This window comes from Xyrauchen texanus, chromosome 30 (genome assembly GCF_025860055.1).
Source record: "Xyrauchen texanus isolate HMW12.3.18 chromosome 30, RBS_HiC_50CHRs, whole genome shotgun sequence".
NCBI classification, from domain to species: Eukaryota; Metazoa; Chordata; class Actinopteri; order Cypriniformes; family Catostomidae; genus Xyrauchen; species Xyrauchen texanus.
The window spans coordinates 16,525,999-16,598,087 of record NC_068305.1 but is presented as its reverse complement, the minus strand read 5'-3'; the positions used below and the strand labels follow the sequence as shown (position 1 = coordinate 16,598,087).

Here is a 72,089-nt window from a genome sequence, read left to right as displayed (position 1 = left end):
AACAACAATGGACCCAGCTTCTGAGCCTCTGTCAGGGGAGTCGTCCACTGGAGGATTACATTGAGGACTTTTGTGCCCTAGCCTGTCAGGTGGTTTTTAATGAGCTCACGCTCAAGGACATTTTTCGGCCTCGCCCTGCAGATCATTAGTTCCACGTTCACTGTAGGGGAGGCGGATACCAAGCCAGAGTTCCTCGACATGGCCGCCACCGAGCCAGAGTTCCTCGACATGGCCGCTGCCGAGCCAGAGTTCCTCGACATGGCCGCCGCCGAGCCAGAGTTCCTCGACATGGCTGCCGCCGAGCCAGAGTTCCTCGACATGGCCGCCGCCGAGCCAGAGTTCCTTGACATGGCCGCCGCCGAGCCAGAGTTCCTTGATATGGCCACCGCCGAGCCAGAGTTCCTCGACATGGTCGCCGCCGAGCCAGAGTTCCTCGACATGGCCTCTGCCGAGCCAGAGTTCCTTGACATGGCCTCTGCCGAGCCAGAGTTCCTCGACATGGCTGCCGCCGAGCCAGAGTTCCTCAACATGGTCGCCGCCGAGCCAGAGATTCACGTCATGGCTGCCGAGCCAGAGTTTCACGCCACGGCCAACAAGCCAATGCCTATGTCTGCCACAGCCAACGTTGCCAGCTTCGTCTGTCCCAGAGCCTGCACTGCCAAATTCGGCCTCACGGAGGAGGAGGAGAAGGGATTTCGTCTTTGAGTCTCAGCCTGTGTTCATGACCACAGAGGTCATTCCCGAGACTCTGTCCATGCCCAAGACCACAGAGGTTGCTTCCATGTCTCTGCCCATATTTACGACCACGGAGGTCGTTTCCAAGTCTCTGCCCATGTTCACGACCATGTAGGTCGTTTCCAAGTCTCTGCCCATTTTCACGACCACAGAGGTCGTTTCCAAGTCTCTGCCCATGTTCACGAACATGGAGGTGTTTTCTGAGTCTCAGTCCTTGCCCCCGATCACCGAGGTCATCACAGAGTCTTTGTCTATGCCAGAGTCAGCTTCAGGTCATGTCACAGCCACGTCTCTGCCCCTTGAGCCACTCATGCCCCCCCAGACTCCGCCTTGATCCCATGCTCCACACCCTGCTACATCAAATATTTACTGTACTTAATACTGATGGTTGTGTCGATGCGGTACAGATGGCAGTCCAAAGTTGTGAATCTAGTCACCATACACACCAAAAGTATGAAGATTTTTGTACTTCTTAAAGAATGAACAAAGTGACATTGATGAGTTAAGCAGGTTAGTGTATGAAACTGGTGTAACTAAGCTAATTGAATGATTAGAAACGGTGATGATAATTATGCAATTTCTCTGTATGTAGCCTTGAATGGGATTCATTCAAGCTGTCAAACCACAAAAGACTTATTTGTAACTAAAAATACATTGTGTAGGCTAAATGAAAGATACATTTACACAATATATTATCCAGTGATGGCTAGTTCAAATCTATGTCCTTTGATAATGATTTGGATTAATTAATTGATTCTAATTTAATGGTAAATTATGTGAGTTGTGCTCAGTGGCGCTGCAGAATTTTGAGCAGCCTCTGGAGTCGTGGCTGAGCAGCTTTGCAGTGTGCATATCTTTATAGAAAATAATTGTTTCTCATTTTAGAACTCACCAGAAGTTGCCCGCCAGATCCTCTTTAAGTAACCCTTCTGCTCTTATTTTACTGAAGTTGTGTTGTGTATAAAAAATAATGTGACTAGCAATTAATTATATCTGAAAAAATGCTGATATAGATCAATAAACATTGAGAACATTTTCTGATTATTGATGTGTGAAAAATGCATAGATCCCAAGCCTAATAACTAATGAATTACACTTTTGAGTTGGTTCTTTTCAATTAAGCTGTCAAAAGGGACACAGTATGGCTTGGTTCGCCATTCTGTCTGAATCTTTTGGAAAGCTCACTTGCAGACTGAATCATTTGGAGCAGTTTCTCACTCCATAAAACCGTGAACACACAGAACAAAAAGAATACTGGATAATATGGAATATTTACCAGCAATCAGTTGAAACAAATGTCCAACTAAAGAGTATGACAACATTAACAGTATGCAAAAGCAATTCAAGGAATATTCCAGGATCAATGCAAGTTAAGCTCAATTAAATGTGTTTGTGGGATAATGTTGATTACTACAAAAATAAGTAAAAAAAAAAAAAAAAACAAACAATGCAATGGAAGTGATTGAGGCCAGTCCATAAACTTTAAAATAGAAATAGTTTCAAAATTATAGCCACAAGACTTAAACATTATAAATATGATTTTAGTGTGATTCGTGGGGTCTCTAAAGGATGTTAATGTATAAATAATTAAAATAATAATGTAATTATTTTAATTTGTACATTTTCATGAGAGCATTAATAATGTAGCAATATAGTTAAACTAAATATTACAAAGAATGCCAATCTAAGGCTGTAGTAATTATAATATTTTAATGAATGCCTGTGGGACTTTTTAAAAGATACTCTTATCTTTTTGAAGAGAGAGATCCACACAGTGTTAAATTGTTGCAAGTTGGTTAATAGTGAAAATATGTTAATGCTTTTTGTCAAGAATCATCAGCTTTCTAAGTTGCCAACAAACGCAAGAAGAATGTATTGTAATAGTGGATATATTATAGCCACGGCTATAGAATTTCAATTTTGCATCATTCCATACAGTGGGCTGAGAACTGACAATTAAGGGGTTGCCGCATTTTATTTTGCTGACACGAAGTAAAAATAAAATTGTGCTAGGTTAACATATAATACAATTATGGGCAAATAATTGTATGGGCAAAAGTATTTGGACACACCCATATTTTCTTGATTTCAAAACCAGTGACATTAATTGGGTGCTGCCTGGTCCTTCCAACTGTTCTGCAAAGGTAAAGTATGTTGGAATATATATATGTTCCAATTCATCCCAAAAGATTTCAGTAGGGTTCAGGGATTTGAGCAGTGCAGTCATGCTCTTTTACACCAGAATCAGTAAATAATTATGGACTTTGTGCACAGGGACATTGTCATTCTGAAAAAACCTTCTCCATGCACCACAGGGGCACAATGACAGCGGCTTTAAGTGCAGAGCTAATTAAAGCTCCGAAAATAGAGGTAATGAATGTGCTGTCAAAACCTGTGTGTGTGTGTGTGTGTGTGTGCTCGAGATATAGCGTATGTGAAAGGTAGAAGCACTATGTCCTGAAGGACAGAACGAGGGAGGAGAAATGTGAGAATCTGAAGTCTGTTCGATGTTATCTGTGTGTGTGTGTGTGTGTGTGTGTGTGTGTGTGTGCGCGCATGTGTGCATGCCTGTGTGTGTGTGTGTGTGTGAGCGTGTATTTATCACTTTGTGGTGACCAAATGTCCCCATAAGGATAGTAAAACCCGACATTTTTGACCTTGTGGGGACATTTTGTCGGTCCCCATGAGGAAAACAGCTTATAAATCATACTAAATTATGTTTTTTGAAAATGTAAAAATGCAGAAAATTTTCTGTGAGGGTTAGGTTTAGGGGTAGGGTTAGGTTTAGGGGATAGAATATAAAGTTTGTACAGTATAAAAACCATTATGTCTATGGAAAGTCCCCATAAAACATGGAAACACTACATGAGTGTGTGTGTGTGTGTGTGTGTGTGTGTGTGTGTGTGTGTGTGAGCACGTGTGCGCGTGTGTGTGCGTTTGTGCAGCTGTTGGGGTGTTTAGCGGCAGCGAGGATCAATAGCGGACATCAGGAGCATGACACAGCATTTTTCAGTAATGAGGAAGACATTGTTATCAGTTTAATTAACTTGACTCTTGCTGCAGCTATTCCTGTCCATCAGCACTATGGCCCACAGTGTGAAAATTCTGATGATGATACAAAATTTTTACTTAGAATTATTTACTTATAATAATTATTTTAACCTTTTAAAGAAAGACAAGTAAATATGATTTTCACTATTGTTTTCATGTATTGATTTAGGGACTTCTAATGTACTTCTAATTTGTTAGGAGTAGCCTAAAGTGACAAAATGAACTCATATTTTTATTTATCATCGACTGACGGATATTGCAGTTGTTTTGGACTTAAACTTATGCCTAGGAGTGTGGATTCAGCAAGCAAAAGCAAGTTTTCTATTTATTACCAAGGCAATTGTAGAAATGTGTGATTTGCAGTCAGCAATGATGATTCATATTTTTGTGAGCAAAAGTATTCAGTAACAGGGGTGTTACCGAGATTATTCATGTGATCTCAATTGGGTTGCCAAGTGATCGTCACACAAATATGGGACACTTGAGCATTTTGAGTGCTGCAGTAGGGGACAGGGGTATCCATCAGTGTTTCACTGTCCGTCCAGGGTAGGGGAGGACCCTAACCCTAACCTTAGTACAAGGAAATCTCTTATAAGTCTTGCATAAATAAAGGCTTACCATCTAGACACCACCACGAGGCAGCCAAGCTCTATGTAAAATAAAACATCTTTAATTATAGGCTGCACATATGACTGAATTCTTCATCTTACAGTATGTGAGCGTACAAGATTTTTAACATATTTTCTTTTTTTTTTTTTAAATAGGAAAAGATTTACATGCTTTTAATGTCATTAGTATAAATATTTAAATATGTTTTTAAATCAGACAGCTTAGAATTCACTAAACAATACTGAGTTATATGCAGTATTATTTATGTAAATTTACTTCTGATAGCTGCAACAGATATTTGTTTTTGTTTTTTTCACATTACTATTTCTAATTTCTGAGAGAAGTCATGTATATCTACAGACACCTCAATAGCACAATGCAGCATTGTGGAACATTTTAAAGGCCAGTCTCATTACTGAGTCTTTATATAATTGAAGTGCCATATCAAAGTTAGGCTGGGGTCATTGGAGGGATTCACAAATTTGCCCTTTTCTGCATATCGGCACCAATTTGTGGACCATTCTGCATAACGCCGCAGCCCGTTCGGCCCCGTTTCGCGGCCGGCCCTTTGGGAAAAGTTCCGGTTCTCCCGATGGCTAATCCGCCCCTGGTTTTCTCCCACCATTTAAAACAACAACAACAAAACATTTTGGAAATTTCTCTGTTCATACTGCAATGCAAAAACACTCACATGACCAAGCCAGACCAGGAGATGGTGATATTGTACCATAATGTTTTTATTATCAAAAATTACGAACATTATATGGAAGATAAACATGTCCTCAAACCTATGACATTTGACTACAACAAAATCCAGAGTTCCGCCATCACTGTCATATTCCTGCTTGTTAAATTCTAGTGCATGCCCAAATTCTAGAAACAACCATGTGCATATTGTGTTTATGATGTCACCAAAATCTCTGTTTCACCTGTCCACAGGCATCACAGAAAACAGACCCAGGTTCAGATCTCGCCTTGAAACCAAGAAGTATTCAAGTCAGCAAATCAATAACAAGCTTGAAATCATAGGTTGCATTAATACTTTTAGTCCACTGATAGTTATGTTTAGGTTTGGGGTTTAGGTTGGGGGGTATAGTTTATAAAAACATGTACTGTATTCCTCTTCACTGTATCACAGCTAGTGCAGCTGAAAACAACTTGCCCCTGTGTGGATATTACACCCGGAAATTAAGCTCTTATGTGCCCATACACACAACAACATTTAATGCTTTGGCCACTTCAGTGTTTCAAATTTCTGTAAACTGACCTATTTTAGCTAAAGAAAAGTCAATTTACTGTTTCCAATTTCACTGTTAGATCAGTCTGGAAAGGGAGGCCAAAGTGCAGAGAAAACTCTACATTTTCAGAAATATTGTATTCTTGTGGACAGGGCCTATGATGGTAAAATGATTGCACTAATATCCATAATTAAACAACACAATTAAACTTTGCCGCTTTTGAGAGAAGAGAAGACAGTCCCTCAATATCGCTAGTTCTATTATTTGCACAGTGTGAGTGTTTGTGTGTGTGTGTGTGTGTGTGTGTGTGTGTGCGTGCGTGTGTGTGTGTGTGTGTGTGTGTGCGTGTTTGTGTGTGTGTCAGAGAGAGAGAGAGAGAGAGAGAGAGAGAGAGAATATGTTAAAATTAGGGAGAAGAAAAACATTGGTAGTGTGAAGAAAATCCTGTCCTTAAGGAGCTTCAGGATAAACAAAGACACAGAGATGAGAAAGAGTGTGGATGAATGACAGAAAGCTGCAAAGTGACAAAGATCATTTATTGGTGTTTGATTCTCATGTGACTGGTGAACAAAACAAAGGCTGATGTCACTGATGGAGTCTTTGCTGTGCATGTTTCTTCTTGTTGTTCAGAGTTTAGAAACAAGTGACATCAAAAACATCAGACTCCCCTCAGTGAGACTGATCGACATACTCATTGCAGCTCTCAGTGGGAGCTCCTGAAAACCTCCCCAATCACACACCCTCCAGACACACACCAATGCTTTGACACATCAATGCACTGTGGCCTTAATTGAAGAGCTTAAAACTGGAGTCTTGTGGCTTTTAGTCCATATCTGTTCTCTTTAAGACCATCTACTGTATATGCTTGTGTACTCCTTAAAATTGACCTTAACTAAAAAATAGCCTTTAGCAGATACATTTTTAAATTTGAATTCACAGTCTTTCTGTTTTGGGACAACAGCATAAAAAATATTGATCGGCACTATTGCAGTTTTGTGGTTCTAAAGCTTCAAAATAACAAGATATTTGTAAAGAGTCAGTCCACCTTAATAATTTTCCTTTTTTTTGGTTGTTTTTTGTGAATGCCTTGATATATTGGTATTGCAAAACCATCAGGGTTTTTTTAATTATTTATTTTACTTGGTTTAACCATGATGGCCATCTTTGTGTCATAGCCAGTGTTTGGTGTAATGTATTACTGAGAAATTAATTACTGCAATTAAATTACTTTTTCATTGAAAAAGTAATTTACTTTTTTAGAGTAAATTAGCCAGCACTGGTCATGGCACATGACAAATTTTGGTTATACAGCTGTTTACGGAAACCTCAATTTCTCAGCTCAGGATGGTCCTAGCTCCTTGGAACATAAACTGATCTCAGATCACATTACACAGTACATAAAGATATATAAACATTTTGCACATTCTTGTTCCTTAGACTTAGAACTTAAGTCAATGTAATGCTCAAGATTGCTCAAAGTTCCACTTTTAGGGTCAATTTATAATGGGAAGGGTTCGAGTCTAGGGGGTACCTAGGTGTGCATGTAGAACATGTCATGTATAAGATTTCTCTCTTTTTTTCTTTCTTTTTTTATGGGGGGAGAAAGTGCCATTTTTTTAAATTCCCCTCACTTTGGGTTGAATATCTCTGGTTGGGAACCAGACAGGAACCTGACATTTTCACAGAAATAAGTCCTCTATTGTAGCATTCTACTGTAAGAATGTTGAGTTTGAGATTCCATTGGTTACAGAGCTAGGGCTAGTAGAAATCTGTGGAAAAGCCAACATTATCCATGCATTTTGAGAAATGAAGAGATATAATTTAAGTATAACAAATTATAAAATTAACAGTATTTTACAGTAAATATATATATATATATATATATATATATATATATATATATATATTTATGATTGACATACAATAAGCTTATGCTTGTCAATGAGGTCTAAATTGTTACTGCTATTGACATTGGCAACAGTGAAGCATGATCTATCACAGGGTTCTTCAAAAAGTTAATAAACAAAAACATTTAGTTTTAAGTAATGAACTGTATGTGGAGTTTAAAAAACAGCACCCAGAGTTAAAGATAGGGAGATCAAAATTTTGTGATCTGAGGCCAAAATGGTGTGTGCTGGCAGGAGCATATGGAACTCACACTGTCTGTGTCTCCACACAACATCAGAACATCAAGCTGATGGTTGAGTCAGTAAAGTTAAAAATGGACTACAAGGACCTGATGGAACTTCTAGTCTGTGACATAAACAGTTATGACTGCATGCTCAACAAGTGTGACCAGTGTCTGGGTATAGATGCCTTACTGCAGATGCTTGAAGTGTCAGACAAAGATGACACACTTCTTGATAACATCACTTTTAAGCAGTATGTTATGACTGACTGAGCAGATATGATCTGACACTGAGATGAGACACTGTTGTTCTCCTTAGGGATGAATTCTCTGTTTTTCTGGCTGAGAAACTCAATGTGTTAAAGACACACCATCGGTTGAGGACATCAGCATGGAAAACGTCTCAGGTTACGACTGTAACCCTAGTTCCCTGAGAAGGGAACAAGACGATGCGTCGATGATGCTTTGGGAACGCCTTTGCTCGATTACCTCTGAAGCACGTATGTCAACTAGTCAATTGAATGAATGAACGCCACGGGCGGGTGACGTCATGACCAGGAAAGGATATAAGCACATCCGGTGCGTTACTCGCGTTAGCTTTTTAGAGCCGAAGCAAAGTCGATCGCAGGGATGCAGGAAGTATGGCAGGGTGACGCATCGTCTCGTTCCCTTCTCAGGGAACTAGGGTTACAGTCGTAACTTGAGACGTTCCCTTACGAGGGAACTCGCGATGCGTCGATGACGCTTTGGGAACGATAATACCCAATCCGCCATAATTACAAAATGCCAGATGATAAAAACTGCCGGCAAATTAAGTAAAAAGCACCTGGGATCCTGGGGCAGCTTCCAGGTCCAGGCTATAAAACCTCACAAAAGTTAGCGGCGAGGACCAACCTGCCGCATCACAAACCTCCTGGAGGGAAACTCCTGATAAGAGGGCTTTAGAGGCCGCCATACATCGAGTAGAGTGAGCTCTGACCACCAAAGGGCATGGCTGGCCAGAGGACTCATGCAAGAGAAATAGCCTCAACTATCCACTTACTGATTGTCTGTTTAGAAGCAGGAAGACCTTTCTTAGGTGAACCAAAACAGACAAACAACTGATCAGATCTTCTCCACGGGGCAGCCCTGTGGACATAAGTGTCCAGTGCTCAGGTTTGGGGAATGTACAATTAATTTCAATGATCGTAATCAATCATTAATCATACGGTTTGACCCAGATAACAGTACATACAAAAACGCCCCAAAAAGGGCTTATATAGTCCAGGAGTCTGCTTCAAATATATAGAGATAATTAAACACAACGAATTATAATTAATTAGGAATATACATTATATGCAGACAGGCTATATTAATTTAATTAAACCCTCAATGGAATTGACCCGTAGGCTACCGCAATCAGTCAGTTCGTCCAGCGAACTGCTTTGCTAAATACTCCTGATCAATTCCCTTGAAGGTTTATTCTTAGTTATAAGCCTACTCATCAAAGCGCATTAACTTAGTTTGATAATATCAGCTCGTAGCTTTAGATCGCACATTAAAGAGGCTTTGTTCTATGACCAACACACACAGACAACCAAGCATATAATTGGGTTTAATACAAAGAACTAGGATATATCACGAACTCAACAAACAAACATTTAACATAGAATAAACATAAAATACGCAAGTTAAACACAGTAAAAGCAATAAGGAAAATAGATGGACTATTATAAGGATAGCCAACTTATTACAACAATTAACCCTTTAAGAGCCAGCAAATGGAATTACACACTTTAACGCGTTTGGATTTCAGATGAAATAATACTTGCAAAATGAACCTTAGTGTGGCTGAGCAAGACTGCGTGTATGTCGTATCCTCGTGGTGTTCTTGAGACGGAGGATTTCGGTTCGGTGTTTCCAGAGCGTGGGGTTGAGACTCACTTGAAGAGAGAGTTGAAGGGTTGTTCCGAGAAGTTGCAATGTTCAGCAGAAGAGAAGAGAGAGGGGTGCCGGGGGGAGTCCAAAGGGAAGGGAGGAGAGATGAAGTAAGTTGGGAGTTGGGAGCAGCCAAGAAGAAGGAAGAGATAAGAGAGGGAAGGGCCAGTGTGGATGCAATTTATAACCTTAGAAAACGTGTCCCACCTCTCATTGGCTCGACCAATCCAGGCAGGAATTTGGTTTATTGCTCTTTGTTCTAAGGGTGCTCCTTGGTGTGCACCCTGGAGGGGTGGTAGCCAATGAAGAAACTAGGACATATTCTTGTAATACTAATATGTTGTTGTTATCGACATATCATGTACACAGTCATTTCGATCTTCAAAATACCAAGTTATAGAGACCAAATGTGCCACACATATGATTTCGGGTTAACCATAGTATGCAAAGTCTGAAACATTAACCCATTAGAGTTTGCAAGAAAACATAGACCAAACAACATAAAGGGAAATCATGAGATGGAACATTAGATACATGTCAATACATTTATCACATGGATATATATATAGAATATATAGGATTAAAAGGGTTCATTTCTCCTTCTCAGTAAGAATTAAGTGAGAATCAGCAATCTCTGCACATTCCTTTGGAGGTCGTAAAAGTCTCCCTTATTTTGGGCATGAGATGGTCCCTTTGTCCCGTCAAGGCTCATTTGCATGACCGGGTCCGGCTTTGGCTTGAATAACTCAAAAGATGGTAAAACATAGCAGAATACAATTCTAAGGTAATCTTATATTTATATTCAGCTAGGACAAGTCGTAAGGTTTAATTTGATACCAAGAAATGTGTATTTAGTACACTTAAAAGTGGATATACACTCTTAGGCTTTTAAATATATGGCCTCAGAGTTTTACTACACAACTAAACAAATTTCCACTAGTTTTGATCTATCATCAGAAATACACAACGTACAGGGATTACACATATTTCCTTAAGAATAAACATTTCTAGGTTTTAACTGAAAGACACACACACACACATTTTTACGTTCAAAGTCTCACATGGCTTTTCTCACATGGTAAAGCACGCGGTGTGAGGCGAGTCACATGGAAGGGGGGGCTTGTCAATAGCTGTAGTGTCTCTTTGTCAATAGCGCATTGTGCTGTGGAGACTAGTTGGCGCTATTTCAGTGATTAGGGGAGTTTTAACAGTGGGTTCTTTGTTATTCAGAATGATTAGACCATTGATTCCTCTAGACGCTACATGGGAGACACCGAAAGAGCCTGAAGATCTCCGACTCTTTTTAGGGACGAAAAGATAGTCTTGAATGTCAGAAATTTTTCTGAAACTGACTCTAGGGGCTCGAAGGGAGCCCCAGACAAGCCTTCCAAAACTATCGCCAAATCCCATGCCGGCACCCTAGTTCGAACCGCAGGCCTCAGCCTCAAGGTGCCACGAAGGAAACGAATAATCAGGGGGTCTCGACCCAAAGATGTCCTACCCACAGGGGCGTGGAAAGCCGCAATGGCCGCCACGTATACCTTTAAGGTAGAAGGACATGAACCTGATGTAAAACGATACTGGAGAAACTCAAGTACTGTGTTGACTGAACAGTTAACTGGATCTCGCTGATGCTGGTGACACCAAGTTGTGAAAACTTTCCACTTAAGTGTATATAATTTCCTCGTGGCTGGAGCTCTGGAGCTAAGAATGGTCTCAATGACCTCAGTCGAGAGACCACTCTCTAAAAGTTGGGCCCCCTCAGAGGCCAAACCCATAGGTTCCAAATCTCCGGTCGGGGGTGAAATATTGTGCCCCCTGCCTGAGACAGAAGGTGTCTCCTGACAGGTACCTCGAAAAGAGGGCCGTCGAGGAGATGAATTAGGTCCGCAAACCAAATTTGACTCGGCCAGCGTGGAGCTACTAATAATAGACTTACTCCGTCCTGGCGGACTCTCTCCAGAACTCCTGGGAGCAGAGCAACACGGGGAAATGCGTACAGACGTAGCCTCGGCCACGTCTGTACCATAGCGTCCAACCCCAAGGGGGCTGGTTAGCGTGAGGGAGAACCAAAGTGGACAGTGCGTCAGTAAGCTGAGATGCAAACAGATCCACTTCTGCTTGGCCGTAAAATTACCAAATGAGCTCCACCGCCTCGGGGTGGAGTCTCCATTCCCCTGGCCTCAGCACCTGCCTCGACAGGGTGTCTGCTCCTATATTCTGGTACCCTGGGATATACACTGCCCTCAGGGAGAGTATTTTCCCCAGGGACCACAAGAGGATCTGGTGTGCCAGAATGCAGACTGGACGCGAGCGCAGACCCCCTGTCGATTTAAATAAGAGACCACCCGATGTGTTGTCTGTACGGACAAGCACATGATGGCCCCTCAGATCTGGGAGGAAATGTCTCAACGCATTGAAGACGGCCATCATCTCCAGGCAATTTATGTGCCAAGAGAGATGATAGTTCCTCCACAGACCCTGACCTATTTTTAAAGGAACAGCCACTTCGGAAACAACCGAACTGACTGTTTTTGAACCCCCCTCAGAGGGCTCACGTCCGACGCAATGTCGAGTCGACATTGCGCTGAACTTTCGCTGGATACCACTGCGCCCCGAAGCACCAAGGGTGGCGGGGTTGGCAGACTGGTCCCATGAGGACCCCGAAGTGGAGCAGGCACCGTATTCTGAGGTGTACACCGCTCCACCCCGGTTGGGGCTCCATTACCGCTCCCCAGCCGGTGAGAGAAGCGTCTGTCGAGTTAGCAACTCGATGGCAAAGAGCTCCCAATACCGGACCCTGGGACAGGAACCAATGTTTCCTTCATATAATCAAGGTGCGGATGCACCGCCGCGTGATCTTGATCATACGAAGTGGGATCTGGTGCGCCAGTTTGCAGAGTGGACGCGAGCGCAGACCCCTCTGTCGATTTAAATAAGAGACCACCGATGTGTTGTCTGTACGGACAAGCACATGATGGCCCCTCAGATCTGGGAGGAAATGTCTCAACGCATTGAAGACGGCCATCATCTCCAGGCAATTTATGTGCCAAGAGAGATGATGGTTCCTCCACAGACCCTGAGCGGCCTTCCATTACCGCTCCCCAGCCGGTGAGAGAAGCGTCTGTCGAGATAGCAACTCGATGGCAAAGAGCTCCCAACACCGGACCCTGGGACAGGAAACAATGTTTCCTCCATATAATCAAGGCGTGGATGCACCGCTGCGTGACCTTGGTCATACGAAGTGGGTTCCCCCTCGGGGAGAACCCTCTGGTCCTGAGCCACCACTGCAAAGGTCTCATGTACAGCAGGCCAAAGGGGATCACATTGGACGCTGCTGCCGTGAGGCCTAACAGTCTCTCGAACTGTTTCACAGTGCGTGACTGGCCTAGCTTCAACTATTTTGTGGCTGTGATGATAGCAGCTACACGAACGGGCAATAGTGTGGCCCGCATCGTGACTGAATCCCATACCACACCAAGGAAAGTGGCATTGAGTCTCAACCCCAATTTCTTCATATGAGCGAGAACGACATCTCGATGCCGAACCGCTGACTGCTCTGATTCCGCCAGAATCAGCCAGTCGTCGATGTAGTTCAGAATGCGTATGCCCTGCAGCCTGAGCAGGGCCAGAGCTGCATCTACGCACTTCGTGAACGTGCGGGGTGACAGAGCTAGACCGTACTAAGGGTACCAGCCTCTCGAGACTGGCCTCTGGTGTTAAAGGAACAGCCACTTCGGCGACCTGAAGCATATTGGCAGGAAAAAACCGAACTGACTGTTTTTGAACCCCCCTCAGAGGGCTCACGTCCGACGCAACGTCGAGTCGACATTGCGCCGAAATTTCGCTGGATACCACTGCGCCCCGAAGCACCAAGGCTGGCGGGGTTGGCAGACTGGTCCCATGAGGACCCCGAAGTGGAGCGGGCACCGTATTCTGAGGTGTACACTGCTCCACCCCGGTCACCGAAAAGAACCTTTAATCTCCAATCAATATCCCCATATAAGCCTTACCCACTAAATTGGATGTGGATTTTAGTGGTTTATTCGGCAACACGGGATCCTTCAGGGACGATGCTGACCCAGAAGACAGATAGCTCGCGAGCGTCTGTTCCGCTGGGGGCATCGACCCATAACCAAAATCTTTCAGCCCCTTTATATTTGAATATGTGTGAACATGGGGATTAAAAAGACAAGTATGGTTTATTCCATGATTTACATAGCTCACTATGTAGATCCGGAAAAAATGGAAGGGCCCGGTTGAGATGAAACACTAGATGTGAGAAAATGCTCGTCTAAATTGCTTTTAGGACGAGTATCTCTTTTTTTATGCTGGCCAGTCAACATTTAATTTATTAACAGCACTAGTTATCACCTCAATAAGCTCCTCATATGCTGGGGAGAGGAATGGCGAATCCTCTCCCCCTATTTTGTTAGTGTTTGTGTCACTCTCATAAATGCTCAGTAACTCCACCTCCTCAGAGCTTGAGCACCGAAGCATCGGGCTCTCTTCCCGGGCGGAAGAAGCCGCAGCGCGGGCTTCCGACACCGGCAAGAGAGCAATACACTCTCCCTCGGAGAGATCCATTTGCAAACCCCCAGTGAGCCTTCTCCGAGCTGCCTCGACAGCCGCGGGTCCAGAACCCTGAGGTTCGCGAGCCTGTCCATCATCCTCAAATGCGGACAGATGGGAGCGGAGCATGCGGAGCGGCAAACGCTCACAATGCTGACAGTCAGTCCCCTCGAAGGCTGACATCGCATGCTCCACTCCCAAACAAACTACACAAAGCTCATGTGTATCTCCACCCGTGATATAACGAGGGCAAGGAGAAGCACAGGCTTTAAATAGTTGTTTCGCCATAATATCCAATATAATGAGAGACAGACAACAATAAATAAGACAGACAGTTTTGACACAGAGCGCTTTGCTGAGGCACAAAAGCTGACGTGAGTAATGCACCGGATGTGCTTATATCCTTTCCTGGTCATGACGTCACCCGCCCGTGGTGTTCATTCATTCCATTGACTAGTTGACATACGTGCTTCAGAGGTAATCGCGCAAAGGCGTTCCCAAAGCGTCATCGACGCATCGCGAGATCCCTCGTAAGGGAACTGTTGTTTTTGTAAAATTCTTCCACAAACCTGGACTAAGAGCATAATTCAAACCCATGTTCACGATCACGGAGGTAGTTTCCAAGTCTCTGCCCATGTATACGACCACGGAGGTAATTTCTAAGTCTCTGTCCATGTTCACGACCACAGAGGTCATTTCCAAGTCTCTGCCTATGTTCACGACCACGGAGGTAATTTCCAAGTCTCTGCCCATGTTCACGACCATGGAGATCGTTTACAAGTCTCTGCCCATGTTCACGGCCACGGTGGTCATTTCCGAGTCCTTTCCGTGTCCTTTCCCCCGACCACAGAGGTCATTCCAGAGTCTCTGTCTATGCCAGAGTCTGCTCCAGGCCATGTCATAGCCACACCAGAGTCCGCTCCAGGCCATGTCAAAGCCACGGCAGAGTCCGCTACAGGCCATGTCACAGCCACGGCAGAGCCTGCTCCAGGCCATGTCACAGCCACATCAGAGTCAGCTCCAGGCCATGTCACCACCATGCCTGAGTCAGCTCCAGGCCATGTCACCACCACGCCTGAGTCTGCTCCAGGCCATGTCACGCCGCAGCCTGTTCCATACCATGTCACAGCCACATCTGAGTCTGCTCCATGCCATGTCACAGCAATGCCTCGGCCTGTTCCATGCCATGTCACAGCCACGTCTGAGTCTGCTCCATGCCATGTCACAGCCACGTCTGAGTCTGCTCCATGCCATGATATGCATCAGCCTGCTCCATGCCATGTCACAGCCACGCCTCAGCCTGCTCCATACCATGTCACAGCCACACCTCAAACTGCTAAATGCCATGTCACAGCTATGTCTCATACTGCTCCATGCCATGTCACAGCTATGTCTCATACTGCTCCATGCCATGTCACAGCTGAACCTCAGTCTGCCCCATGTCATGTCACAGCCAAGCCCCAGACTGCTCCATGCCATGTCACAGCCAAGCCCCAGAGTGCTCCATGCCATGTCATAAGCAAGCCTCTGCTCCACGGTCCAGGTCAGCCTCTGCTCCATGGTCCAGGCCCACCCCTGCACTTAGGTTGAAGTCATTCAAACACATTTTTTAATCTCTCCACAGATTTAATATTAGCAAACTATAGTTTTGTCAAGTCATTTAGGACATCTACTTTGTGCATGACACAAGTAATTTTGCCAGGAATTTTTTACTGAAAGATTGTTTCACTTTTAATTGACTATATCACAATTCCAGTGTGTCAAAAGTTTACATACACTAAGTTAACAGTGCCTTTAAGCAGCTTAGAAAATTCAAAAACACTTTTGGCCAATTGGCCAATTAGCTTCTGATAGGAGGTGTACTGAATTAGAGGTGTACCTGTGGATGTATGTTAAGGCCTACCTTCAAACTCAGTGCCTCTTTGCTTGAAATAATGTGAAAATCCAAAGAAATCAGCCAAGACCTCAGAAAAAAATGTGGACCTCCACAAGTCTGGTTCATCCTTGGGAGCAATTTCCATATGCCTGAAGGTACCACGTTCATCTGTACAAACAATAATATGAAGTATTATCACCATGGGATCACGAAGCCATCATACCACTCAGGAAGGAGACGCATTCTGTCTCCTAGAGATGAAAATATTTTGGAGCAGTACAAAGGACCTTATGAAGATACAGGAGAGTCCTATAGCCACATAACCTGAAAGTCTACCCAGAAAGTAAGAAACCACTGCTCCAAAACAGCCATAAAAAAGCCAGACTAGAGTTTGCAAGTGCACATGTGGACACAGATCTTACTTTATGGAGAACTGTCCTCTGGTCTGATTAAATAAATATGTAACTGTTTGGTCATAATAACCAACGTTATGTTTGGAGGAATAAGGGTGAGGCTTGCAAGCCGAAGCTTTAACAACAAAGTCAATGTATTGGATTGGCCATCACAAAGCCCTGAACTCAATCCAATAGAACATTTGTGGGAAGAACTGAAAAGGCATGTGTGAGCAAGGAGGACTACAAACCTGACACAGTTACACCAGTTCTGTGTGGAGGAATGGGCCAAAATTAGAGCAACTTAATGTAAGAAGCTTGTGGAAGGCTACCCAAAATGTTTGACACAAGATAAACAATTTAAAGTCAATGCTACCAAATACTAACAAAGTGAATGTACATTTTTGACCTACTGGGAATGTGATGAAAGGAATACAAACTTAAATGATTCATTCTCTCTACTATTATTCTGACATTTCACATTCTTAAAATAAAGCAAAAACAATGTATATTTAATTCCAAAAATAAAGTCCAAAAGTGTTCACATTTAGAGAAATATTGATGGATTCTCATATTTTAACTTTATAAATAATTATAATTCATATACATTTTCCACTAAAATGATGTGACCTGAAGCACTAAAGCACTCTAATACTCTCATATAGTTTAAGGTCCATTCACCCAGGAAGCCAGGGATGCTCACATGCATATCTCATTCCAAATATGATCTGGGGGGTCCCATAAATGGGACCTTTTTTGGACCTCTAGTTAAAATTTATTTTGGGAGTATAATTCAATTGCACCCTATGGGCCTATTGTGTACATTTATAGGTACATTTATATGTTTTGTTCCTCTGGGAAACACGCACGAAACATTTTGTCACCTTAAGGGTACAAATATGTATTCAAAACAAGAGTATAGCACCCCAGTGATGGCTTGGTACCTTAAACGGTCAATTTTTCTACATCATATACTGTGACCTTCACTAAATATTGATTCTGGAAGTCTAGACAAAAAAAATATATATAAAATGTCCAACCTGGGAGATAAAAATATAAGTATAATAAATAAATAAAACAAAAAAATCCTCTTATAGGAAAAAAATAATTTTCTGAAAAAGAAAATGCCTTGTTGATGCGAGAGGTCAACAGAGAATGGCCAGACTGATTCGAGCTGATACATAGTCGATGGAAACTCAGTAACAGCCCACTGCAGCCTCAGCTTTCAGTTCTTGGCTGACAGAAGTGCTGTTGTAGCCCATGAATTCACCTCAAGGTTCGACATGTTGTACATTCTGAGATGCTATTCTGCTCACTACAATTGTACAGACCTCTGTCAATAACAAGGTGTTTCCGTCCACAGAACTGCCATTCACTGGCTATTTTTTGGCACCATTCTAAGTAAATTCAAGAGACTGTTGTGCATGAAAATCCCAGAATATCAGCAGTTACAGAAACACTTAAACCAGCCCGTCTGGCACCAACAATCATGGTCAAAATCACTGAGATGACATTTTTCCCTATTCTGATGGTTGATGTGAACATTAATTGAAGCTCCTGACCCATATCTGCCTGATTTTAATGCATTAAACTGCAGCCACATGATTGGCTGATTGGATAATCACATCAATAAGTATGTGTTATGGAACTAAATTGCTCATCACTTTACAATAAATTTAAGCTTTTCTAACAATTTTTCTTCATGACTTATTTGGTTTTTAAAAAAAAAAAAAAAAAAATGCTTTAGTATAAACTGTTAATAATTAACACAATAACAAACTACTCACTGCCCCGCTTTAAGAAACAGAGTGAGTGGCATAGTGATACTACTTGTTATAGTATATGATTATGGTGCAATATATGCCTATTTTGCAATACATCGATTATTAGTAGTATTACTATTGGCGTAGTGGCTAAAGCACAGGGCTGTTAATCAGAAGGTCACAGGTTCTAACCCCACGGCCAACACCATTGTGTCCTTGAGCAAGTCACTTAACTCCCGGTTGCTCCGGGGGGATTGTCCCTGTAATAATCGCACTGTAAGTCGCTTTGGATAAAAGCATCTGCCAAATGCATAAATGTAAATGTAAGTGCTATCTAGAGTAATAATGTCCCTCCCCCTAATCCCACCTGCAACTGACTAGCAAGTAAAACATTTTTGGTTCATCACTGTGACATATCTAAAGCCTATTGGCTATATTTCTAAAAATATATAATATTTTTTATGTCCCAACCAAACTTCATATTTCCATAGAAAATACATAAACAAATTAAATAAATCTGTGCCCCTCAAGCGATTTCGAACCTGTTGTATTATGTGTCTGTGTGTATGTATGTGTGTGTGTGTGTGTGTGTGCGTGAGTGTGTGTGTGCATGTGTGTCTATAAAGTGTAAAGTAGAAAAGTGCTCACTCTTTGAGGCACGCACACAGAATGGAGCCATTTTGTTCCATGTTTAAGGTCTTGTTTGAAAAGGTTCCACATTCAGACAATCACATTTAACAATTAAATAGACACTCAAGGACAACAATGTTGTTCAAAGTTAAAAAAAAGAACTATGCCTCTGAAAAGAAGACAGATGGAGGGAAAGACAACGTGAATAAGATATAAAGAGCAAGAGTTGACCTCTGAAGCACACAAATGATCATGAGTCAGTTCTTTTAAATCTACACCGCAAACCATGCAGTGTTTCATACTGATCAAATAACTTTTATCAGTGTTTTTTGTTTGTTTGTATTTTTAGTTTATGAAAAACATACTGAGCCGCAAGTCTTCTTTTGAGTGAATTTTTTTCTGACTCAATGCGAATCGGAGGGGTCACGTATGTCCCTGAAGGGGTTTATTTTGTGATAACATTCGACTGACTGTACATTATCCCACATATTACATGGCTACTAACCAAATAATGGATAAAAATATTGATTTGTGTTGAAATTATGAAATTTGAGAAGAGAGAAATCACTGAACAGCTGGAATCATCCTCCGTTTTGCATCAGAGTTCTGTTGGTGTTTATTTTGTGAAAATGTCTGTTTGACTCCTCAATATTCAGCCTATTACAAGACCATAAATAAATATATGGACAAGATACACTGATTTGAGTTTAAATTATTTTATTAGCTTACTTGTAGTGATCGCATAGTGAGCCGAGAAGCAGGAGAGACAGCTCGCAGAACCAGGATGAGCGGTCTGATATTTCTTAAAGGGCACCTATTATGGCATTTAAAATGTTCCTAATATTGTTTTGGGAGTCCCCAACAACAGTTTTACATGCATGCAATGACAAAAAACACTTTTGTTGTCTTATAATATGCATTTATGTTTACCTGATTTGCTCACCGACTCCCAAATGATTCGTTCAACGACTCATTTTTCCAAATCCCTCCTTTGCGTGACGCTAATCTGCGGTGATTGGTCAGATGACCCAGTCAGTTGTGATTGGTATACTCTGTGCAGAGATTGTCGGAAACGGAACGCCCATCACCGCTTTGTAGTAAAAAAATCTAAATCAGAGAAGGAATTTGAGTTGATTTATGTTAGCGATCATAGCCCAAAGTTCAGTGGTAAACACCCAATCAGTTATTGTTTGCGTTAGCCCAATGCATAAACATATTGGTAAAGCACTGCATTACTACAAGTTATTGCTCTATTCTTTATGACAACTCCAATAACATCGACAAACATTTCACATATTTCAAAAAAATTGACATTGGAGACCTAGAAGCTGCGCTGAGCGTAACTTACACAACACACACAAATACTTATTAAGCATGCTAAAAAACACATAAAAGCAACAATTATTAATAATACTTACAGGTTGTGATTCGGAGGAGGAAGCTGATCCAAATAAACTTAATAAAAGAACCTTCCTTCAGTATCAACCGGCTCGCGAATCCACACTTGAAAGCATTCATGTTCGTAAAGCAATCGTCATTAAAATGACGTGAACACAGCACAAGGTTTGGGCTATACTTGTGTGGTATAGTTGTAAATATAAACTCTAGCCACTGATTCTTCACATGCTCGTCCCTGGGCAGTGAAAAAAAAGTCGCTTTTGATATGCACTTCAGAACACAGCGTCTTGTTGTCGACATGATGTTTTCAAGTTTTCCCTGGTGTCTACTGAGTGGGCGCGGCCAATTTGATAATTTTTCGTCTTGACGTCACAACGAAAAGGAAAATGACTCATTGGAAAAACGATTCATTACATTGACTCAGAGTCGACTCCTACTTTTGAGAAACAATAACTTTTTTTACGGTGAACTTTCATATGTAAAACTTTGCAGGATGTTTTTGTTCACTTAAATCTATGTTACACACTACATGAAAGGTAATTTTCAAAATTCCATAATAGGTGCCCTTTAATGCCTGTATGTGTGGTAGTTACAGAGCAATATCTGACCACTGGATGGCACCATTGACCAATCAGAATCGATTATGTTTTTACAAAATGTAAGTATGTGCTTATCCTTAAGTCAACTGACAAGCCTGTGTACAAAACGTTTTTATTTGTTTGTTTTTTGTGCTTATGCTCAGGTTTGCCAGTGCGTGCTGAGTTTATATATTTATTTATTTTTGTTATACAAATACAGAGTCAGTGACTGTTTGAATATATTAATAAATAACTGAGCACATTTACATGTACAAGAATCATCCGATTTGAGTGAGAATGTTGTCATGTTTATATTGTGTATGCAAAATGTAAATGTTTTATTTTGGATATCCACTGAAGCTGACTATTTGTTTAGCCCGATCTGCACGTTTCCATTATAAATTAATTTTGAGACCTACGAGAGAACAGGTATGTGTAATATACGGTCTGTAATATGTCAAGCCCATTTTCGGAGAAAAGAGGAGGACAGATAAAAGTTAAAAGAAGTCAATCAATATACAGTTACAAAGTACCACAGCATTCTCATATTCATTCGCGAGTAGAAGAGAATAGCGAGAAAAGAATGTGCATGCAGTTTATGCAGAACACGATTGCCATGCAGACTATATTGGCATATTTTATTATAGTAAATTATTTTCTTTTTTTTTTCTTTTTTGGAATTAAGGTTTTGCAAGAATATGGACATTGGTTGAAGAATGGTGTGGGAATGGGAAAGCATGGGAATTTTTTGTGCAAATCTTCTGTAAATTTGCACTTTCATTTGGGCATTGTTTCCACTCAGCTGTCATTTGCTGCTACTGTCAAGCAACTGTGTGATGCCAAACACAACAGCGCTTTGCACATTCGCGGAGAGATTGACAGGCAGGAATTTGGCCAATAGTTGCTGCAAGCCTCTTATAATCGGTCGATGATTCAGTGAGCTGAATTTCCCGCGGCTTCCAATTCACCTCTGCTGGATCCTTACGGCGCATTACAGTGGCTTTCTCTCCTCTCTGAACGGGTGCACTGCAGAGATCGCCCCTGGGCGATATTCTAAAAGATAATTTTTCACCTGAAAGAGTATATTCTAATAGAGCGGCACACTTCATAACGTCTTTTTGAAGACGTAACTTTTTAAAGATGCCCTTCCGGTTGTGTGTTAATCGCTGTCTTTCTTGCCTGGGCGCTAACCACACCGAGACATCTTTCGTGGATGCATCATGCGTCATTGCGAGGACATGACCATGGCAACGTTGCGGTCGCGACTCGCTTTCATAAGAAAGCACGCCACCCCAGCGGCTCCCTGCCTCATTCATTCTACCCACGGGTATGAGGCCAGTGCGGCTAGCACTGGGGGCAATTTGGGGACCACAATGGGACCACCTCTACCGGGTAAATTGCCACAGACCTCCCGTTCCCCAGCATGCTCGTTTGCTCCAGTTAGGCTCCCGGATGAGTGTGCCAGCTCGTCTCAGGGGGAGTTCGACCTCTTGTTCAGTGCCCGTGAAGGTGATGAGATTGCGAGCACAGCGTTGGAGAGCGGGCTCGTCCAGTCAGAAGCGGAAACCTCCGCTGGCTTCCCCCTTCGGGGAAATCACAGGTGGACGTGGAAATGACGGACATGCTTTCCTGGGCAGCCATGAGTGTCGGGATAGAGTGGAACCCTCAGGGTTTATTCGGCGATGCCCCCAGTGGACAAGGCGCTCACGGTGCTCCCATCCAGGGCCTGTAGGCTGACGTCGTCCCTGGCAGCCAGGGCCTACGGTGCCACTGGGAAAGCCGCCTACGCCCTGCACGCCATGGCTCTCCTGCAAGTACACCAAGCCAAGGCAGGTGTTCTCCTAAAACAGGTCTCCAGGCGCGTCATGGCAGGTTACCCACAAGGGAGAGTGGACTCTCCACCCTCAGGTAGTTCAGCTGATCTGGAGTCGATACGGGCAGGCACAGGTAGACCTGTTCACCTCCCCAGAATCCTCCCACTGCCCACTTTGGTACACCCTGACTGAGGCACCCCTCGGCATAGACGCGCTGGCACACAGCTGGCCTCCTGGACTGAGCAAATATGCATTTCCCCCTTTGAGCATGCTTGCACAGACCCTGTGCAAGGTCAGGGAGTATGAGGACCATGTCATCCTAGTGGCACCCTACTGACCCACCCAGACTTGGTTCTCAGACGTCACGCTCCTCGCATCAGCCCCTCCCTGGCAAATTCCCCTGAGGAAGGACCTTCTTTCTCAGGGACGGGGCACCATCTTGCACCCTGACCAGACCTCTGGAACATCCATGTCTGGCCCCTGGATGCGGAAGACCTCAGTGGCACACCACCTGCCGTGGTAGATATGATCACTCAGGCTAGGGCCCCCTCTACAAGGCGCCTGTATGCCTTGAAGTCGCATCTGTTCGCTAAGTGGTGTACTTCACGCCACATAGCTGTGATATTCTTCTTTAAATAATGTGTTTGTGTTCTGCAGAAGAAATACAGTAATACACATCTGGGATGGCATGAGGATGACTAAATGATAAGAGCATTTACATTTTTGGGTGAACTATCCCTTTAATGTAAGAATATAAGCTTATTTATATGTAAAGAGGATTTTTGTCGTACATGACATACATCCCCCTACTAGGTGTGCCTTGCAGCCCGTCTGCCAGTGGGTCATCCCCGCCTTCCTCGACCTGGGAGGAGATAGGAGGGGAAAACAAAAAAATTAAACAAAATAGGTGAGGGAAAGGCCAAGATGGAGCGACAGGGCTAGAAAGAGAGAGGAGAGAGAGAAAAAGAAGCTCACTTACCAGTTCTCTGATGCACCGTCACGTGGTCCTCGATCACTCCTCCGCCCTCTCAGGTGGACGACAGCCAGGAGTGGTTCGAACTGCGCTGTTCCAACCCGGCCCCGCCCTCCTCCGCTCTACACTCACATTGAGGTCATTTGTGAGGGTTTCCTTTAGACTTTGCTACAGTGTGAGAAGTAGTGGCCTCAACATCAACATTGCAGCTATTAGACACATAATGGATGTAGTGCTTTGCTAATTCATTTGCAATCATTTAACAGCTATATTATAGGGGTCATGAAATGCTCTTTTTTATAGCATTATTATATTCCCTGAGGTCCACTGATACTGTTATATCTCACCAAAAAAGTCATAATTTTGAAATATATGATAATTTTCGACTTATAATTTTTAACCATCTTAAAAAGCTTAAATTTTAAAGCTTAAAGCTTAAATTTTGTATTAGCGCCTCCTTTAAACTTAAATGTAAACACCCTCTGTTACGATAGGCTAACAACGTGTAGCCCCTCAGATTCGCCCATTTTTGAAACTCAAATAGAAGAGAATAAACAAGCACAAAAACACTAGAAATGTACATTTCATGGTTTACACACAACACATCCAAAACATTGCATCTGAATATATTACACTATTCATCTCAAGCACAACTGTCAACACCCTGTCTAAACCAGATGCTATAATCAATTATGCTGCCTACCATGGAAGCATCCACTGCAGCACGTCACTCCAAGAGTAAACAAACAAGTGTCGCATTCCATTTTGCACTGGTGCTACTACTGCCAACAGCACAAAGTAACGTTACAAAAAGTTTGTGTCGATGCACTGATGTAGACAGCCTCAAGCTGTTGCATCATGTTGCATCAACGGATGCATCCAGTTTACACAGCATGTCAGCATCATAAACAATCATGACATTTGATATATTAATAAATTGAACTGTTTAATTTTTGTTTAACTGTTTAATGGGTCCAATTTTGTTTTAAACTTCCCCATATCCTTCAGTCACAATTCCTTGGCAAAGACTTGTTTAATGACTGCTTCACAAGATGCACACATCCAGTTTATCATCCTGCACTGAGGTGCACATCGCTGGAAACAAATCAAAATGTGTTTACATACACCAACAATTAAAAATAACGCTGATAGGCAAAAGAACAGTTTGTTGAGCAGTTAAAGCAACAAAACAACAGGAGCCACAGCAGCTGATGAAACGCATCTTTTCTTCAGAGTTGAAACTTTACACTATGTCTTTTAAAAGCATGCCAGAGAGATGACAACAGTCAAAGAGGTCTGTGTAGAACATGTTTGTATACAAAAATATTTCAAAATAGTCCAGATGGGTCCCCTTTTGTCTTCAGGAGTAGTGAGGCCACAGACAGTAGGCCTTTTGTTCTTATCTCTGTCTCTGTTTGTGAGCCAAGTGAGCATCAGTGGGCAGGACCACAGGTGCAATTATTTTAAAATAGGCATTAATGTTGTTGCTGTAGAGGCCATCTTGAATTAATGAGTACTCGAAGTGATATAGAGTTATCACAGAAGTAGAGAACGGGCTGTAATAAGGTTCGTTCGTGGAGGAGGGAAATGAGTGGCGAGAGGCGACGGATCCAACTCAAAAAGGTTTTATTTTTACATTAGAAAATGTCGCACTAGACACTGCGGGGTGCACAGACACATACACACATGCAAGCTCGGCTCTCTCTCCCTCTCCCTGCCTCTCACTGTGAACATTGAAATCACAATTAGCAGCAATTCATCCCTTACCGCTTCCTCTCTCCCCAGACTAACGCTCGGCCACGCCCTCACCTCCACAGGGGTGTTTTGGCAGCTTGGTTTCAATAAATGCTTTTATTGCATTGGGGATTAAGTTGAATTCTGGAATTTACAGTATGTTTTAAAGTAGAATGACCTCTTATATGTCAAAATATCAAGGAAACTTGTATTCGTCATGACATGACCCCTTTAAGGGTGTGTGGACCCCACTGGCAAATGCATTGGCCCTGATAACAGATTGTCATTAAATTCACTTGTTTACAATGCTATAAATTTAGTCTGCCTATTGTCAATGGGTGTGGATGAGAACAGAGGTGCTGCGGTCGCTGCTGTGGAGTTTACTTAGTGGACTCACAAGTTGTGTAATGTAAACTAAATATTTGTATTTGATTTGATTTTTATGTGAAGGCCCTGAATCTGAGGATGCACAGTATATGTTTAGATTGCAAGCTTTCTGGTATTTACAGTCTGTTTTGATAAGGGATGATTAAATGCTTTGCTTTAATGAGAACTTTAATTTATGTGGGTTCTCTTTTAGACTTTGCTACAGTGTGAGAAGTAGAGGCCCCGACATCAGCATCGCTGCTATTAGACACATAATGGATGTCGTGCTTTACTAATGGGAGAAAATATTGCCTGGCATAATTCATTTGCAACAATTTAATTGCTATATTAAGGGTGTGTGGTCCCCACCGGCAAGTGCATTGGCCCTGATAACAGATTTTTCATTAAATTCACTTGTTTACAATGCAATCAATTTAGTCCGCCTATTGTCGTGTGGGTGTGGATGAGAACAGAGGCACTGTGTTCACTGCTGTGGAGTTTACTTACTAGACTCACAAGTTGTGTAATGTAAACTAACTTTTTTTTGTGTAGGCCTTGAATCTGAGGATGTACAGTATGTGTTTAGATGGCAAGCTTGCTGGTTTTTGCAGTCTACAAAAGAATGTGCAATCAAGGTGGCATGGACTCCACAAATTTGGGCAAAACCTGATGATCCATGTTATACCAAAATGCATTTTGTGTGCTTTAGTAGAAACAAGAAAATCTGACCCAATATCACAAATATGGTTTCATTTGAATAGCTTACATATGACCTGAAATTAGTGCCGTATACAGTACACACATTTTCTGATAATTCCCAGGTTTACATCTTGATTTGATTTTTAATTCCAGGTTTTGGTCTCTTGGACTCCACTATATATGTGATTGTGATTATCTGTGGTCCTATATATGATGGCTACCCCCATTCTGAAATATTTCCCTTAGGGGACATTCAGGGGGTGCTCAATTGGAAAATTGATTCATAACTTAAGCAACTACTTTTTATTATTATTATTATTATTATTGTTATTATTGTTATTATAATTTTAAGGGTTTGGGTGTGAGTTAGTAATTAATAGGATTGTCGTGTTATTGTAGTGCACTTAATTATATGCAAAATAACCCTCTAAAAAAATATCTGTCGCAGTAGGGGGCAGTCAGCGCAACTCCAGCTTTACATGCAACATGCCTTGTCGAACCAATGAGAGCAGGCAGCGCAGTCTTCCACAGTACTTCTGCACTCAAAGACAGCTGGACTGACCATAACAGAATGTAGGGATCTTAATGCATGTTTTAAATGTTTAACTTGAAATGTATAACTTGACAAAGCAAGCATTTATCGCAACATAAAAAATAGACGCAACATGCAATGCAAATGAGACGCTTCAACAGCGTCCATGTGACGCATGAGTACACAGATCAACAATAATAGGTCCAATAATAGGGTTTTGTCTAAATGCTTTACTTGTTTGTTGCCACAATATACTGACGCATAATGTATATAAGTTCTCTGAATTATAATAATAATTATTATTTTATATATTTATTTGGGGGCCTTTCTCAGTAAATAATGATATGCAATTAATGTGGTTAATTTGATTAATTAATCAGCACATCATGTAATTAATTAGATTTTTCTTAATCGATTGAAAGCCCTAAAATTAAAAAGATCAATATAAAACAATAGAGGTATAGAATAGGTCCCCACTAAGATGGATAAATAAATGTGTGTCTGCATGCCTTTGTGTGTTTGTTTCGTTAAAAGATGTGTCCCTGGCCGTAGTCCCTGAAGGCCTGTCTAAAGTTGTCCTGGTGCCAGCATTTACAGGAATGGAGCTGTGTGTGTGTGTGTGTGTGTGTGTGTGTGTGTGTGTGTGTGTGTGTGTGTGTGTGTGTGTGTGTGTGTGTGTGTGTGTTCACATGCACAGACTGAAGCTAGTCTCTATCTTGTTATCTTTTACTTTCTGCCTGTGACTACGAAATATTGCCATAGATTGTCATTGTGAAAACACATTGACGTAAACAGATTCTGTGCTGTGACTTCAAGCTCTTGCACACTCTCACTGTGTGTGTCACAAACACAAACAAAAGAACAGCCAGAAAGAGTAATAAACTCCCTGCATTTCTCAAGCAGTGGGAAAGCATCTGAAGTAAAATGATGGTGTGTGAAGTGTAGTCCAAGTGCTGCCAATAGTCTCTCTCCTGCCCATTCGTTTCACCCTAATACCACATGTCAAGATCATCCCATAGTCTTGACGGAAAGCCCTTACCGTACCTTACACTCAGACTGATGTCACATTGATTGATATCACTTAATTACACATTCAGTCCTTTTGATTTCAATAAATGGCAGTTTAAACAGACATCTTAAGTAGAGAGCCATCCCAGCTTTTTGTCTTTATGTGAGAACTCGATCAAGCAATGACGAAAGATAGAAATAAAGACAGACAGCCTGAGAAACAAGTTGAGGTGGAGAGGGTGTGGAGTAAGAGAATGAAGGCATATGTTGAGAAGAAGGGCTTGATTATTGGTTGCATTATTTGTGGTATATCAACCTCAATCAGAATTGAATAAATATAGCATTGCAAAGAGACAACATAAAGACACAAAAGCACCTATTTGTTAAGGTAAACCTTACCATAACACAACTGATCTCATTTTCACAGCAGCTCTCTTTCAAACGTTCATGTGTTGACAAAGGGTGCAAGTTTAAAAAGGAGCAATAGTGCCACCTGGTGTACATTTGGCAAAAAATTACTATAGCCAAACAGCATGATGGATTTACTGGAAATCTCAACTGGTGGTCGCCACCAGGGGGGTCAGAAATTAGCTGGTTAGCAGGTCCCTGTTAGACCCTGATGGTAGATGGTGGAATAACATCCTGTATTGCCAAAAAGCATGTTTCCCCTTTTAAAGATATTCAAAAGGAACTGTGTTTTCTGACTATATATATATATATATATATATATATATATATATATATATATATATATATATATATATATATTATTATTTTTTTTTCAAAAACATAATAAATATTATTTCATAGCGTTATAATACATATTTAATTATTTTGCAAGTGAATGTTGACCTAACCCTTGAAGCTACAAAAACTATATAAAAGAAGCTATAAAAGTAATCCATATGAGTCCAGTGGTTAAATCGATAGGTGATAGGTGTGTAGGTGAGAAACAGATCAAAATTAAAGTCCTTTATTTTATTTTTTTTTTATAATAAATTGTCCTCCCTGCTCAGTCAATTTCCACTTTCCTTTCACGTTTTCACATATCACAGAAAATAAATTGTAATTTTTTGTTTTTTTACCACGTTATACTACGGAGCCCCCGAAGTGACCTGTGCAAAAAAAAAAATCTAAGAGACTTTCGCGTGCGCACGAGATAGTCCTACATAATACGTCCTGGTGTTTATTATTAATATAACAGATTCATTTATTATTTTGATTCCATTGGTGGCTGCATAGGATTGTTTCCAATTTCCAATAAATCCAGAGCGTTGTAAAGTCCAAAAGTCAACGAAATATTCCGCCTCAATCCATGTTTGTTGGCGTTTAGACTTTCAAAACCATTTTCACAACTTGCTGTACACAAAGCGAGGCACGCAACTTCCGGGGCAGTCTAGCAGCTAATATATATATATATATATATATATATATATATATATATATATATATATATATATATATATATATATATACTATAGGCCTATGTATGTATTTGTATAGTCTAGCACTATTATATATTACAAAAAAAGATCAGTATTATGTAGGACTATCTATGTTCAGCTATGCTCCATTTGATCCATATTATTCTATTTTATTCAATACATTTTTAGGGTGATGACGCCATAAAATATGACGACAGACATTAGAAGCTTCATTCTAAAACCTCAATAGAAGTTTCAAATGTAAATATGACATGACATTTGGTACAGTCTAGTATGAACGGTCAGAATGACCACTATGGCCATTCTAGTAGTTCTAGAATTCCGGTAGTTCTAGTGTTAAATGCAAGTACAAGTCTATTGCTTGATTAGTGTCCTTTGGAAGATCAAAGCGTGTCTCAGCCATGACAGTATTACAGATGTCATAGACAGTAATGTCTTTGTATTGAAGGCCAAGTTTAAAATATATCTCTATAAATTCATGCGCATCCATGCGCTCAGTATCTTTGAGTAAATGAATGATGGCAATGACGCAATCGGAAAAGAGCTATACACACACCGGAAACTGTAACGCGTGCCCACGCGAAAGTCTCTTAGATTTTTTTTTTGCTCAGGTCACTTCGGGGGCTCCGTAGTATTCATATACAATGGTATTTAAATAATAGGCTACTACAGGGTTTTTCCAAGGATGCCGTGGTACTTTTGTTTCCCATCTGTGACTGTTTTTGTTTGTGTAATTTACTTGTTTAGTATTTCCACCAGGAAAGCCACTGTATCTAGGTTTAGCATAATGTTTCATTGTAAAGTCTCAGGTGCAAGTAAAGCATTCAAAATATAGAACAAGATATAAGATTACAAATGCTTTCTTTACATCTGAGACTCTAAAATCTTGTTAAACATTAGCATTCATCTAAAGCTGGTAGCCTGCAGCAGTCAAGTTTATGGTGTTGTGGCCTGCAATATGAAACAGACTGTACCAGTCTGACAACTACCAGTGAGATAATCTCATCTTCAACACAACTGATGATACCCCTCACAGCCTCTCTTACTGAAATATCTCTCATAGTCTCAAAGCAATAAGGATTGCTGGTGATATTTTGGTTTTAATAAGGCACATTGCTGCTGTGAAAATGCTTTAGATGTTAAGGGTGGAAAGCACACATTAAACAAGGTTTCATCGATTGCATCATTTTTATTATGCACCCCAAAAAAGATCTTATTTTTCCATAATAAAAATGCTAGTTAGTTTCCAGCATGCATTGCTTTATTCCCAGTGTTTTAGTAAATCATCTCAATGAAGTAGATCTTTCTTTGGCTTGAACAGCAGCCATTGGAGACATTTTAAATGTTTGCACATGGCAGTAAAAAAGAAAATGGCTCTAAATGATGTGTCTCGCTGTGCTGAGTGTGCATGGAGAGGAACATGTTTAAATTTGATTTATAGACACGTCAGTGAGTCCCACTGAGAAATATGAAAGCTTCCTGAGAGGACATTCATAGGGCCATTACAATATGGATACATTAATACATATCTCTGCCTCTCCTCTGCACATCCTAGCCAATTAAAGGAATATTTCACCCAATAGTTCAAACTTTCTGTGATCATGAACCCACCTTCATATTGTACAAACACCTGTGACAAAAGAGATGTTATGCAGATTGTAAGTCTCAGTCACCATTTACTTCCATTGCATCTTTTTTGTGAACGGTGACTGAGGCTGTCAGTCTTTAACATTTTGCCTAGCACGTTCTTTTGTGTTGAGCGGAAGAAAGTCACAGAGGTTTAGAACATCATGAGAGTGAGTTAAGGACAGAATTTCTATTTTTGGGTGAACGTTGATATATCCATAAAACAATACTCACATCTAATGCAATACAAATGAATATTTATTTTATTGAATGTGGCCACATATTATTATAGAGATCCTTCTATATTTAGTTCCCTCTCCCTTTGGATGCTTTGGTGAATGTGAAAGCTACCTTCTTCAAGCTGTTAATGAGATCCTATGGGAATCTAAAATAGCAGAAAACTTTTACTCACTAAAGATCTATTTTGTTAAAGTGATAATGTTTTATTCTTCATTCCTAAAGCACTCTTTAAAGAAACCACCTTAATCGGTGGTAACTAATTAAATCTTAGGAGAAAATTCCATTGAAGAAAAAAAAGTAATGATTGTTATATTTAGACACAATTAGACTCTCCATGGAGGGTTTATTTAATTGAGCCTGTTATATTAATCAGTTAACACAACACAGAAGGCAGAAGTTGCTTAACCTTAGAAAATGCTTAGAGAAATTACATTATAGAACTAAAAACAAGAGGGGATCTGTATTAAAGGAAATGTCAATGCACTCTTATCGCTATCTGCAACAGTGCACTGGAAAAAAGCAAGAATGTGAATTACGTTAAATCTACTTATAACACAGTGCTCTGGAATGCTCGGTACTTATTGGTCAATGGCGCCATATAGCTGAGTAACCTTTGCACATCCTGGAATTATTGTAAGACTGATCAGACCGGTCAGCCAAGTATTTCAAGTCATCTTTCCTACTTCTTGGACCACTGTTTGATCCCTACAAGAAAGCTAATACAAAATGTTTCACCATGCTTTACAACATAAACATTTTGTTGTCAATAGTTGTGTGATGCTCATATTATTACTTCATCTTGCAAAGATATTATGTGCAATAAACTAGGGTGACCATATTGTGGTTGTCCAAAAGAGGACACATTTTTATATTTAAAAATGTATAATATATTTATACATTTGAAATGTGTTAATAATAAAAATATAATGAATGTAGACGCTTGTTTCACCCCTCACATGGCCTGACCTGAATTTTTTAGCATTAAAGTACCAGCTTTACAGGTACAGTGGTTGCACTACAAATATCAGAGGAAGGCATTGTAAAATTTTAATGATAGTCTATTTTATCCGTCCTATTAGTTTACATTTCCCCGATAAGTTGTATATTTCAAAGTCAAAAAGAAATTTCTGCAACTTATGTTATTTATGATTCTAGTTGAGAGTGCAGTGCACATCTGGTGACATTTTGTCTACACACATACAGTGCGTGGTTGCATATGCAAAAGCAAGTGGGCGGGCAAGAGAGAGATAGATATTTTTTATTTTTTAGAAACTGCACACTTAGGGTGCTTCTCAAACAGAAGGCTGCAGCCTAGTAAGCTGTGTACTTCCTAGACCAGTCCTTCTGAGGCTGTAGGCTAGACTCCTCTTCAGCACTCAAGGCTAGAATGAGACCATCTAGAATGTGTGCATGGCGAACCATAGGCGTAGAACCATGTGATATTTGACTTAGTTTTGACGGTGCTTGATGACTTGGCAGCCGAGATATCCAGCCTAACGAGGCTGCAGCCTTTCGATTGAGAAGCACCCTTAGTCTGGCGCTCTCTGTCAGAATAATCACGTAAGGACACGTAAGGACACGAAAACTGGTGCGAAGTATCAAATACATAGAATGTATAAGACTCCTAGCTGCAGGCAATATGAAGAAAGCCAAATCCCAGCCGGACGCTTTTTTTTTTTCAAAAAAGATGACATGTCTGGGAAAAAGCAGACGTATGGTCTACAATAGACACACATAGATCTTACAGACATGTAAAGTGTGATTTGTTAAAATATGAGACAAAGTAAAATAAGCAGCTCTCTGGTCATACAACTTGATCACACGGGAAATAAACATGCTGCTTACAAATATTTATGTGGCGAGAAATTGCTCCCATTCTGCCGAATTGCTGACAAGCGCCATCCCCCACAGACATTTTGCATCAATTTAAGTGAGTAAACATTTCCACGTGGGACTACTACTGATAGTGTTTTGTGTAAGCCATCTCCGAGGGGTTCTGGTCCCATTGAAACCAGGAAGTAATCCCATTTACTCTGGGACATAGGCTGCGTCCAAATCCCTACTATATGCTACTGTGTGCCAAAAGCTGTATGTCAATATATGTCAGTAATACAAATCCTTAGTATTCATAAATGAGAATAAATATGATATATGTATGCAAACTACTATTTAAATACCTAAAAAAGTAATGTCTGAAGTAGGTTCTTCATCAAATGCATACTCTGACAGTACACGGATTTGAACGCAGCCATGGGTTCTGATACCATGGAAACCAGGAAGTAATTGTGTTCACATTTGCTATAAAATTACATTTTCACTCCACTGATGGTAAGGATTAAAGGTTCTATATGTAATATTTTTACTGTACTAAATCATAAAATGACCATAATATGTCATTAGAGAATTAGGAAACATGCTGAGTTGAAATATTGGCTTCTCCGATAACAATGCTAAAGCCAGTAGCCATATTTTACATTTAAATTTCCGTTCCGGTCCTGAATTTCTGTTTATGTTTTGGCCTATGTGATCCCGCCCACTGCCCACTCACCAATAGTATTTCGATACTGTCTGGTTGCCAGATTTGTACAAATTTGCAGGCAAACAAAACTGTGTGCTGCAGCCATGGAAGCCAGCAAACAAACTGGATCAGAGATAACAGATTATATCTGACCTAAAAAGCCTCGCCATCTGTCTAAAAACCATCATGACCAGAGGTGTAGTAAAAACAAGGATAAATACTGGACATGCCTTTGGAAGATGGAGACAGCTTTAAGCCCAGAAATACTATAAAATATTCTGGCACCCGCATGAGCTTTGAGTCTGGAGCGGTGCAGACAACTCTCCAATATTTTGAATTTGGACTGCAGTACCCATTTCAACCGCTTGTTGTCAATCTTACATAAAGCACCTTTAAGGTTGGGGTTTGGGTTAGGGAGAAGGGTTAATAGAATTCTTGATGACTGTTCCATAATTTACAACTAAAAATACAACTTGATTTTGGCACAACCCTGTGGACAGTTCACAGAGTTGGGGAGTAAAGGAATACATATAACGGGAACATGTATTTAAAATACAAAATATAAGTAACTGTATTCCACTACAATTACAATTTAAATAATTGTTATTTAGAATACAGTTACATTCAAAAAGTAATTTGATTACTCTCAGGGAAGTGCCCAGTGTGCTTGTTGTATATTCCGCTATCGGTCCACACACACATCCTACATTGTAGTCATTCATCCAACGTAGCCTGCCACTTGGGGGGATTGTACTCAGATATTGATTAGACAGAAATTCTGGCCATCTCTTGCATCAGATGTCTGTCAGTAGTGGCCACTTGCCCCATTTGTGCCACCAATAAAACCTCCCAACGACCTCTAGTGGGGCTCCTCCAAGGGTGTCAGTCCCTTCAAGATCCTGGTCTCACACTGCCATGGATTTTGTAACTGGTTTACCCCCGTCCCATGGCTACAGGGTTGTTTTGACCATAGTGGACCGGTTCTCGAAGGTGGCTCATTTCATTCATCTCCCCGAATTAGCGTCAGTTATGGAAAGAGCTGTTGATGTCATTAACCACGTCTTTCGCCTCCATTGCCTCCCATTAGATGTGGTTTCTGACAGGGTGCCCCAATTTGGTTTTGGGCAGAATTCTGTTGACAGCTGGGTGTGAAGGTGAGTTTGTCTTCTGAGTTTCAACCCAGGTGCTGCTACGTTCTATGGCTTCTCAGAATCGCTTGTCTTGGAGTTTCTAGCTGACCTGGGATCAGTACGCCCACAACTCATTGCATCTATCATCTATGGGCTTATCGACCTTCCAATGTTGCCTGAGATATCAGCCGCCCTTATTTCCACAGCAGGACCCTGATGTCATGGTTCCCTCCATGCATGCTTTAATTCAAAGGTGTCGACGTACCTGGAAACATACCAGAGAAGCCCTCTTGAGGACTGGCATCTGTCACAAGACCCAAGCTGACTGACAATGGTCTAAGCCCCCAGTTAACCTTTGTGGGAAGAAGTTTGGTTGTCTGCTAAGGTAAGTGCCCCACATGTGCTGGTTGTCTCCTTAGGTAACCCTGAGTGATGTATATTCTGCAAAATTGTTTCCACGCTGGTAAACCGAGTGTTCTTTGAGCAGAGGGCCCTCTGTCCTTGGTCACCGTGTTTGTAGTAACTCCTCCCCTCCTTGGGTGGGATCTACCCAGGTGCCGCGCCACATGACGTGCTTCCGCTCCACCCTGGTAAGACTGTGTGTTGTACTCCACTTAGAAGTCCCTCCCCCCCTTGGGGCCGGGTGTGGGGACTTTGGAGGGACACCCCACAACGTGGATCTTATGTGGCCCCCAGCTGAACAATTTGTTCCTTTTTCTTGAGGAGAATAATAGAGAGAAATCTACGGCTGGTCCACCCAGTCCTTAAACTTCTGAGCAGTTAGCCACTCCCCGGGTTGTAGGGGACCACTTCATGCCTGCCAGTGTGTTGGGGGTAGTTACACAACTGCTTGCTGCACTGGCTACGAGGCACACAGAGTTCTGCCCGTCTCGCACTGCCAGTCCACGTAACCCGGTTTAGCTCTTGTGGCGTTTTCCATTAGGATCCCTAGTGTCAACTCATCGACACAACGTCGAGTGAGTGGCAGATAGGGAACGTCTCAGTTGTCTCACTGATGTAACCTCCGTTCCCCGATAGAGGGAATGAGATGTTGTGTTCCTCTTGCTACAACACTGAACAAACTGCTGAAATGGCCATGTCTCCTTAGTGCGAAACCTGAATGTGTGTTTTCAGGCGACACTCCTTTATACCCAACACCCCCCCCCCCACCCCTCTCTCTTTTGGTGCATGCGGTTGAGGGTGCTTACGTGGAGAGAACGAATCCTGAGGTTTTTTTTTCTTATCTTTGTATTTGATTTCATTTTCCGCTTTAAAGTTTCACATTTCAGTTTTCATTTTCTATTAATTGTTTTGTTTTGTTAGTGGAAAATTATTTCAGATTCTTTAGTTGTTGGTTATTTTCTGTGACGGTATAAGAATGGCATCTCCCCCTGCGGGGGGAGTGTCATCTGTATTACTCCGTCACAGAATTAGGTGTGTTCCGGTGCTCGGCGTGAGCATGGACGATGTGCTACTGGCAGTAGGAGAACAAGTTAGATTTAACAACATTTCCTCAGAGTCTAGAATGAACAAGGCATTGGTCGTTTTTCTCAAGGAGGAAGGTCTGGTTAACCGTTTGATTAGTGAGGGAATCACGGTAAATGGAGATTTTGTTATCGTTTCACTGCTTGTTAATCCAACTACGAGAATAACTGTTTCCAATGTACCCCCTTTCATTCATAATGATGAGATTGAAAAGAGCCTGGCCAATATATGGTTTACGCGAATACTGGCAGCATGAGATGCTTTGAATGTGGTGACATCAGGCATAAGAGGACGGCCTGCCCACATAAGGATAATGTTAGAGATGAGGTTTCTGGGCCTAGTTCTGTTGCTATGATGGTGGATTCTGATAAAAATGTGTCATTTTCAGAGGAATCACAAGCTCAGGTCACAGAGCAAAGAAACAATGTTGAATTGATTGGTTTCACTGATAATCAAATTAAAGATACTGATCAAACGTTGAAACCTTGTGATGATGTATCAGAAGCAAATGGAAATGGAGTGATGATTGATGATGATAGAAGGAATAGTGTTGAAATGGTTCTTGTTGAAAATTTTGTAATGTCACAAAGTGTAGAAATTGTTGCTGGAACTGAGATTAGAGATGATGATACATTATCGGATATCTCTGGTTTTGGATCACAAATTATGGATGATGGATATACACTGCAAGAAATAAATGATTTCTTATATGTAACTTTTGGGAATGCTGTTGAAGTGAAAGATTTTTTTCCAGACACAGAAAAATTAATGTTGTCAGTGTTGATATTACAGAAAACAGTTAGCTATGAGGCATTAAGTAGGCAAAAAAGATTCAGACTGAAGTAGATCATTACAAAACTAAGAAAAGAGAAGGCGCTTCACAAAAGTAATAGTTAAATCACATGTCTATTTACCTTTGCTTTAGTCAGCTTTTGTCCTCTCTATTTCTCCGTTTTGTAATTGAGGTTTTAAGGGTTGGATCCTTAAATATAAATGGGGGAAGGGACAGGAATAATTTAGCAATGGTATCAGAGTTGATTAGAATTAAAAAGATTAATATTGCTTTTATGCAAGAGACACATACTGATATTGATAATTAAATTGAATGGGGTATGAGGTGGGAAGGAAAATCTATTCTAAGCCATGGGACAAACAATAGTGCTGGTATAGCCATTGTATTTTCAAACAATAGTGATATAAATATTGTAGCTGCAGAAGAGATTGTAAAAGGTAGAATATTATTAACTCAGATAGAGTTTATGGGTACCAGTTTTGTACTGGTTAATATTTATGCACCGAATGGAGGTCCTGAGTAAATAGAAGTTTTTAAGAAGTTGGAAGAAGCATTTGATAAATATAATCTATGTTTTATTATTGGAGGTGATTGGAACTGTACCACTGATTTTACGATTGATAGAAATGGAGAGGAGCCACATAATGAATCATGTACCGTGTTGTCAAACATTTTAACTGAATTTGATATGATAGATATGGTATGATAGAAATATAAGAGTAAAACAGTACACATGGCTTAAAGTTTCTGATAGTAGGATAAGTGGGGCAAGGTTAGATTTTAGAAAATATCCTTGGACAAACCAATTACTTTGCTGGAGCTCACAGAGGCAAAGCAACAAATGTCTACCGGTCGATCCCCAGGGATTGATGGACTACCTGCAGAGTTTTATAAACAATTTTGTGAGTTTCTTGGTAAAGATGTATATGAAGTACTTTTAAAAAGTATTGAAAACTTCTTAAAAATTGTAGGCCAGTTTCTTTGTTGTGTCTGGACAATAAAATATTTTCAAAATGTGTAGAAAACAGACTCAAGTGCTACTTTAAATCATTAATTCAGAAGGGCCAGACATGTTGTATTCCTAATCGGTCGATCATGGCCGGTCTTTTTTTAGTGAGGGATATAATTGATTTTAATCATCTTAATAATTCTAACCTTGGAATTTTATCATTAGATAAAGAGAAAGCTTTTGATCAAGTCGATCAAAATTTGGTTTTGGTGACATTTTTATATCATATGTTCAATTATTGTATTATAATGCCTTTGTGATAGTAAAAGCTGGTGGTGGTTAAAGTAAACCAATACCAGTATTAAGAGGTATTACACAAGGCTGCCCGCTTTCTGGGCAATTGTACTGCCTTGTGATTGAAAATGTTTTGTGTAGACTAAGAAGAGATATTATAGTTTTTATTTTATTTGATTCATTACCTGGCACCTTCTTTTAATTCTATCTTTATTGTTATTTGTTATTATTTGTCTTGTCATTATCTGTTTTGTGTATTAATGCTTTGGCAATATTGTATGTACACACATTCATGCCAATAAAGTACTTTTAAATTGAAAAAGATTAGAGAGAGAGAGAGAGAGAGAGAGAGAGAGAGAGAGAGAGAGAGAGAGAGAGAGAGAATGAACGTATTTTATATTGTATAGTGTATATTGTTATTATAGTTTTTTATTTTATTTGATTCATTACCTGGCACCTTATTTTAAATCTATCTTTATTGTTATTTGTTACTATTTTATCATTATTATTTGTCTTGTCATTATCTGTTTTGTGTATTAATGCTTTGGCAATATTGTATGTAAACACAATCATACCAATAAAGTACTTTTAAATTGAAAAAAGATTGAGAGAGAGAGAGAGAGAGAGAGAGAGAGAAATAGCGCTCAGGTGTGTGCACTCTTTTAGTGATGCCCAGTATCGTTCTTTTGAACCGGTTCTTTTTAGTGAATGAGTTGAACTAGTTCACACACACACACATATATATATATATATATATATATATATATATGTATGTGTATATATATATATTATATATGTGTGTGTGTGTAGTGACGTTGTGTATGTGATTACGTAAATTAACTGGTGAATCGGTCTTTTGAACCAGTTAATTTAACCAAAATGTCCGTAAGAACCGGTTCGTACACCCTTTCCGCTTTCTCTCTCTGGAGGAATGCTTGACAATGCCCCCACCGCCACATATTGATATTTTGAACATAAGCAAATGATTACCTTAAATGTTCACACCACTTAAATAAAATAAGGTCTGTAAAAGATTTTATTACAATATTCACAAGCACACACCTTTAAAATCGCTGTAAACAGACCAATCCTCTACATGAAACTGTTATTTTTTTTTTTTTGTTTACCACAAGTACAAAAAAAAAGAAAATTATATTTAAAATGTGAACAAAACTGAAATATCAAATAGCTAAACAACATTTACTTCTAAGAGCCAGTTTCCCATATTTTAACTGTTCTTTCACCTATATCTTCATTTAAAGCATTAAGTGACACTCACAAACAAAATATTTGGTTTCTCTTAATTGAAATATATATATATATATATATATATATATATATATATATATATATATATATATATATATATATATATATAAATCCAATTGCAACTATACTGTTTTAGGACTCCTGGAATCCAGCATTTCATTTGTGCACCCTATAGAGGACAATAATTTTTAGTGAATAGCTGTGAATGCCACAGTTTTAGACCTTGAGTATCTTAAAAGTGGGCATTCTGGGCTTTTCTGTGAAGTTGTTTTTTAAATATGACTCTTATACTGCATATAAGAACATTTTAAAATCCTAATACAAACACTGGCATTTTGCTGGGTCTCAGGATGAAGATGTAAGATGTAATGAATAACAAGAATATTCAAATAAAACATCACATCCTTCTGTAGAGTCGAGATGGAGATGGGCTGAAGAGTGTTCTGAATTCCACACATTTGATAACAACATCCATGATGCACAGCACATTTGTATTTGTCTTGGCCCCAAAACGCATTCAGTCCTCTTCTTGTAAATAGACTCTGGTAATACTTCACATGGTTGTGAATTTCAATTGATCTCAGGGAGAGACTAACGTCTTTTCTGTGTACTAATATTAAAACGGTCTTTCCCTTCGCTCTGTAAGGCAGAGGTTTGCAAAGCAGAGCAGAAGTAGCAAATAATTACAAAAACGCTTCTTTTCATCATAACACACTCACACACAAGTTAACATACCCATGCATACACATACACACTTCCACTTGATTAATTCAGCAAAAAGACATTGTTTGAAGTCTCCAGGCGTCCAGCATAAAATACTCTCTCATCTCAATCATGTCTGAGTGTTAGTTCCCTCCTTGATTGTTCCTGGTGCAGACATCAGCAAGTGGTTTAAATTTAGGGCCAAGAGTGTTCAAAAAGTCCAGTGAGTCTGGATCACCCAAAACACTACAACACCCTACAGAGCCTGCAGGAGACCCCGCCCCCTCGTGTCCATAGGTCTTCAGCAGGTCATCGGCATACCGCCCCTCCTCCTCATCTCCGAAGTAAGCCAATTTCTGTCACAAAGCAAGCATCAATAACATCAGATCAAAGAAAAATCCACTTGCAATAGCGCAGAAAACCCATTTATATCTGGTATTAACATCCATCAGTGGTAGATGTTACACCGCAGCACTGCATCATGCATGTCAGGGACCATGTGATATTATTTTGCAAAAATATCACCACAGGCACATCATTTTCATGTGATCAGGCTGTTTGAGGCACATGTTAATACCAGGGGTAAACTGTGCCAAAGAAATTACACAAATATTTATAAACTGTTGTAAGATTTAATAGTTATGCAAGCTTGGCTCACTTTGCCCAAGTAGTGCTCATTGGATCTCCATGTGTCGAGAGGACTCGTGTTCGAGTATTTCTGGTACGCTGCGTTGCCGTAGAGACTGCTATTGTGATGGCCAGCAAAATTGTATTTTTGTGTCCCAAACTCTTGAGTGGTGCTGTTGTACACGCCACCCCCCTGGATATATTGATGCCCATAGTGTCCTCCAGCTGAACCCACGTTCTTACTATTCATGATTTGAATGCCTTGAACTGATCCGTCCACAAAATCTGGCCCAGGGATCTTCAGAAATGCCTCCTCTTTCTAAAGAAAGAAAAGCATTAACTGATGAATATGGTCAAAGTCTTAGTCGTTCATTAAAAAGAGTAGCACACTTTGAACAGAGCACTCTACTAAAAAGCAGATGAGTTGGATCAGGTGTGTTTTATGCATTAAAGAGGTAGTACACTCCAAAATAAAAATTCTGTCATCATTTACTCACCGTGTCATTCAAGACCTGTAGGAGTTTCCATTGCAATGTTTTTGTTTTGTAATTGTTAATGTAAAGCTCAAGTTGAGCCTCTTCCTCAGCCACATACATTTACCCCTTACCACTCAAAGATTATATGGGTAGGTGAACTCATGAAATGTAAATGGTGACTGAGGATAGCATTCTGCCATCTACTTTTTCCTTCACCTCGGAGGTGAGAAATTCAAACTTTGAAATGATATGGGTGAGTAAATGATAGAATGTTCATCATTAAGTGAACCATCCCTTCAGCAGATTCTCAGCTCAATTTAACAATTTGAAAGGCATTTTATTTATTTTTTTTACTCACCACTTCTTCACCAGGTGCCTCAGTGTTTGATTTAAGCAGCATTCCTCCTGTTCCAGTATCATCACTAATGTACAGCTTTTCTCTCTCAGTGCTGCACATGAAGATGAGCAACAAACCTGAGAAAGCAAGAAATAACAGCTAGCATCTTTACTCTGGTGCTCCTAAGAGAGTGATTCAACAAGTCAGGTTTGCAATAAAAGCATTATCATGCCACACCCAGTGGGATTTAAAGGTCTGAGACCACATTTGAGGTTTTAGTTTTCATTTCAAACTGGAAATAAACAGAATGGTTCCAGATTTTGAAAAGTGCAAAACAAAGAAAAAAATATAATGTAAATCCAAGAAGACATATATAAGATTCTGCATTATTTCTCCTTTACTTGTAACTCCTTTGTACAAAGGATCAGAATTCCTTGCTTCCGTTGAAGCACACAAGATTATTTTTGGAGCATTGTCAAATTATGCTGGATAACATGAACCATCAGGTTTTGCACAAATTTGTGATGTCTATGCCAGCTCAAATGAATGCTGTCAAAACATCTATTTTTATTTAAAAAAAAAAAATCTTTATTTTAACTCCTTGAAAGTTGCTTTTAGGAAGTCAATGATTATACAAATCTAGATTTTTTTTTGCATATTTTTTTAGGGTGAATTTTGTGTGAATTTTGCATGCTGTGACATTTAAAATGCAATTTTTTTCCCCCACTAAAAAGATGCATATTAAAATTCACCCTAAAAATTCACCCATGTTGTCAGATTCTGTTATGTTTAATTGTTTAGCGATTTTAAATAATGATATATATATATATATATATATATATATATATATATATATATATATACACAGTATATTTCTTCTTCTTTCTGCTGCTCCAATTAGGGGTCACCAAAGTGGATCATCCTTGATCCGCATATTTGACTTGGCACAGGTTTTAAGCCAGATGCCCTTCCTGATGCAACCCCCAGTGGCTGGGGGACTCTCATCAACACCTATGGGCAATTTAGAGTCTCCAATTCACTTAACCTGCATGTTTTTTGACATGTGGGGGAAACCGGAGCACCCGGAGGATACCCACGTGAACGAGAACATTCAAACAACACACAGAAAGGCCTAGATAGCCGGGACTCGAACCCGAGACCAAAAATATATACATATTACACACACACACACACATGAAATTAGAAAATGGTAATTAAATATGAATAAATTAGGGGTATATTGTCTGAACGTGGCACTCACATAAAAGTAGCAGCAGCAGACCAGAGAGAACTAAGGCAAGGATGCCCCAGCTGCCCAAAGAGGTAGAGGCACTGCGAGCCCCACATGATCCCATTCCATTTTCCTCCCGTTCACAGGTACACAATCGCACTTTCACAATCTGCTCTTTCCCAATTCCCTGCAGATCCTTCACCAGCAACGGTACATTGTACAGACCGTTGGGCAAGTCCACAGCCTGTTGCAGCACCACAGAGTTAACTGCCAACAGAGGAGGGAAATATATTGATCAGACTGAAGCCTGAGCCAAGAACAGTACAGTGCTTTCAGTTGATCAGCCAAAGTGATTAAACAACAGAATAGTTTTCTCATAACACTGTACTATACGGTTCTATTTGTTAAAACTAGTGAATGCATTAGGTATCACGAACAAACAAACAAATACTATTGTTTATGGTCAGCTCATGTTAATTCAAAATGTATTAACTAATGTGAACATATACAAAATTTCTACTCACCCTCAAGTCATTCCAACCCTGTATGACTTTCTTTCATTCGTGGAACACAAAAGGAGAAATTTTGAATAATGTACTGATCGCTCTATTCCATGCAATTACAATGACTGGAGTTTTCATGCTTCAAAATGGAAGGAAAAGCACCATAAAAGTATTGTAGATGTAGTCCATATAACTGTATTCCAAGAAAACAATGGAGGGACATTGACATCTGCATAAGATATACTTGCTTATTCAAGTCCAGACTGATCTCACAGAAAATTTGGCAAGTGCGTGTAACTGTTGTGGAGCCTTGCAAATATGTCCAATTGTAGATAGGGCACGTCAGTGAGTCGGCATGCTGTTCCCAATCCTAGGATACCTACATTTCTGGCAACAGCATGCCGACTTCCTGTGTGATCATGTTGCACTAGTTATATTAGCCTCCTTCATTAGACTTTTATGGTACTTTGCCTTCTTTTTGAAGCTGGAAATCTCCAGTCCCCTGTTATTCCATGGAAAAGAGTGAGCGGTAAGTCTTCAATTTCTCCTTTAGTGTTACAGGTAAGAAAGAAAATCATGCAGGTTTGGAACAAAATGAGGGGAAGTAAATGATGACAGAATTGCATTTTTTAAACTTTAATGAATCACATGAAAAAATTAAAAACTGCACCCCCAGCCGCAAGATACATCACAATGCTCTAGCCTTACTTGTAGCATCCTTCAGTCTCCACTTCCCATCATGTTCTGCTCCGAGATCGAATTGGAAGGGAGTCGAGTAAGGTGTCTCGTCTTTGTCCACAGCTTCAATCAGAACTGAGCCCAGCGAATTGCCCTTACTACAAATGACCAGCTCAGAACTTGCAATCTCGGGCATGTTATCATTCTCGTCCTCGATCTGGATTATAACCATTCCCTTTCCAATCTTCTTATCTGAAAAAAGGAAGAGTAGAGTGTGATTTTTAGCACAGTCAGAAGACTGGTTGGTTGACAATGCAGAAAGTATGCATTTGACATCTGTAATTAGAACGTTATGAATGTCCTGAGAAAAAAACGCAAAACTAGCACTTTGTAAGAGCACAACAGAGATACTGTACTCTGTCTCTTCTAGGAATGCCATTATACAACTTTGAGATCTGAGAACACGTAGGATCAGGTAGGACATGTTGATCATGAGTACTCTCCAAAACCCTGATAAAATCCTCTCAGAGACCTCAAGCAGTTTCCAACCAACCACACCCTGTTTACAGGGCCAAATGGTGTTTAGACAACAGCCGGGGAAAACACACACACCCGTTCAGAGGAACATTGTGTACTCACAAACACACAAAAATGTCAGTGTCTCTTAGGTATGTGTTACCATTTCAGACAGATTGATAAGCTCGGAAGGTTCCCCAAATGGGGGACAAGACAAGCCTGTGGAAAAACAAAGTTCAGACTCACTCTCATCCATTGCTCTGACAGTTATGTTGTAAGTATTGTTGAAGACCAAAGGTGATTCGCGGTCTATAGTATTGGCAGTTCTCAGTTCTCCAGTGTTCTCCACCACAGTGATCCAGGAACCTGGGTCAGTCATCTTATAGTACCTTAAACACAGATAGAGTCATGATTAGAAAGTGCTATAAAAAGTCCTCACATTTTTTTAATGTACAATTATATCACAGAGAATGTTCCGTAGCTCTTTATAAACATTGTACACTGTAAAATGTTTTGTCAGGTATCCTAAAAAGTGCAATTTTTATAGTATTGTACCGCATATTCTTACTATTATATGAAACATATTTATAATTTTAATCAGCATTGTTATTTTTTAGCATACACTACAATCTGTCAAATATTTGGACATGCTTGACTGAATTTTTGTTTCTTATGAAGGTTTATATTAAAATGACTGAAATTTGTTTTGAAGACAATTTAATGTTACAAAAATTTTTTATATATTTTTTTATTAATGAGTTGGACCAGATAGTGAAGGAAAGTCTGCCAACAACTGGCTGGCATACTTGGGAACTCCTTCAATATGGTATACTAAGCATCTCAGGTGGCACCTTATAAAGTTGAATGCCCAGAATGTGCAGAGCTGTAATCTAGACCAAGGGTAGGTGCTTTGAAAGTCAATAATATAATATAATAAAAAAAATTATAATATATATAAGATTTATTTGTACACTATAAAATTCCCATACATCCATTTGTGTAATTTTATCATTTTGATGACCACTTTTTTTCTAAAATATAACATAGTAGCATGTGTGTCCAAACTTTTGACTGGTAGTGTATCTCAGAAGACAACATAGCATACTTTATTCCATTGCTGCTCTTCGTCTCTGGGTCCAAAGCTGTATAGGTTCCAACGATAGTTCCATTGGGAACGTTCTCCTTGACCTTGAGCCATAGAATGGGAGCGGTGAACTCTGGTCCCTCATCTTCATTTCCCACAGAGAGCTCCACTGGGACAGAGAGCCAGCCAGCATTAGTCCCAACCAGTGGAGCTTCATTACGGGCAGTAATTTCCAGCTTTACCATCGGAGATTTTTCATAGTCTAATGACTGAGAGGAGAAAAAATCCGAAATGAGAACAATGTAGATCTACAATAGAGCACATATTCACAAAAAGTCCTTTATTAAAGTCCTCATCAAATGGCTTGACAAGTGTAATTTTCTGTCCTGTGTTGACGTATTTCTAATTGGGTGGGACATATTGAAGGGTTCGTCCCTTTATTGAAGGGTTCGTCACCAATAGCTTTTTTTATGCCACAGCCCTGAATCATTTAATACTTAATAGGCGATTGCAGGTGGTATTTAGGGGGAAGGACATTCTCATTTTAAATAACATTTGATTGGACAAAATTTGTGTAGTGCAAGATGAGACATCATTCCAGGTTTTCCTGGAGGAAAAATACAGTAAATTTTAAATATCTGGTTAAAGTTTATTTTGCCAAGTTTTAATAACGCATCAGTAAATATATGGATTCAAAGTTAAAATCCATGGACTAAAAGCCACAAAACTATTAACTTTTTCCCAGTGCAAATATTCTTACTGCAAAACTATGAAGAGCTGTCACGATAAGGCTACTAGAAGTTGTTGCTCTGGTTTTTGACCCTTCACCTTGAAGACTACTACTTGAAAAGGAGAACCTGTGTTTGTCTGGCAGACGTTACACAGTTGTATAACAGGGTGTGGCTGGTAAAGTATTGCTTAGTGCAAAAACTGCACATCCATATCAAGCAGACAAGCATTTTCACACACAGCTCTTAAATGGTGAGCTAACCCTCCAATGCTACTATAAATAAAACCAACACAGACCCTATCAGAGAGATAACAAGAGCATGCAAGAGCAGCACTAAACCCCTAAACAGACCCTTTTAGTTCTAGTACTGTAGTTCCTTTACAACTTGGGTTTTTACTCAGGGGTCAGATATATAAAACACTATATATATATATATATATATATATGTATTATAAATGTATTTCTAAATATGGTGCATTAATAATCTGTAAAGAAATCGTGATTGTTAAAGCTAAAAGTAATATTATAAAATGCTTAATTTTCACATGGGAAATGGTGCTTCCGGATGTTTGTGTACCTTGAAATCGACCCCATTCAGCCGATTTACTGACTTACTATATGTTTGTGTCAATTAAAATGTGTTTACCTTCCCCTATGATGCTACTGATAGCACGTGCATGAGTAACCTGTGAGACACATGTTCTGGTCCCATTAAAACTTATCGGTTACCTAATGTAACCTCGGTTCTCTCTAGATCAGGGAACGAGTATTGCGTAAGCTAGCTTACGCTACGGGAAAGATTCATCTTTTCTGAGATATTGAAGCCAAAAAATTATCCTTAATTTTTGTATCCATTGTCAACGCAGTGCGGCAGCTGCAGACCTTGAGCGGGCTATCTAGCGAGCTCATAGGTTGCTCTGCGGCAACTGCTGCAGCCTATAGACGAGCTTGGGCGAACTCGCATCCAATGAGAGGCGTCCGCGCGCTCACTGCATCAAAGCCCGCCAAAATGGGCGTGACTAGAGTGCATATAAGCGTAGTTCGTAGGCTGGAACCCTGGTTTTCATTGACTGAAGCGAAAAGTCGCTGGTGGCGCGAGCACGGCCGGCTACGCAATACTCATTCCCTCATCTAGAGAGAACCGAGGTTACATTAGGTAACCGATACGTTCTCTTACGAGAGGTTCTCTCGTATTGCGTATGCTAGCTTACGCTACGGGAACCCATTGTCAACGCCGTGCGCGCCCAAGCATCCACTGTATGAGCCCCAGGGAATTAAGGGAGGACCCGGGGGGAGCCCTTATGAGTGGGGAAATAATATTTGGCCGGCAAGAATGCGGGTCATTGATTGTGTAATACATAAGCACATAGTGGGAAGGGAACGACAGAGCGGCGGTGCCGGTCTGTGTGGAATGTGACCCATCAGTGCAGCTCACCAGGGGAGCTGTAGCGTATTAAACCGCTAGTAGTTTTGCCTGCAGAGCAGGCACTTCCATATTGTAAAATCTGACAAAGGTGGAGGGGGAAGTCCATCCCGCTGCCACACATATGTCGTGAATGGAAATCCCGCTGGACCATGCCCACGAGGATGCCATGCCTCTAGTAGAGTGAGCCCTAATGCCCAACGAGCATGGCAGGTCTTTTGACGCGTATGCAGCAGCAATAGCGTCCACTATCCATCTAGATAGTGTCTGTTTCGAGGCGGCGAGACCTTTGGTGCGCCCTCCGAACGAAACAAAAAGCTGCTCAGAGCGTCTGAAAGCGGCGGAGCGCGCAGTATACAATCTCAGTGCTCTGACCGGGCAAAGGAGATTGGCGTCGCGTTCGCTATCGGGTGCGATAGGGAAATGACCTGTGCTCTGAAAGGAGTACCGATCACCTTGGGAACATAGCCGTGTCTAGGCTTTAAAATGACCTTGGAGTCACTTGGTCCAAACTCAAGACACGCAGCGCTGACAGACAGCGCGTGAAGGTCTCCCACACGTTTGACTGATGACAGGGCAGTCAGAAAAACGGTTTTGAGTGAAAGGTATTTCAAATCCACGGATTGAAGTGGTTCGAAAGGGGGGCTTTCATAGTTTCGAGAACTATAGAAAGATCCCAGATAGGAACCGATGGGGCGCGGGGGTTCATCCTTCTAGCTCCCCTGAGGAAGCGGATGACCAGCTCGTTTTTACCCCATGACTGGCCGTGCAGGGGTTCAGCGAACGCCGCAACGGCCGCCACATACACTTTGAGCGTGGATGGGGATCTGCCCTTATCCAGCAGCTCTTGTAGAAATACGAGCAGTGACGACACCCCACATGTCCGCGGGTCCAGGTCTCTGTTGGTGCACCATTTTGAGAACACAGACCATTTTTACGCATAGAGTCTTCTCGTGGAAGGGGCTCTAGCGTGTATGATGGTGTTTATTACTCCTTCTGGCAGAGCGACGGGTAGTCGTTGATCACCCACGCATGCAGCACCCAGCGCTCTGGGTGGGGATGCCAGATTGTGCCGCGAGCTTGAGAGAGGAGATCTGCTCTCACTGGGATGCGCCACGGCGCTGTCAGTGACTGCTGCGTAAGCTCCGGGAACCATGTCTGATTCTCCCAACGCGGGGCTATGAACTGCATCTCTGAACTGGAAGCCGCGTCGCCGTTCGAGGGGCATCTAGCAAGCGTGGAAAGCGCTCGAAGAAGCCGGCCGTCTTCGCCACCTTCAGCCATCCTGCGAGCTACGCCATCCGGCGACGAGATGAAAGAGATGAAAATCAGGGTTCCAGCCTACGAACTACGCTTATATGCACTCTAGTCATGCCCATTTTGACGGGCTTTGATGCAGTGAGCGCGCGGACGCCTCTCATTGGATGCGAGTTCGCCCAAGCTCGTCTATAGGCTGCAGCAGTTGCCGCAGAGCAACCTATGAGCTCGCTAGATAGCCCGCTCAAGGTCTGCAGCTGCCGCACTGCGTTGACAATGGATACAAAAATTAAGGATAATTTTTTGGCTTCAATATCTCAGAAAAGATTAATCTTTCCCGTTGCGTAAGAACCTCTCGTAAGAGAACCAGGAAGTTATCATGTTTACTTAAACAATGGTGAGTGTGATTTGAAGGCTGAATTATGGCTGTAAAATAAAACTTTTACTTCTCTGACAATTAGGTTTAGGTTTGAGTTAGGAACTAGGGCTAAAAAAAAACTGCATATTCATGTTGACAATATTACATAATTTACAACTACACATACAACTTGCCTCTGTGGAGAACTCACCTTAACAACACTTTTAGCTTTGGCCACTGGGGGCAGTGGTTCAAATTTCAGTTAGCACAGACACTTTCGACCTACTTTTGCTGAAATCACAATCGTGATCGATCTGAAATTTCTATCTTTTTTGGTAGCCCCAGGGTTGGCTGGGAGTCTGGATGAGGGTCCCTGGGTTTGTAACAGTTGAAACAGGTGCTGTAAAAGCAGTTCTAACTTTGTTTCCATACCTTTATGACATACAGAAGTCCCTCATTGGTTTTGGGGTCCGTCTCCATCCTGAAGTTTCCACTCTCATTTCCCTTGGTGACCTCAAACAGGGCCTTCCAGTTAGCAGTGTTCACCAAGTCCTTATCTTCCACTGGGATCCTAAGAACTAGCACATTTTCTTGGTTCTCCTGGACCTGTGCCTTCAACTGTCCCAAAAGAAACGACACACAATTGACAAATTCTTTAAACACCAGATACCACATTTGATTCCAACAACTGAAAAGCTGTTTATTGTACATGAGTACATACATTTATAACACACCCTAAAGTGGGGAATGCTTAAGGACTGACAACAAACAAATTGCCATTTTGTTTCATGTTGCTAATTTATAATAAAAGTAATGTAAATTGGTACTTCATACACTTCTTAGATTTTAGATTTTCATTAAAACATTCAATTAGATTACATTAAAAAAAAAGTATTGTCTAAAAGACGAGGTTACTGCTTTCCATTTAGTTGTGTAATTTGAAATCAGTTACATATTACATTTCTGAAGTTATCTACTCAAAACTGCCACTGGGGGTTTGGGGTGTTCTGTTTTTTTCCCCCTGTAAAGCTGCTTTGAGAAAGGCATTACACAAATAAAACTAAATTGAATTATTGCTAAAAAGACAACATATTGGCCCTACCAACTTCTCTTTAAAGGTGGGAGGGTTATCGTTAACATCTGTGAGTGTAATGACAGCAGTTCCTCTGTTGAATAGCCCATCATGAGCTCCACCCATATCTCTAATCTCTATGGAAGCGTAGACATTGTCCTGTGCCTGAGTGGGAGGAACATAAACATTACTATTCACAAACATACAAGAATTCGATTCCCACACTACGTATATCTGAAAACACTACAGTATTTTCTCAGTAACACAGAAATAATTTACAGCCACATCACCACAACACTTAATACATACACCACAAACAAATCAGTGCATGTGTGTTTGCACAAATATTGTCTAGGTGCCTTTTGTGTGTCTCTAATAAATTACAGGATATAATACCTCTCTGTCTAAGGTGTTGGTTTTGGCAGTCAATACTCCAGAAAAAGCTTCAATGGAGAACATGTCGGTAGCGTTGAGTAAAGTGAACTTGATCAAGGTGTGGGGGGTTTTGGCCTGATCCTTATCTGTGGCATTCACCTGACCTATAACTGTACCTGAAATAAAGAACACATATATACTTGTTGAAAATACAAATGTAGGTTCAGCGGTTCGACTGTACCATTTATACAGTATAATTTGCTACATTTGAGGGTTAAACCAAGTGTTTACTTTTGAAGTGTGTAATTCCTAACCTCTAGCGTCACCAAACGGAATTGACAAAATTATGATTGTTTTTAAACAGGTTTCTCGAATACTCCATCTGCCATTGGCCAGACAAAAACAGATAGTACCACCCCAAACTCACATCATTGGTTGAGTTAAAGTTGCTGTTTCAGGCTGTTTCAGGATGGTCACAAGTGTCCCAATGTTAGAAAATCAAAAAACAATTGACTTACTTATAGGTGACTCTGAATATTAAACTGGGATAGAGGTATTTTTAAAGGAATAGTTCCACCCAAAATTCTCATAATTTATTCACCCTCATGCCAAATCTTTTCTTTCTTCTGCAGAATATAAATAATCATATTGTATTAAATATATCAGCTCTGTAGGTCCATAGAATGCAAGTGAATGGTGACTAAAGGGCAGCATAAATGTAATCAATATGATTCCAGTTGTTTAATTTAAGTTATCTAAAGCATTACAATTGGTTTTGGGTGAGAAAGACCAAAATATAACTTTTTTTCACAGTACAGCTTGCCAATGCAGGCTCTAAGCACTATCATGATTTAAAGATTTTCTCAATTACACTTCCTAGTGCTTGACAAATGCACAGAGCACTAGATGGTGCTAGGAAGTGTTATCAAGCTTGAAATCATGATTGCCAATGAGACTGCTGATGTAATGTAAAACAGGTTTTTGGTCTGTTCTCACCCAAAACCGACTGAATCAATTCAGAAGACATTGATTAAACCACTGGAGTCGTATGGATTACTTTTATGATGCCTTTGTGCTTTTTGGAGCTTCAAAGTTGTGGCACCCATTCACTTGCTGACCTAGAGAGCTGAGATATTCAGGAGGAGAAAGAAATTCATACACATCTGGGATGGTATGATGTTGAGAAAATGATGAGAACATTACAATTTTTGGTGAAATATTCCTTTAACATCGAAAAATTTAAAACTTGAGTTTTAAAAATACTTTTTCCTTATTTGGTTCTTTCTTTCTTTACCTGCTCTGCATCGTTCGGGCACCGTGAAGAAGCGACTTCCTGAGAACTCCGGGGCATTGTCATTCTTATCCTCCACAATCACGGTAATGGGCAAAGGATCATCAGTTTCCCGGTTGCTATGTCTGTCATACACTCGAGCCATAAACTACAACAAGAGGGGCGAGAGAAGCACACATATTCAATTGTATTGACACTACAATCATATTGCATTGCATTTCTTTCCCTTTGTTCTCTGTACAAGGTCTGGAATGTAGAGACTCACAATGAATTGGGGGTACTGCTCACGGTCGACGGCCCTGGTGACACTCAGCACACCAGTGTCCTTGTTCACCTGGAATACGCCAACAGGGTCTGTGGTAACACCAGGCCCACTGATCACATAATACACAGTGTAATTTACTGAAGAGTCAGACGCAATCTGAGCAGAGAAAAGCACAGCAATATCCAGTAAGTAAAAAACAGATGTTTGTGACAATGAGATATGTCAACTATAAAACTAGGCCTATTAAAATATTTTAATAAAATCATACCCTCGTATGATAACAGATAGGGCTAGTAAAACAATGCATTACACATACACATACAATATGTTTCCTTCCTCACATCCATAGCTCCTGTTATTAATACATTTCCTTCTCCACATCCTGAGCTCCTGTTATTTTCAATTATAGAGCGACCTCATCCGCAGTTTAAATAGTTCAATATCATAGTAAACATTACAGGCTCTTTTTATTTTACACTGAAAAAAAGGAAAAAAAAGTAAATCAAAAAAACAAATGTGCCTGATGTAGCATCTAAATGATAAACTGGTTTTATTCAAGTCAAAAATAGGCTATTACTGTATCACCCTGAATACATTAGGCTACAACTGCAAAAGCATTTTTTTTTTTTGGTTGGTTGGTTGGTTGGATAAGGTAAAAATAGCTCCTTAAAGGAATAGCTCCCTCAAAATTGTATTCTCTCCACCCTAGATGTGTATGAATTTATTTCTTCTGCTAAACACAAACAAAGATGTGTAGCACAAACCCAACACTTAGAAGAATATGTCAGCAGTGTAGGTCCTTACAATGCAAGTGAATTGTACCAACATTTTGAAGCACCAAAAACACATAAAGCATCATAATAGTAATCCAGACTCCAGTAATTAAATCCATGTCTTCAGAAGCAATATGATAAGTGTGGGTGAGAAACAGACCAGTATTTAAGTCCTTTTTTTCAATAAATCTCCAAATGTACTTTTTTTTTTTGGCAATTGGCATTCTTCCAGCATACTGCCAACTACTGAGCAGGGCAGATAATTTATAGTAAAAAAGACTTGCATATTGATCTGGTTCTCACCCACACCCATCATATTGCTTCTAAATATACAGTATATATTTAACCACTGGAGTCTTATGGATCACTTATATGCAGTTTTTATGTGCATTTTTGAGCTTCAAAATGTTGGTACCCATCCACTTGCATTGTATGGACCTACAGAGCTGAGATATTCTTCTAAAAACCTTCATTTTGTTCAGCAGAAAAAAAGAAAATCTGAAGCCGACATTAAGAGGAAACCGAAAGTCCAACAGAAGGTCAAGCCGAGATAACGGACAGGAGGAAAAGGAAAGGGAGTAAATGAGTGAGAAACACTAATTTGGGACATTTAGCTTATGTTGCTCATTCTTACCGTCTCCACATCCTTTGGGAATTTAGGGCCATCATTCTCAACAATAGAGAAAGGCAAAGGTCTCCATCTTCTCTTAAAACGTTTGTGAACCACATTGCCAGACTTCTGAGATGCCTGAAACCATAATATAGGAAGTAAAATTCCTTATGCTGCTCAGCCAAATCATACGGAAGAACCACAGAGCTATGATTAAGAATTACAGACTACAGCTTTACCTTGTCTGTACAGGACAATATAATGTCCACTCTCCAATCAAAACCACTCTCATCCTGTACCAACACAGAAAATGTCCTTGTTGTAATCACCATACTGCGAACTGTGATAATGGTTCCATCTGTATTTACAGCAAAGTCTGGGTCGCTGGTGGTAAAAGCCACGGGCTTGAGTGCACAGCCTTTGAGATTTACTGTAAAAAAAAAAAAAAAAAGAAAGAAAAATAAAAGTGACTTTAAACACAGGGTAATATTCGAAGCTATCCAATCTAGTGGTAAAATCAGAGGTAATGAAACTTAGTTTATTTTAAATATGCACAGAAAAACACTGAAACCACAGGGGAATGCTCAGAAAACAAGGCCTTTTCCTATCTAGAAAATTCAGAGGTACCGCATTATTTATTTTTTATTCATTATTTACTATTCTTTGCTCACTTGCTCTATACTTAATTTACTTTGCAAATTAATCCAAAGTTAGGCCCATTTTGTGTTGATTTTAGGGGGGAATATGGAATAAAAAAATCTAGCATAAATAGAAGTATAGCATAAATAGAAGCATAAATTATGAACAAATACATTTGAAATAAACCAAGTTAATTAATAATTTGCAAGTAACTTATATACTACTCTGAAAAACATGTTAACCTATGTTAATTAATTGTTGAGTAATGCTATGTGTAGCACAAACCCAACACTTCAAATAACAGTGAAGCATGGTGGTGGCAGCACTATGCTGTGGGGATGCTTTTTTTTCCGGCAGGGACTGGAAAACTGGTCAGGATTGAAGGAAAGATGGATGTCACTAAATACAGTGCAATTCTTGAGTAAAACCGGTTTCAGTCTGCCAGAGATTTGAGACTGGGACAGAGGTCCACCTTCCAGCAGGACAATGACCCTAAACATACTGCTAAAGCTACACTGGAGAGGTTTAAAGGGAAACATTTAAATGTCTTGGAATGGCCTAGTCAAAGCCCAGACCTCACTTAATTCTTGTTTGTGAAAAAAATATTTTGGTGGTAGGTATGTTGTGCAAATCAAATGCTACAAACTCTTAATGAAAATCTATTTTAATTCCAGGTTGTAATGCAATAAAACAGGAAAAACACCAAGGGGGTGAATACTTTCATAAGGCACTAATATATCAAATTAAAGGGAAGATCAGATCCAAAAATAGCTCCTAATGGCGACAATTTTAGGTTACCACTTTTTACAGTGCATAACAGGTAAAAGAAAAGCTTATACAGATGGACAAATATCAATTTGTCATTCAGATCAAAAGATTTTGTGAAACCATAAAACATACATTCTTCTGTGCCTTTAGTGATGACATAACCGGCAGGCAGTCTCTTAGGAACCGTGGCATGCACAGGCCTCAGCTCACACGACTCGGCGCTCAGAAACAGCACCTGAGGGAGTTCAAATAAATGGGTATCACATTCTTTATGCAGTTTGGTTGAACAAATCTCGGAGTAATGCTGTTTACTAGCATCTGTAAACATTTAAAAGATTCTGAGAAACTTGAAAGGATCCCATTCACCTGGGGATGATCTAATTTTACCATAAAATGATAGAGGTGAATTTGGAAAAGTGCTTCGTATTCTGATGCACAATGAACACAATTTGAATCATCTCAATGGTAAAGATGTAGTTTAATATTACAGTGATATTTTGAATTTAGCAAGTAATGTGTCAAAGCATTTAAAGGGTAAGAGGGTAATTATCTCACTGGATCGCATTAGAAAAAATGCAAAAAAAAGCTGTCCGCTCAACTACAAATGTTCTGTGCTGCACTGTTTCGTAAAGTCGTATACTTAACATTATGCGATTCTGTATTTTATGGTATGGTATGTGTTTGTGCCCACAGTAAACAGACTTCGTATGTCTCTCTGTGACCATGGACATAAATTATTACCACCCCAGGCTCTCTTTCACTGTATTGTAGCATCTACAGTAAACCTGAAAAGCTAAAAGCATACATGCCATTTTTAGAGCAAACAGCTTGAACAAGTAGAGAGGAACCCAAACAATGACTGGCATAAATCAAGAATGGCATGGGAAACTGTGACTATCGCAAGTAACAAGAACACAAACAACCCTTTGTTTGCGAACAAGAAACCATCAAAGCTTAATGCTGATGAATACACCACATACTGCAATATGGCAGGTTGCCAAATGGTTTATAGTTATGGGTTTTGGACAGGTTTTAAAGGTACATAGCTCCATATCAGCCGAATATTATCTCCAAACCTGGCTAATCTGACCAGATGAACCTGTAGTAAAAGTGAAATTTACTTTAGGGTAATTCCATCACTGTCAGCTAAACTGAAGTGTTTAATTAGATTCCTCCGTAAGGAGGGAATCTATTGTATTTGTCGGTTTTATTATTATTATTATTATTATTATTATTATTATTATTATTATTATTATTATTATTATTATTATTCTTCTCCTTGAGCCCCAATAGCTCAAAAAGTCACTGGTCAAAAATTTTCTAAATTGGCACATTGATACTCCATGCCAACGGGTACCCCCAAACCAAGAATGGTCAACATTCGCCCATAGGTGGCGCTACAGGCCACGCCCAAAAAACAAAAATTCAAAGTGATATAATTTCCACCCCATTTGTCCAAATCTTCTGAAACTTTGTAAACATGCCTCATTTCTCATGGGGAACAAAAAGCCTCAAGGACCCATACTTCTGCCATTATGGATTTTCCTGTACAGTGAAAATTTTGGAAAACCTACAAAACTCTTCTTCTCCTGAACCTCAGCTCCAATTGACTTGGAATTTGGCACACGTGTGTAGTATGTATGTCTTTCCAAACGTTACTTAGCAAAAATGAATACAATACAAAATGGCTGAAATGGACGTGTTTATGTAAATGTACACACAAAAGATGATCAAAAATTTTTAAAATCCCATTGATTTACAATGGCTGAGCAAAAGTGCTCCCTCTACTGGACAAATATGGTCCACATGTAAAATCCCATTCACTTACATTGGCTGAGCAAAGAGGCTCCCTCTACTGGAGTAACTCTGTCTACCACATGCAGCTCTTCTGTAGCAATCTCTCTAATGAAGCATTTCGGTCTCCTAGTGGGTGGAGCTCCAGACTTAGACTACAGAAGACATTTTGCGCCTGCATGGAGGTATGTCAAATCAATTGTGTGTCTTAATGCTTTCCAGTTTGAACATTCAAGCTGATTTTACACTATTCAACTCAACAAAGGCAAAACAACTCAAATAAATGTTTTCGAAGCAGTTTGTGTGACACAGCGAAGCGAGCCGCTGTCGCGCCTAACGCTCGCGACGCCGATGAGAGTTCGCTTTCCTTCTTATGCGTTTCAACGGACAATTTCATAAACCAAAATACATGATATATTGGGGTGTCTGCTATATCTCAAGTGAACAAACAGTTGATAAAGAAATCGGGTATCAATATATTGAATTATGAATTATTGAAGGGGTCTAGTGATGCCGCTGTGATGTCCTGTTAGATTTTTCTCTATCGAGACAGCGTTAACGTATCAAAACTTCCGAGTATGATGTTGTTTAATTGTCTCTGACAACACGCAATCCTCGAGGCGAGATCATTTTTGCTCGCGATCTTCACGAAGGTTTGTTGGTTGTGTACAATGGTTGCCTGCTTGAACATTCAAGCCGATTTTACACTATTCAACTCAACAAAGGCAAAACAACTCAAATAAATGTTTTCGAAGCAGTTTGTGTGACACAGCGAAGCGAAGCCGCTGTCGCGACTAACGCCGCGACGCCGATGAGAGTTCGCCACAGCTTCATGCGCTTGAACGGACAATTTCATACACCAAAATACATGATATATTGGGGTGTCTGTTATGTATCAAGTGAACAAACAGTTGATAAAGAAATTGGGTATCAATATATTTAATTATGAATTATTGTGAACAACACGGATGCCGCTGTGGTGTCCTGTTAAGATTTTTCTCTCGAAACAGCGTTAACAGCTTAAACAAAATACTGCGTTATTTTTGCACATACAGATACATTTAATACATCGTCACAAACTATGAAAGTTGTACTTTTATTTGTTGTAAAATAAAGAAAATAAACCGTGTGCTCTTTGTCTAAGCTTAATATCTTTCTGAAACACGCCACAAAAACTTACACAAACATGAAACATATGTCTAAAGAAAGTAGGGATGGGCTGATCAATCCTAACGTATCAAAACTTCCGAGAATGATGTTGTTTAATTGTCTCTGACAACACGCAAACCGCGAGGCGAGATCATTTTTGCTCGCGATCATCATGAAGGTTTGTCGGTTGTATACAATGTTTGCCTGTTTGAACATTCAAGCCGATTTTACACTATTCAACTCAACAAATGTAAAAACAACTCAAATACATGTTTGCGAAGCTGTTTGTGTGACACAGCGAGCCGCGTCGCGCCTAACTCACGCGACTCCGATGTCTTTCGCTGCTGCTTGCGCCTGAACGGACAATTTCATACAACAGAGTGTCAAAATACATGATATATTGAGGAGTCTGTTATGTCTCAAGTGAACAAACAGTTGAGAAAGAAATCTGGAATAATTATATTTTATTCTGGCATTATTCCAGATGACGTCCTGCTATATTTTTCTCTCAAACAGCGGAAACAACTTAAACAAAATACTGCGCCATTTTTGCCCATACAGAAACATGCAAGACATCATTACTGAACTATGAAATGTGTACTTTTATTTGTGTACACTTACAATAACAACAAAACCTTGTGCTTTTGTAAAATAAATAAACAGGGTGCTCAGTCTCTGTCTTCAGCGATTATTTTTCTGAAACACGCCACAAAATTCAAGTGAACAAAATCAACCATTCACTGCAGTCTGTATTTTATCATCTCACAATGAATACAAATGCAACAAGCATGGCACAAAACGAAAATAATGATACTTCTCAGTTCTCAAAAGATTAAACTGAACTGTGCCTTAAGTATCGTATCATGCGATAAAAGCCTCTTAAAGAGACAGTAACAATTTAGCCTTCGTCCTGAACATAGACATTCCCAAGTAATTGAGAAGTACAAATGGTATTATTTTAAGTTTTTTTATTTCTCTCTTACCTTGTAAAATGCCACGTTTTTGAATGGCATGTAAACACAATCACTCCATTTTTTTCACTGGATCTGTTGCTATTTTAATGATTTAAAAATCAAAGCACTGACCATTTAAAGTGTGAGCTTGTAGGCTACATTTTGAAATAGTTATAAACAGTCACAGCTATACAGTGTTATTATGTGCCTAGATAGTCTTTCAAATAAAATTGCTTGTGATATGCTTATGTAAATCACACAAAAAAAACAGAAAAAAATCTTAAGAGAGAAGTGAAAGTGAAAGTAGAGATTTTCAAAGTGATTTTTCATTCAAAGTGATACAATTTCCACGCCATTTGTCTAAATCTTCTGAAACTTGGTGTACATGCCTCATTCCTCATGGGGAACAAAAAAGCCTTAAGGACCCATAACTTTCACCATGATGGATTTTCCCGTACGCTGAAAATTTGCGTAAAACCTAAAAATACTCTTCTTCTCCTGAACCGTAGCTCCAATTGACTTGAAATTTGGTACACATTTGTAGAATGGACATCCTTGAAAACATTACTTAGGAAAAATGAATGTGATACAAAATGTCTGAAAGGGGCGTGTTTATGTAAATGTCCAAATTTTAACAATATATATACCTGTCAATAAATCAAATGTAATTTTGACTGATGGTTTTTCAAACCTAACATGCTTCAAGATGACATCACTCTGAAGTACTAGCGAAAGAATGGTCGACATTCGCCCCTAGGGGGCTTACAGGCCATGTCGAAATTCCCATTTTCTGGTCTAAAATGTTCTAATTTGGTACAATGGTACTACAGGCCAACAGGAACCCACAAACCAAGAATGGCCGACATTCGCCACTAGGGGGCTTAAAGACCACGCCAAAATTCCCGCTTTCTGGTCAAATTTTTTTTAATTTGGTACATTGATACTACAGGCAGACTGGAACCCACAAACCAAGAATGGACAACATTCACCCCTAGGGGGCTTACAGGCCATGCCAAAATTCCCATTTTCTGGTCAAAAATGTTCTAATTTGGTACACTGATACTACATGCCAACAGGAACCCACAAACCACTTAATGGCCAACATTCGCCATTAGGGGCGCTTACAGGTAATTCCAAAAATCCCATTTTCTGGTCAAACATTTTCTAATTTGGTTTATTGATTCTACAGGCCGACAGGAACCCACAAACCAAGAAAGGCCCACATTCGCCCCTAGGGGGCTTACAGGCCACTCCAAAATTCCCATTTTCTGGTCAAATATTTTCTAATTTTGTACATTTATACTACAGGCCAACAGGAACCCACAAACCAAGAATGACCAACATTTGCCCATAAGTGGCGCTTACAGGCCACGCTCCAAATTTTTTTTTTCAAAATGATATAATATCCACCCCATTTGTCCAATTGTTCTGAAACTTGGTGTACATGCCGCATTTCTCATTGGGAACAAAAAAGCCTCAAGGATCCATAAGGTCCGGTATGGATTTTCCTGTACATTGAAAATGTTTTGTTTAGGAATCAGACGAAGACATGTTTTTTTGAATTCCTTAATTGGGAGGGTTTATCCCCAACCATCTACTGATCAATTTTAAATGATTTGCCATTTTGAGGAGGAATCCGCATTGCTGCTTGCAGCTATATTTGTCATTGTTTTCTTGCTATGTCTTCTACTAATGCCATCCCAAGTGTCAATTATATCTCAGTACAGTAAAGCATGCAATAAAGAAAGGGTCTGCCTCCAGGTGCATTTACTCCAGAGAAATAAACAATAATAAAAACTGCTAGGTGACCATGTAAGCAAGATGAAAACTTTTCACATTAGTCCATCATTACATTGCTCAGTGAATGAATGGATGAATCATTACTGACACCTGAAGTTTGAATCTACAGTACCTTGAAAGTAAAACAATAAACAAACAAATAAATATTTTAATTAATGGAATTAATTTAAAATAAGTCTAGCAGCTTGGTTTTACCCTGCATTAATGCATAGTAAGACAGCAGTTTTGAAAAACAAAGTTAATCAACCAGACCGATTCAAAAGGTGTGATAATAGAAAAAATACATAAACTATTATTAATAATAATAAAATGTTGAGAACTTAATTAATCTTTAACTGTTTATCACTTAAATTCTTCCACTGTGTTTAGTTTCATTTATTTTAAATCTACAAACCCACCCTCACTCACTTAAATCAAAACAAAATAGGAAATAAATAATAATAATATATATAATAATAAGTATATATATATATATATATATATATATATATATATATATATATATATATATATTATTAATAATGTAATATTATTTAGTAATACCGTTATTTTGTATATCCGACAATATGTGAAAATGTGATCACATGGTTTTACAGCGTCCGCCGATGTAATTTAAAAAAATATACAAAAATATTATAATAGCTATTAATAACTTTAGCTGTAGAATAGACGGAATCTATAGTTACTATAGTATTTCTTTGTTAACGGCAAGGTTAAACGGTAAGAGTAGAGAAATGCCAATGAAAACATATTAAATATATTACCAAAAAAAATAATAATAAAGAAAAAAAATAGAAAAGATAATTTAACGGCAAATCAACTTACCAAAATAATCAGACAGACGCAGAACATAGCGTTTTGATACATCCTGATCTGTGCTTCTGTGTGATCCGCCAATGCTGAAATACACGAAGTTACTGAACGCTCCACTGTGTTTATCTCACAGACGTGCTCGAATAAAGTCCTGTCTGGGCGCGGTGTGGATGAGGAGGTGGCCGCCTTTCATGACATTGTAGTTGTTTCAAATGGGTGTGGCAGGTAATAGCGGTTCTGTCTCTACGTTTATGTATCAATAACTCTGAACGTGAGGCGGCTGGAGTGTATTTAAAAGGTTAAACTATGATTTGTCGTCGAGTAGAGACTTTCTTAGCTTTGGTAGGCTTTGACTCCACCCAGCTTCCCTTTGAAACTCCCTCAGACTTTGTGTGTGTGCGAGAGAGAGAGAGAGAGAGAGAGAGAGAGAGAGAGAGAGAGAGAGAGAGAGAGAGAGAGAGAGAGAGAGAGATACTTTCACAGAGCAGACTTTCAATAGTGTTCTTACTTTCTAGATGTGATTAACGCATGACACAATTAATCATTTGGGTGGAGTGCAAGAGGTACTGATGATTGCACAGACAGTCATCATCAAATTTACACATTTAGCTAATAAAACAGACCAGATTTACATTTAATTACCCATTCAGCCCAGCTGCATCATGCAATTGATCATTTGAGATGATACTGAGCTTACTTGCTCGACATAATATAGAGCTGTCTGCCGCTGACATGAGCACACCTTGAAAACCAGCCTTTTTTTTCACGTGGCCTTTTTTTTTCCATGTGCATTTATAGGGTACAATGTGGCTAAAGGCACACCTTAAGGAAAATGTGCTTCTTCTTTTTTGGTCACAAAATGCATCAAGATTCGAGAAATACGTTTATTTTGATTGAATATTGATGGAGCAGCATAATTAATGTGAAAAGAAATGACAATGTAATGTTGTTTTGAATCAAATTCATTAAAAATAAATAAAAACTTAATAAAAGGTGGCGAGGGGGCCTTTACCCCACACTTCTGGGTTATATTTATATTGTGTAGATTCCAGGCCAAAAGTTACAGGGCAAAATTTGTCATTTGACATTTTAGAACATCTCAAGTATTCTATAAACAAATTATTCTCCATTGTGATTGAATCAGTCATTGTGAGCCCACTTTGAACATTTTTCATAATAAATCAATTTCCTCCACTTAAGAAAAAAATTTGTTTAATAGGGGCCTTTAGCTCCTGCACCAGGGGGACTTTTGACCACAAACACTATCCTTTCCCTTATTGGGCAGTTATTGAATTATATATATATCACTTTAAACAAAATTGAAAATGACAAATAAGTATTTTGTCTAAAAATGAATGTTATAATTTCCAGGATATATCAGGATAAATAATCTTGCAATATTTAAAAAAAAAATTAAATATTAGAAAAGAAATGGCCTCAATCAACCTTTAGACATGGATCAGGAACATTTTTGCAGTGTACGGTGACAAACAAGTGTTTAGGGAAGTCTTTTGGTAATTTTTTATGCTATTTAGTGTTTTGGGAGAAAATAAAATCAAAGGAGCCTTTTTATCCCATGGAACCTTTAGCCTCATTGTACCCTACTTGTTACTAAAGCAGGTGTTTGTTTAGCTCTGTATTTTGCCGGCATTTGCTTTTGGTGGCCTGCATGGTTCCGCTAGTGCAATACAACATTGAAAGTGAAAATATGTGACCTGTTGTACTAAAGACTCACAGAATGCAGTCTGGCTATGAGAAATCGGAGAGGAAGGGGTGTAGCAGAGAAAATCCATCATAATAATAAGACATGAAATGAATGGATATTTATGTCTTCAGTCAAGCTTTTAAAACACTGATAAGACCAAATACTTCTGGGAGAGTGACTCAGAGAGCAAACAAAGAAGAGAGAGAAAGCAAAAAACACATGAACTACTGTTTATAAACATAAAAAAGGACACTATTTTTACCATTTTTATTTAATTGTTTGAGGTGGTTTGTTTATGCCATAGTACTAACGTTGTTGTTACTACAATAAAAAAATGGTATTGACCACTGTCATGACAAAATAAAGAAATTAAACAAAAATGACAAAAATAATTCTTGAAATAATAAAAAAAAATATATATATAATTCTTATAATGATAGCTGAATAAATGTTGTACAAATTTAGCGTTTCGATGGAAATTATGGTTACTATGGGACATGTTTGTAAATGGCTATAGGTTAAACAGCAAGAATTCAGGTAGGCCTACAATAACTAATGACATAAAAAAAGGAAGAAAAAAGACAAAAATAACTTTTACATAAGAAAAGATTACGTTACCAAAACAAGAAACTTAGATAGATGTAACATATAAACATGACAAAATAAGAAAAGTGGTAACTTATGTTTAAAAAAAACTTGTCAGACTTTGTTGAAACACTGAAAAGAAATGAGAGAGAGTAAGAAAGAGTTTTTCACATGAGAGTTAGATTTCTGTTTCTAGAGGTCATTCATCAAGTTTTGACTGTGAGGTATTTTGGAACAGCCCAGAGATGAGCATGTTGCAATATGGTGGTGGTGGTGTGTGTGTGTGTGTGTGTGTGTGTGTGTGTGTGTGTGTGTGTGTGTGTGTGTGTTGGAGGATGGGTTTGGTGGAATGGAATTTGTCAGTGAACTGTCTGTGAGTGCTGAGCCTCTATAATTTTGCATGCAGATAGAAGAACAGTGTGACATTAGGTCATAATTTATTACATTCATTTTATACAGGGTATAGGACACAGTGATACATGGAAGTTTTTTAGAAGTGCACTAAAGTACTCTGATAGATAGAGAGAATGAATTTGTTGTCTAGATATAATAAAATTCACATAATTCAATCGACAGCAGTTGTGGCATATTGTTGATTTCCACAAAAATCGAATTCGACTTGTCCCCCTCCAAATTTTAAAAAAGCACTTTGTGGCAGGGCGGAGGGCGGGGCCGGGTCGTGATCATACACACCTGGTCCCTTATCAGGCAAATTAAGCCTCCAAGAGGGATAAAGGCCGTTGACAGACGGTGGTGCGACGAGAAACACACACGACGGACATGTCTGTAAACTATCTCTCTCTCGTCGCACCACCGCCCTCCGCCCTTCCACACACTTCCATTAATGATTTTATTAAAACTTGTGTATTATTTGAGCAGTAAAGTTGTTAAAATCATCACATTTGCAGGAAAACATGGATTACGTCTTTGTGACGAGGAGGAGGTGTGGCCGGGCTGAGAGGATGCACACCCGGCACTGAGTTGCTCAATCAGCGGGAAAGAGATAAAGGAGGAGCCAGGGACGCGAGAGAGTGAGAGAGACACACACGGCCCACCCACTTCTCAGCTGCTCCTCTGCCCCCTGGCAGATGACAGCGGTCTCCTCTGCCTCATGGTGGCCGACAATGTCCCCTGTCGGACGGCAACGGCTCCTCAACTTCCTAGTGGAAGTCAGCGGGTTCTCTGTCCCCTGGCGGACGGCAACGGCTCCTCCACTTCCTGGTGGACAGCAGAAGTTCCTCTGCCTCTCGGCGGATGGCAGCAGGTCCTCTGTCGCCTGGCGGATGGCAACCGCTCCTCCGCTTCTTGGTGGACGACAGCGACTCCTCCTCCGTGGGGACTGGATTAACAATTAATAAGACTTTAATCAACACAAATTATGAAATGAAACACAACAACAGACATCCACACACACACAGCAGCCACGTGCATCTCTCTCTCTCACTCTCTCTGTCACTCTCTCTCTCGTGCCTCCTGCTCCTCCTTTATCTCTCTTCCGCTGATTGAGCAACAATCGTGCATCCTTTTGGCCTGGCCACACCCTCCTCCTCAACAAAGTCTTTATGTTGTTTTGGCAACATATTTATAACACAAAAAAAGTTAGTTAGTGATTTTACCACACTAAAATCATGCTAACATGCATATTTTTTTGTCTTGTTGTGGCTAAGCTTTTGAAACAGTGAGAATTTTAAAGTTTACTGTTTGGCCCCTTTCAGTTCCATTGTAAATACCTCACATTAACCCAGATATTTTATTTTTTTATTTTTTATTTTTTTTAAGAAAAGTTGGGAAAGTTCAATGGAAATGTTTAATTCAACTTTTTGAAGAAAATTATCAATAATATGCCACTAATGCCAATTAATTGCTTAAAATCAGTTTCAACAGATATTGATTCATCAGGTGTCTATTGGCATTGGAATAACATATGTAGTAAAATGGATAGTTTTCACATTGGTTTACCCGCCCTGAGGTGTGGCCTGTCCTTTTTTTTTTTTTTTTTTTGATTCTAAAATCTTTAAAATTATTCAGTTAATTTTTTTAAATATTTTTCTCTCTATTTTTGGATTGTTTAATTTCTGCAATTGGGAATAATCTCTGTTTTGTTTTTGGTTTAATGACTTTGTCTTTAAAACTCATAATTTGTTCTTGTCGGGAATAATAATCCTGAATGAGACTGATGTTCTTGAGTGGTGATGTTGAAAGCCCTGAAGCTGTTCCTCACTCTGGGCGTGTATGTACCTGCCACACCTGGTGATGTCTCAACACCTACAGTGATGGCCAAAAATATTGGCACCCTCTGTAATTATGCGCAAAGAAGGCTGTGAAAAAAAAATCTGCATTGCTTATCCTTTTGATCCTTCATTCAGAAAATTCACAAAAATTTAAAATTTTATTGAAATAAAAGGGGTAAAATCTCATTGATAAATACATATTTTTCTCCAAAACGCATTGGCCATAATTATTGGCACCCTTTATTCAATAATTTGTGCAATCTCCCTTTGCCGAGATAACAGCTTTGAGTCTTCTCTTATACTGCCGAATGAGTTTGGAGAACACCTGGCAACGGATCTGAGACCATTCCTCCATTCAGAATCTCTCCTGATCCTTCAAATTCAGAGGCCTATGTTGGTGGACTCTCCTCTTCAGTTCACCCAGATGCATTCAACAGATTTTCTATCTGTTGGTATTTGATAGAGTCTGTGATGCCATGTATCCAAACAATATGTCCAAGACCTCAGGCAGAAAAACAGCCCCACAACAATAAAGATCCAGAACCACATTTAACCGTGGGCATTGGGTGCATCTTCATCTCTGTGAGCACCAAACACATCTCTTGTGTTTACTGCCGAAAATATCTTATTTTTGTTTCATCTGACCATAAAACCTGGTCATTTTGAAGTTCCACTTCAACTGAAGATGCTTGAGTTTGTTGTTGGATAAGAGCAGAGGATTTTTTTTCTTGAAACCCTCCAAAACAACTTATCTGATATAATTGACTTTCTGACCCCAAGACCCAACTAATTTCTGCAATTCTCCAGCTGTGATCCTTGGAGATTCTTTGGCCAATTGAACCATCCTCCTCACCATGCGTAGAGACAATATAGACACATGTCCTTTTCCAGGCCAGTTCTTAAGATCTCCAGTTTATTGGAACTTCTTAATTATTGCCTTGATGGTGGAAATGGGTATTTTCAATGCTTTAGCTATTTTCTTATAGCCACTTCATATTTTGTGAAGCTGAACAATCTTTTGCTACACGTCAGAACTTTATTCTTTGTCTTACCCATTGTGATTGATGATTAAGGGCATTTGGCCTATTTGGCCTCATATTTATACCCCTGTGAAACAGGAAGTCATACCTGAACAATGTCATGTTCCTTGTCACTCATGTTTCATGTTCCTGGAAAAAATTTAAATATGAATGGGAATATACTTCAGATATATTTTACTCATAAGGATTTATAGTGGTGCCAATAATTGTGGCAAACTTGTTTTGGAGAAAAATATTTATTTAATAATGAGATATTTCCCCTTGTGATTTGTTTTAATGAAAGATAAAAAGGATAAACAATGCAGATGTTTTTTTTCACAGCCTTCTTTGCTCATATTTACCAAGTGTGGCAATATTTTTGGCAATATTATCAGTGATAAATAAAAATAAAATAGCTCTGTCATAATGGCTGAATCTGTGTATGAAATAGGGTTGGGCCAAAAAAAAAAAAAGAAAACGAATTAGAAACTGAATCCTTTAATTAATGAGTAATTTGAATTTAACTGGCCACACCCCACTGGATGCTGAGTTGGAACATTCATCCATGTGATTATCTTATCAGCCAATCGTGTGGCAGAGGTGCAGTGCATAAAATCAGGCAGATGCAGGTCAGGAGTTTCAGCTAATGTTCACATTAACCATCAGAATGGGGAAAAAAATTTGATCTCAGTGATTTGAACCATGGCATTATTGTTGGTGACAGACAGGCTGGTTTGAGTATTTCTGTAACTGCTGATCTCCTGGGATTTTCACACACAACAGTCTCTAGAATTTACTCAGAATGGTGCCATAAACAAACAAAAAAAACAGTGAGTGGCAGTCCTGTGGATGGAAATGACTTGTTGATGAGAGAGGTCAGTAGAGAATGGCCAGACTGGTTCAAACTGACAAAGTCCACGGTAACTCAGATAACCACTCTGTTCATTTGTGGTGAGAAGAATATCATCTCAGAATGCGATTCCACAGAGCGGAACTGCTCATATAAACATTGTTTTTAAACAGCTTTCTGAAGCCCCCAATATATGTTTGACCGGCAGTTGCGTTTCGTACGTTTTCGGTGAGGAAGTAATGAATTCCGTTCTTTCATTTTTTTTCTTTCGTCTCTTTGATATATGAACAATAAAGCATCAATATATAACAGAATACATTCTATTCTATTATTTAAATTTTCTTGAAAATGCTTTGAAAATTTTACACTATCTGGGCATTTTGTAGACCCATTTATTATCGATATACATTCTGGGTCCCATTCTGAGTTATTTTATTTGGCAAAACACACATGCATTTAAGGGTCAGAAGGCTTTCATAATTCAGTTCAGACCGGTGCACAACCTATTGTATCTGTGAAATTAAAGAAAGCGTGTGAGATGGGATGTTATAATTACTGACAGTGACTGTAGAGCTTCTATTGATATACAAAGAAAGCAAACATTCCAGCTGCCTCCAAAACCCAAGAAAAACCACAAACCACAGAGTCATTTATAGGTTTAACCCTCCAATGTTGCATCATAAAGCATAGACTTCAGTATTGTGTGACACTCTTTTATTTGGTGTAATGTGTGCTGCTTGCATAATCACTCATGCATGCAGTTAATTCTACACTTCTGAGCTACATGAGCTCACTTTGCTCTTTATTCAGGAGCACAGGGTTGTGACTGTATCTTTCACATTTCCTCTCCCTCAAGTTTGCTATTTTGTCTGTGTCCTGTGATATCTCTGTTCATGATGAAATTAAACATAGGAGTATACTATTTAGTACAAGTGAAGCAATATCTTTGTTCTCACAACCAGTGTGTAATGTATTAGGATTGTCTATTGATTAAAAAGTTTTAATAGAAAATAAATGACATGATATGCCGATTAACTGGTCATATTAATTTTATATGAATATTTACTGAGAAAGGCCTCCAAATAAAGATAATTTAGTGTAAATTAGAATTACTATAATCTAAAACTCTATTATAATTAATTGTCTAAAAATAGTAAAAATTCATATCATTCATATAATTTGACCTACATCATGTGCATATATATCGTGGCATCATACAAGTATGCATTTTGACAATACAAAAATGTTGTACTGTCCACTCTTTAAAAGTAAAAATATTGTTTGTTTAATTCCCATATCATTGAACATAATATTAGTACTTCCCTTTGTGCTATTTTTAATTGTTGGTCTATGGCTGCGTTCCACTTCACCTTTAACATCCACTCGCTAACTCCCCTGAGCGCTTACCCTCGGGGGAATCCCAGCCACCATTTCTTAAGTCCGTTCCACTTTGTTAAGTGTGCGAGGGAAGTTTCTACTGACAGACCCTCAACCCCTCGATTTTGACCGAGCGAGCAAGCCTACTCTGATGTACGCTTCAGGCAGCTCCATATCCCACAATGCAACTCGATTGTGATGTGACAGCAGATTGCACTTCATAAACCCCACACAACTCTAATGTATGATAGAAGTGAAGTTAGGTCAATGAAGCAGTATATAAAAGTTATATTGAGATTTAACTGCATAATACTTGAAGCTACCTTAAACTGTTTATCACACAGTTATAGCCTATATGCTCATTGTTATGTTAATATTTTCATTTGTGTAAATCTAATTAATTCTAATGAAAAACAAATTAAACATACAAGATCATAAGCCTCTGAAATCAGTCTCCGAAAACATTGTTTTCTCAGGTGCAAAAATCCACAAATTGACATCAGCCTTCAACAAGCTCCAAGTGATCAAGGGTTAAGGGTGTTCCATTGCACGTCTTCCGCCAGTAGTGTACACTCGCGAAACGTAAGCAGTGACACAAATCCAAGTCCATAAGATGGAGTAAAGTTTGGGAAGGAAGGGGATAACAATTTTAAATGGAATGCAACCTATGTAGACAGAGACGGAGCTAGGGGGTGGACCAAGTTCAATATGGACCAAAGCCTGATCACCCCATTGGCCACCCCACTCGCAATTGCCATTTTGGTAATTTTTTTGTCTTGGGCACAATTTAGTTATTCTTTCTACAACAACCACCAACCACCCTCTATTTAAGCTGTGTCCTTCATAGACCAGTCCTTCTGAGGATGTAGGCTAGACTCCTCCTCAGCATTCAGCTCTAGAATGAGAAGGTCTAGTAAGTGCGCATGGCAAAACATATGCTTAGATGTTTAGAAAACCCATATATGGTACAACAGGACTATGGCACCCCTTAAGGAAATTTAGATTTTTTTCTGCTCACAAAATGTATCAAGGTCAAAATAATGTATTTATTTTTATTGAATATTGATGGAGCAACATAATTTGTGTTAACATATATTGAAATAATAATGGAAGGTTGTTACAATTATTTTTTTTTTATTCAGTTTTTATAAAAGGTGCTGAGGGAGCCTTTTACCCCACACTTACCCTAAGGGGTTTAAAGTGATATAATGTAGATACCAGTTACTACATAGTTATAGGGTACTATTTGTCAACTAATGCAAATCATTTCAAGACAGCAAGATGCTTTTTTGAGTAATAAATTAAGATTATGCTTACTCAAAATAACCACTTCAGAAAAAGTCGACCATTTCCTGTTAATTTTCCATTTTATTACATCTCAAGTATTCTATATACAAATTATTCTCCATTGTGATTGAATCAGTCATTGTGAGCCCACTTTGACCATTTTTCATAACAAATCAATTTCCTCCACTTAAGAAAAACATTGTGTTTAGGGGCCTTTAGCTCCTGCACCAGAGGGACTTTTGACCACAAACACTATCCTTTCCCTTATTGGTCAGTTATTGAATTTCTTTTTTGTTTAATGACCTTAAACAAAACTGAAAATGATAAATAAAGTATTTTGTCTCAAAAGAAATGTATCGATTTCAGGGATTTTCTTTAGCTACATACATTTGCAACATTTAAAAAATTGCCTCAAAATCAAACTTTAGACATTACAGGCAAAGGACTCATGGATCAGGAAATTTTTCTACAATGACAAACAGGTATTTAGGAAAGTACTGTGGAATTTTTTGACGCTATTATGTGTTTGGGAGAAAATAAAATCTATAAAAAAAAGTATTTTAGCCCCGTTGTTCCCTACTGCAGAAAATGTCCTTAATCTCTAAATTATTTTAGCAAAATTTGTTCTTCACAAAGCTAGAGTCACTCAAAAAAGCCTTTATATAATACACTTAGGACACAGGTGATGTATCCTCCAAAATAGGGCAAACGAAAGCTACGAAACAACGTTTCGACAACGGGAACGAAGTTTGTCTGAAATCTTTGCAAATGTATTCAAAATAAAAAAACGAAAGAAATCATATGCACATAAGTATTCAACTTCTTTCATGTTGTCATTATGGGGTATTGTTTGTAGAATTTTGAGGAAAATAATTAATATAATCAATTGGAATAAGGCTAACATAACAAAATGTAGAAAAAGTGAAGCGCTGTAAATACTTTACGGATGCACTGTACATTATGTACATGCAGTTTCACTTTTAATTATTCTTTAAAATGTCATAACATTGATTTAAAGAAACTCTTGAATATTTTTTTTGTTTAATAAT

At 39.5% G+C, this 72,089-nt stretch overlaps 1 protein-coding gene across 1 annotated transcript; it reads right to left on the bottom strand.

Moving 5' to 3' along the window:
* Positions 1 to 39,511: 39,511 nt before the first annotated feature.
* On the bottom strand, positions 39,512 to 62,318 carry dsc2l (desmocollin 2 like). The gene is made up of 16 exons (XM_052097901.1): positions 61,999 to 62,318; positions 55,610 to 55,712; positions 54,310 to 54,500; positions 54,095 to 54,208; positions 52,688 to 52,843; positions 52,426 to 52,570; positions 51,153 to 51,307; positions 50,787 to 50,921; positions 50,117 to 50,302; positions 45,938 to 46,185; positions 45,079 to 45,221; positions 44,347 to 44,568; positions 43,166 to 43,402; positions 41,926 to 42,041; positions 41,123 to 41,410; positions 39,512 to 40,820 (listed from the first exon to the last, which is right to left on the bottom strand). Exons 1-16 carry the CDS (start codon positions 62,038 to 62,040, stop codon positions 40,608 to 40,610), a joined length of 2,694 nt encoding a protein of 897 aa, XP_051953861.1. The 5' UTR covers positions 62,041 to 62,318; the 3' UTR covers positions 39,512 to 40,607.
* Between the last annotated feature and the right edge of the window lie 9,771 nt (positions 62,319 to 72,089).

Coding starts and splice junctions, on each gene's coding strand:
- dsc2l (XM_052097901.1), bottom strand. CDS start 62,040: ATGTATCAAAACGCTATGTTCTGCGTCTGTCTGATTATTTTG. Junction 54,209..54,309: donor TATTGTCCTGTACAGACAAG/GTAAAGCTGTAG, acceptor TTATGGTTTCAG/GCATCTCAGAAGTCTGGCAA. Junction 52,844..54,094: donor TCCCAAAGGATGTGGAGACG/GTAAGAATGAGC, acceptor TTCTCTGCTCAG/ATTGCGTCTGACTCTTCAGT.